This window comes from Hetaerina americana, unplaced genomic scaffold (assembly GCF_022747635.1).
Source record: "Hetaerina americana unplaced genomic scaffold, ioHetAmer1.1.p SCAF_5, whole genome shotgun sequence".
NCBI lineage: Eukaryota > Metazoa > Arthropoda > Insecta > Odonata > Calopterygidae > Hetaerina > Hetaerina americana.
The window spans coordinates 47,512,732-47,584,820 of record NW_027287095.1 but is presented as its reverse complement, the minus strand read 5'-3'; the positions used below and the strand labels follow the sequence as shown (position 1 = coordinate 47,584,820).

Sequence of the window (72,089 nt, the reverse complement as noted above, 5' to 3'; positions counted from 1 at the left end):
TTTATTTTCTCTGCAGTTTTATTTTTCTCTTTCCACAGCAGTTTCCATAAAAACTTTAGTGCATAGAAACTTAGTTAAAATAAGTTAAAATCACTCCATACGGTTTGTCAGTGAGTTTTTCATTAGGAACTACCTGGACTTTGGCCCCATGATTCTCCAATCAGTAGAAAATGCCCTTCTTACTAAACTACTGCGATCACGCTTCTCCTAAGAAAATATAGATACAATGGATATTTATTCTCATAATCGGGGAAAATATGTGATTAAGTGTAGTCAGAATCAAGTTTGGAGAATATAATTGACCAGAAAGATATTATGTGATGCTAAAACCGTGATTAAAAATTGATATACGAGGTGTGTCCGAAAGCAATCCGACCTGCGTTCATATCTCCGCATTGGTACTATTCTTCGTCATCCGTGCCAAGGCATCCTTTGAAGTAGTCCCCATTTGATTGAACCACACACTCCGAGTGGTGCTTCCACATCTAAAAGCAGTCATCGAACGCAGATTTCGGAATGGCCTTCAGCTCGCGCGTCACATTACTCTGAATCGTCTTGATGTCGTCGACCCGCTTTTCTTTGAGCGTAATTTTCATTTTCAAAGCATCCAAACGTCGCAAGGAGCTATGTCGGGACTGTACGAAGGCTGACAATCTTGTGTTTTGCCAATAATTGCTGTACGAGGTTCGATGAATGCGCTGTTGCGTTATCGTGGTGAAGAAGCTAGTCACTGCTTGACTAGACACACGGTCGTTTTTTTCTCACGGCATCACGCAATCTTTTCAGAAATTCAACGCAATAATATTTGTTGATCTTTTGAAGGAAATTAGCAGTACATAACACCCTCACAATCAAAAAAATAAAAAGTATTGACTTGACATGGCTCCGACTTTGACGTGCTTTTTTCGGCCGTGCTCGTCTGGACGCTTCCGCTGTGAAAATTGCTGTTTAGTTTCAGGATTGTAACCATAAACCCATGACTCTTCACAAGTAATAATCTTCTTAAGGGAATTTTCATCATCACTGGCCATTTCCAAGCTGTCTTGAGCGATTTCAGAGCAAAGGTCATGCTCGGTCGTGAGCAATATCGAAATGAATTTCGCAAACACGTGAGTCATTCAAATTCTCATTCAAAATTTCCTAAAGAGTAGTTTTCGGTATTGCGAGATCATTTTCTAGTTCACACACAATCAATAGACGATCACCTTCAATCGCAAGTCGCACACGCTCGATGTTTTGGCCCGGTGTTGTTGTCAGCGAAGGTCGGCCAGAACGAGGGTCATGGTCAACAGATGTTCGGTCATTATTAAACCACCTATACCATTCTTTTATCTGTGCTATGCCCATACTTTCGTGCCCAAAGACCTTCTGTATTATTTCAATTGTCTCCGTACAACTCTTGCCGAAAATGAAGTAAAACTTGATCAGTTGATCTGCTCTGTCATTTTCAACTGTAAACAAATGCGACGAACGGAAAACACACGTTGGATACACACGAACTCGGGGCGCGACTCAAAGCATCCGGCCGGTAACCACGGCATTCAGGAAGTTTGTGAGGAAATATTGGTTACGCTCATACCCCACAGAGGCAGTACGAGCGCTCTGGCGCGAAGATATGAACGCAGGTCGGATAACTTTCGGACACCTTATCTAAAAATATTACTAATATTAGAGAGATATTTAATTACAAAACAATCAGAGTTCTATGTGTAATGATTGTTGTGATTGATGACAATACTTAAACTAGACCATTTTTATTTCGTACTCATAGTTTCTCGATTTAGAGTGAAGAAAAATTATTAAAATTGACAAGGAGTTTTTTTTAATATTTTACCCCTACTACAAGGTAAAGGTAGATGATGTGATGTATGATGTGAAAAAATAGAGTTTTTTTAGAACAGTCGAAAAGGAAAAAGTAGGGTGCACTATGGGAGGTGCGGTACACTTCGGGAAAAATTTACGGTTGGAACCACATTGAAAGAAAATCGATTTATTTGCAACACAATGGAAAGCAAAAAAAGGAGGGATTATTTCACGAAGAAGACAAATAAGTGCAGGTCAATCAAATAGTTTTGGAAGCAGAAAAGATAACAGAAAGTTAGCTTTGAATATGCAATATTAGAAGACAAGAGATCAGCCAAATTTTGCATTGAAATATTGATAACGATGGCATTTGAGATTATGACTTTCCTTCCAAAGTAGTAAAAAATATGGGACTGATGGGGTTGCATCCTTAGCCAGGGGTGACTTTCTTTTTAGGCAATATGTGTGTACAGGGTTAGACTTTATGATTGGATACTTGATGAGCCCAATTCCACTTATGGCAAAACACTGAAAGTAATTCAACCACTTCCCTGATGATAACAGTCACGGAGCACGAGAATATTTTAATTTTAATTCGAGATGACTGTGATTGTAGCGAACTCATAAACACAGTTTGAAGCTATTGAATTGGTAGTGGTGAGATAAAAAATCAAGAAGTTATAACTGATCATTAATATAGTAGTAGTAGATTTGAGGGGAGGCGACCGACAGCTAAGATCATTTGCGCCATAGGGGATGGACAGGAAAGGATGAAGGGTGGAGAGAAACCCGGCGTCGGCATTAGCCTACTCTTTACGAAAGGCGCCAAGGGGTCCGCAGTTTAACGTTCCATCCGACGGACGGCGTACTCACTCAAAGTGCCCTCCACAAAGCACCTCAAGTAGGGATCGAGATACCTCTGAAAAATATTCAACACCGCCGGGATTTGAACCCGCGCCCTCAGGGTGGGAAGCCAGTACGTTAGCCCCCGCACCATCTTAAGTTGTGGTTAAGCTGTCTATGAATTTTAAATTATTTAGGACGTTATATATACACAGAACCACTTTAACGTGTCCAATGCCTCCTCTAAAATAGTGCTAGCCGACTCACAATAAATAAATAATCACGCTGAGGACGTGGATATGATGAACACTTAGGTAATCTCAATCGCTCTTAAATTCTATGTCCTGAATTTCCTTTAAAATCCCATTATTAAGGCTACAAGATAATAAAACATTCAAATACCAATGGAGCTTTAAATTCATAATAAAATATGATCAATCAGAGCTTTAATTTCTTTGTAGAATTGTGTGTTGCCTGAAATACGCACTGTAATCACGGTAGAACTTTATTCGACTTTCTTATGGAATATTAAACTATCATATGGAACAATAAGCTCTGTGGCATGGCAACCAAGCTAATCGTGAAATCGATTTAGGTGAATTGCAAAATTGCTCTTTAGGGTTTAATTCTTCATCATATTAATATCAGCCAAAATTCATTTTTGCTTAACTAATTGGTTATTGCGCTTATAAATACATTTGTACCCTTAAATTTGCACTGAATCTCGGTTTCAATTCTCTTTCCTACGCATCAATTAGCAAAAATTACAAATATAAGAACCGATCATTCAACTGCATTCAAATCGCATTGCTTCAGCGGAAAGTGTTTGTTAAGAGACTGGAACGAATTCCTTGAATCAAGTCTATTCGACTGAACGATTCTTCTTTGGTCTCAGGCAAACTTTGAGATAAGTGTATTCCAATATAGTAACGGCCAATTAGTGGCATGCCCACGTATTATCATGGAAATTCGGGGAATTTCGAGCTCGTTGGAGTGTCGACACCTAATTTTAAAAAGCTGGAGATTATGGATTGGAAATATCGACCAAAACATAGCCGAAATTCCAATCCAGAGGCAGGTGGAGAGTTGCCAGCGTAAAATTCAGTGTATCCATATAAAATAAGTCAAATATATATTATATAAATAAAATATATTGTAAATAATATATTATATGTATAATATATTATATATAATATATTATATATAATATATTATATATAATATATTATATATAATATATTATATATGTATATATATATATATATATATATATATATATATATATATATATATATATATACATACATACATATATATACACACACACACTTTATAGTTATGCGCGCACATCTAACTCTGAACTACACACCATTGAAGGTAGAAGTTGAGTTATTCTGCAATTTTCGATTTGGAACAGAGTGGGACCTTATCCCTAGAGAATGTTATCTCTACAGAAGTCGTGGACTCGCTGCGTGACTTTGCTTCACCATGTCGCTCAGTTTCACGATCCGCTGACTGATTGGGTAAGGTGGATGAATGACCTTGAGTGTATGCTAACCTTCACCCTTCTCCATCACCCTTCTGCTCGTTTTCTTCCTTCGCTACTACCTACGGAACTCAGTTTTTAACCCACAGTTGGCCGACTGACCTTGAGGTACTAGGTACTACTCTCGCTAGCCGTCGGCCATCGTCAGCAGCAGCTTACCACAACCTGCTCTTCCCTTTGGCCAAAACTGCCTCAAGTCCAACAGCATACATATGATCTGTTATTTTCCAAACTAATTATATATCATGCTGTTCTTTGTTTTTCCATTTATTTCTTTATCCATCCCAAATTTTACCTTTGTTTTGTTAGGCTACTTTCTTTATGTAAAAGCGGTACTACAATTATTAATATAAAAGTGTCTAGTAGCATCCACGTTAACACAGTTACCTGCAAGCCTGTACCAGGGCGTGTATTTTGGGAGCTTTTAAAGCACCAACCATGATTGCAAAATTACTAGTTTATTAATATACTTCAATACTAGTTATTCCATATGCGTACAACTATCGTGCACATAAATACCTTAATAAATCTTGCAATTGCTACTGTGTTCGGCCAATTCATCAAATTATAATACTCAAGATTACGGGTGGTGTCCTGACACCCCCCGCCACACGTCCTTGCGGCGGCTTGCGGGGTATTAAGTAGATGCAGATAGATAGAAGATAACATTTTCGGGCGCTTATGTTAAATTTTGTTATGATAGTGTATCGCTCGACGTAGGAGAAATACTTTGATCGTCTTTGACGCTCTTCTTTTATTTCGTTCTGGTAGTCGATTCTACCAATTTAATGTGGTGTCATGACTAATACCTCGGTGTCAAAAGGAAACCGAGATACCCAGTACCTTTCTAAAATTCATTTTTGGTTGCTCTTTTCGAGAACAGAGGCTTCCAACCTAATTTTTCCAGCTTACCTGTGACGATACCTATTTCTCTTAGCAATTTTGGACGATGCTAGCAGATTTTCTCCGATAGGTATTCCATTCTTGAATTAACAGTTCCTCTATAGCCTGCTGATACCTGCTGAGTATTCAAAATGTAGCCTGACTTAAGCGAAGTAGCATCTCTATCTTGCTTTTTCATTGGATTTTCCTGACACATGTCTGATGAAATCTAGCTTCTCTGAGGGTGACCCGCGTATTCTACTAATATACGCGTATGTACCCAAGACATTTAGCTTCAGTAAATATCATAAAAAATTTAATATCGTCCAGTGTATAACCTTTTCAACGTTTTTCCGGATCCAATATAAATTATAATTAATTTATTGCTAATCTTTTTCCCAATTTTAATGCTTGAGTGCTTCACAATTTCTGATATTTAGTTATAATGCCCATTCCTTACCCTATTCCGATATCTGGTCTAAATCGTTGGAGAGTAGCTCGCAGTCTGCATGTATGCCTATTTTTTAAATCATCGTGTCGTCACCAAATAATGTACGCAACCTAAGAGTCTATTTGAATTTTGTTTTGCACCATGTCATTTCATATTTCTCAGTCCTAAATACCTCTTTAAAAACTGCAAATTTTAGGTGATATTAATTAAAGTGACAGTTTGGCGACGGTTAGGGTGTTTTACTTTAACAAGGTTCAACCCCTATTTATGCTAAATCAGCACAGTTGTGCCTCGTCTTTGGCTTCAGTTGCAAAGCTTTTCCATCTATAGGAATTCAATGATATGCTGTCGACTGATGCCACATCAGTCGACATGCCACAGCTTTAAACTACTCTGCTCAACACATCCAAAAGCCACGAAGCGCAAAATTGGACGAAAATGGCGAATGGACGAATCGCCTTGTCATGTAAAATACATTGAAAAAAAATTTATGAAGCAACCGCTCAGTAGACAGGAGTAAATAGAATCTATTTGCATTCTTTTTCCATTCTGATTTTATATGTATTTAAAATACGTTCCGGAAAATCCAAATATTCTTCTGCTGCCAGCAATAATCATTGATAAAAAACGAAACACAGGAACTTCGTGCATCTTTCTATCAATGACCTTTAGGAATTATGGTTTTCCTTAATGGTCTTTCAATGAGTACCCCTAAAATTACTTCCTGATAATTATTTATTTAGAGTACAACTTATTGCTATTGTGCTTAGAATTAAGGGTTATATGTAGAACTGTTGACAAATCGGTAAAAATAGAGTTGATAAAAATTCGTCCCAGCGTAATAGACTATCCGGGACTGCTGAATTTAATCAGGATATTATAAAAACCGTAGAAAGATTCGTAAGGAAGAGCTTAATCAATTCGCTTCAGACCTTTCTTCAATATTTGATCCCTTAAATCCGTAGAAAATATAATATTTATAAAAAGTATATTCTATAATGAATTTATTACCAAATACTTATTGATGAAACATTAAGCCGGATTTCCTATTCTTCAATGAATAAAAAATTGCTTAGTACTTAAACTCTCAACAGAATTTTAGGTAACTATTGCAGTAAGATTAATAATTTTAACATGCATGATATATGAGGACTGCCGCTTGCTTTGTCATCAGATGTTGCTGATAACAAAGCATATCTAAATCCTGTGTTTAGCTTTTCCATACCATTTATCACTTTAAAGAATTCCCGTATATAAATCTGCACGATACAAACCTCTCAACGTTTATTAGTGCATATGAAACTAAAGAAACATTTATCAGAAAAATGTAGGCCTAATCCTTTTTAGTTTCACTACACTTGAAGCATGCTTTTGAGACCTACTGCCTACGAAAAATATGAATGCTTCAGAAAGATCCTTTAATGATGACCTCAAAATCATGCTGAACCACTCTAACTTAGTTATTCGAAATATAGTCACTAATATTTAGTCCCAGCAGTCACTTATTATATAAAAATATTAAGTAATAAGAATTTTAAAATTAATACTAAGTCTCACATCCTACTATGTGGGTGGATGACAAAATTGATTTAAACACAGGGAGTATAAATTCTTTTCTTTAATGTAGAGGATACCCTTAGACACAGAGATCAGTCGGAAATGTTTTCGACTTAGCTGACATTTACACTCCTATCTATTACTCCCTCTCCCCCAATTCTTCATTCCTTAGAATTTTTTTTCCACTCTCACTGTTTTTTTTCACCTGATCTCCATTCTCTTCGGGAAATATTTTCCATCCCCAAGTCCACCGCCATTCCCCTTCACCTCTTCCGTCATCCCCGTCTCATTCCGCCGCTCCCCTCATCTCTCCCAGTCTCTCTCTCTCTCTCCCCAAGCCAGGAATAGCGTGTGTCGCAGCCACTGATCCTTTGTCGATAACAGTGACACAAATGATAGGAGGGGGGAGTGGAGGGGGTGAACAAAAAAAAAGTGTGCGCGCGGGGCCCCGCCGTTCCAGAAACGAATGAGTGTGTCCGCTTCGGGGGCCTCCCGAGGAAGAAGTGTGGATTTGGAGCGACTCTTTAGGGGCCCCTCGCGGAGATAAAAAAAATGATTGCGGGACGTGGAAGAGGAGTGAGGGACCGCGGAATGAGACAGCGGGGAGGGAAGCGGGGGGGAGAGTAAAGGTTAACCGTGGCGAGAAGTAGGTGGGGCATGAGGGGTGGGTTTGCGGTGAAGAGCGGGGGATGGGGTGGGGGAGTTGAGGGTAGCGACGAGAGATGGAGAACAGCTCCGTGCTTATCGAATTGCTTATGCAAGATACCCCCTAAAGTGCCCTTCGTGTTCCCGGGTCACTAATTTCGGGCTCATTTGTCTTCATTCATAGCCTCGCTCTAATCTTTTGTAGCTCCTTCTCCCTCCTTCCATTCTCCCTTGGGTTTCCTTTTTCTTTCAACTCGGGAACTAAATAAAAACTGGTTTAAAAAAAACTCTCCTTCCCCACCACGTTGTAATATTATGTCACCACTTGGTGCACGGAGGAGGACGGAGAGCCAGGAATTTTGTCTTGGTTTCGTGCAAAACTCAGGGTTGCAATGCCAGTGAACTTTTGTGCACCCCTTTTTCACACGAGAGACCGAACGACGGCCGCACGCAATGCGACTCTCAAGCGGTCGCGCGAAACCCTGCTGAACGAGCAGTAAAAAGGATGTTGTTGCCGGGTGATGGCTAAGCAATGAATGGTCAGTCACACCTGAATAACTTCGACTGGCAGTCATAACTTTTTGATAATCAACGCATTTTAATTGGCCCCCGAACACGATAGAGTACCAAAGTAAAGATTATCAAGACTCGATCAACAATCCGAGTTCAATAGATAAATCTCGGGTCGTATCAAAGAGTAATGTACAATATTCCTTTGAAATACTACGCTACTCCAGTATTTTACAATAGGCAATATAGATAGAACTTCTTATAATAGATTACGAGGAAAAGGAAGAACGTCCAATTTTTAAGCATTCCTTATTTGCGAGAGTTTGGGGCAAAGCATCGCTTCAATACTTCATCCTTGACTGAATAGTTTATGTAATTATGATTTCAGTCCGTCGTTTTTTTTTCACTCAAAGTGCCGCCGTTTCCCAGCACTTAAATCTTAGTTAACTTAATTCCCAACTGGGATATGTGGACAAAATCATTCTCCAATGTCCTATCAAAACTTAAATTTAAAATAATCAAAGCAAAAACAGTCATCCTAGGGAACTCGGAGCCACTTACGCAAGTTTTTAAAGGCGTCGGTTCAAATACTAAAAGTTCGATATCGAAAAAAATTAGCCCTTTTTTCAGTTTAGTACACGGCAGGGAGCCTGCCAACAAATTTCCCCCGAGTTTACGAGACGTATTGCATCTCAGGCTCGATTTAGTTGCAATTATTTCGAGGGATGCATTAAATCTTTCGACTCACACCTCCAAATGAAACTCAAACAACTTTCTTGTTTTCCTACTCAGGGAGGGAAGGTTGGCAGTTGGCGAGGAAGAGGCAGGAAGGGATCAGGGGTGCCCGTAGAGTCGTGTAGCGAGTCGCGTGGCATTTGCTGCAGCCCCGAGACGGAAGGGGCGAGAAGGGCAAGGGAAGGGGGGGGAGGGAGAAAGAGTCGAGAGGCCATTGCACCCATTGAGGCGGAAGACTTGACTGACGAAGGATTCGGAAAATACTCGGAGCGGACAAAGAAAATGCCTCCATGGAAGAGAGTAAGGGGGCATGAGGAAAGAGGAGAAAGGTGGAAAAAAAGAGGTTATGAAAAAAAAGCAAGAGAAATGAAACGTTGGAGCGAGAGAGGGGAGTGGAGAGGGTAGGCACGCGGAAGAAATTCGCCAATTCGAGACGGGAAATAATAACGATAATAATAAAAATGTGCGGAGGGGAGAAAAATATTGTCTGGAATGTTGGACTGAGATGAGGAATTATTGAGCGTATAAGGAGAATACACATAGGGGAGTGTAGTGGGATGGAGAGTGGAGGAGTTAGAGCAGAAGGAGGTTATATGCTGTATGCATGGGTGGACCTTAATGTCTCTGAAAGAGGATACGGATTTGAACCACACGGGAAACGGAAAAAAACGTTTAACTCAATAATGCTCGGATGTGTGGGAAAAGAAAGCAAGTTGAAAAGAGGATATGGATACATGCTAAATGTTAATTAAGTAAAACAAACATGATATGAGCGGAAGGACACAACATTTTCAAAGGAGAGCTAGAAATTAGGTGCCACAACTTAGGAAAGACACTTGGGTGACATGAACTAGTTATTCAGATAAATATAAGAGTAACTTTCGTACAATTTGGGTTAATTACGACTAAAATTGCATTCAGCAAGCGCTGGGATGGTTTTGGACATTAGGAAGAAACAAAAAAAACCAAATAGTAGAATTTTGAAATTTAACTGCTAATTAACGTGTTGGAGTTATTTAACTACCTTACGTGAATTGAATAAATGCTTTTAAGGAGGTTTTTTGCACGAAGGTTGCATTCCGACCAATATATCTATCACTAGTTTTAGATGGCAAAATGTATCTAAAGTGGAGTAAGAAGTTTTCGAATACTTAACTTTTACTGCGTTAATCCCAAAAAAACAACACAATTTAAAGAAGCTATAATTCCTCTTTCACAAATTGATAATTCGTAGAAATAAGTTAATTCGATATCCAAAAATATAAAAATTTGTTCTATTTTTGGATAAAGAGTGCTTTATCATAAATGCCAAAAGAAAGATGAGTGATAAAGCCATTAAAATGGGTGAGGAGATAAATCAGCCTGTCTGGATAAAGTAAGAAGCTATTAATGCCAGAAGACAAAATTTCTGTTTCTTATATCCATTATTTTGAATGAAACGTCTTAAAGTATACATAAACTTGGAAAAACACAAATAGGAAACTCGTCTATTCTCTCCAGTAAGAGGGTCTTACGTCCTCAGTCCAAGCGCTTTCTGCGAGTACTCTGTATGGTTCCGATACCTTTGAAACAAATAAGAATGCATTCACGGGATTTTTCCATGGAGAAAATTTTTTTTCAAATTATGGCAATGGGCATACGTATATAACAACGAGTGCTACACCCTACAAACTTTAGGGTACCCGGGAATAATATGGAACTAAAATTGCATCACTTTGCCATCACATTACAAGGGCATTTACTTCATAAGAATATAACCAGTTAAGGTAGTGAAAAAAGCCTTTAGCAACGTACTGACTTAATTTTGCTTTTGTTACGCATGCGTATTTGAGGACAGGTGATAGAATATATTATAATATTTCAAAATTCACTGAAACTTACCAATTCACAGATATGGTTTTCATTCACTTTCATTATCCTTCATATATCTGCAGTCCCTTTGGTTCGAGTATGTTGTTTATTGTTTCATAGTGGGAAACAGCGGACCTGTAACAGCAACCACATTATGAGTTCATGAATAAGTAGGGAAATACATTTTCTCACAAATGCAAAAACAAGGAGGCATACACACATACATGCCTATAAAAACCCTGTAATAACTGGTAGATTTCATGTAGTAATTAAATCATTGCTTTTAAATCAAAGTATTAGTTTGTTGAACAATCGTTTTTGTTATGAATCTGCGACGTCAGTGGTAATAACGAGTACTTGAATCTTTGACTGACGGTGTCTATCTTTCTAATGTTATCCAGGTGGTCGACTTACATTTTTAAAATCTTGGTACCTGAAAATCACATCTCTCTGGGGAAAAATCTAGCCAAACCTAAGTATTAAAATTTATACAACTAGATTACTTCGGAAATGTTTGAAAAAAATTTATTGCTATGCTAAGAGTCACAAAGCTCGGAACATATGACTTAGAAAAAATATGGGATGAATATAAAAGAAATAAATTTGATTTCAGCTTCCTATCCTTTACTTTCCATTTAGGTATCCCTTTTGGTATCTTATCTTTGGTACCTCCAACATTAGCCAGTTTTTGGAAAGATAGATTTCACAAACATTTTAACGAAATCCTTCATGTCTTAACTGGCTAGAATGCCTCCCAAACCTTCAGCATTTCTTTTATACGGAATACTTTAGTTCAAACAATGATTGAATGTTTATAAAATTTAAATAATTTAGAAATTTAACAAAAAACTATGATTCACATAGCGATAAAGTTTATCGCTGCATTATTAGAAGCAAAAACCATGCATTATATTTACGAAAATAGTTAAGAAAAATTAACCATAAATTTATTTCAACAGACCTGTTCACGCCTGAGTTTTTACCCGGACAATTACCGGGTGAATATTTAAAATGACTGCCAATGAATGCGCTAAATAATCAAATTTTAAAGAAAGGAGAGATAGGACTTCATGATCACAATGTTCTTCAAAGAATAGCAGATTTGAATACATAACATTCCCTCCACTTCACATCTCTCATTTCCCCAACCTTGCACAACCATTTTCATGCAGAAAGAGGAAGAGAGGTATGAGGCTAAGAGGATGAATCGGGAAAACGAGTGCTCGCTCGGCCCAGGAAAGGACGGTCTCGGAAAACGGAGAAGCGTTGCGGCGCAAAGAAGGACGAAGAGGGCAAAGATTTTTGGAGAGCGGGAGAAATTTATGAATTTATGATCAAGAGCTAAGCATCGGCGAGGAGAGCACGGCGGGGTGGAGGTGGATGTGGCGGTTACGAGAAAAGCCGGGAGTCGGGATGGACGACGGAGGGGTGCGGGCATGGCGGGATGAGGGAAGTAGGCGATGAGCCAGGAAGGGAAAGGTTTTGGAGTGGGATTGGGGTGACGCGGGCAGGTAGGAAAGATGACGGAGGAACTAGAGAGTGCGGGAACTGGGAGGGAACGTGGACGAAAGTAGGGGCCAAGGGAAGGGTTTGCGGGAAAGGTTTGATGGAATGGGAGGAAGAGAGCGGGCTGGCGCATTGTTTTAGCGGGACACAATGGCGAAACGGATGGAATATGGGGGTGGGGCAAAGGTTTTTGGGGGAGAACGGGGCCCCTGGTGTGAGATACAAGGGCCTCCATGGCCTCGTTAATGACTTCGTCCTGGATGGGAACACCTGCTTCGGGGAGGAGGCGCAAAAATGGGGAAGGTGAAAAGGGGTTTCGGAGAGGGAAGGGGTGTGAAATAGGGCGAGTTGAGGGATGAAAGATATGTGGAAACGTGAAAGGAGATGGGGAACGGAAGGAGGAAAAGGGAGGACGGAAAGAGAGAGAGAGATAGAGAGAGTGAGGGGAGAATTAAAGGTGAACGGGCAAAAAGCCAAAGTGTGTGGAGGGGTGGGACAGGGGGACGAGAAGCAGGGGGAACGGAACGGGAGTGTCCACTCCTACCTTACTGCCATTGATGTCCGACCCCACTAGCCTAATTCGCCCAAAGCGGTCGAGGGACTATATCCACAAAGAGTCGAGCAGAAATGGCTGCTCTACGTGGGTCCTGCCAATATATAATACATTTGAGCAGTTTATATTATGTTTCTTTGTGGGACTCTTTAACGGAGTTGATTTTGAGAAAGTTCCTACATTCAGGTTCCGATGAGGAAGTAAAACAATCAGTATTGATGCTGTGACACTTACTCATTGGGAAATTGATAACCAAGTTTATCGGGTTTTCAGATAAATTATCTCAAAACCCAGTAAACAGGCCATAATTTTAGACCAAAAAGTGTTCAGTTATTACAAAATTGAATAAGTTATTGTATTAAAATATGTGGTAATATATTAGTTGCACATTGAGATAAAATTTGGCCATATAAAATCATTTCCCATGCAGTTTTCTGTATTTAATTTGAATATTATATATGCAAGCATAAATACATATATTATTATTATTAGGTAATCTACCAGTTAAGTAGGTTTTTGGATGGAAAAAATTACTAATTAAACAATTTGTGACCCCTAGCAAAACGCAACATCCAATTTTACTTCAGGTCCCTCTTCAGCTCTAAGTACTTTCTTCCCCCCTTCATCCCGTCCAACCTGTCCCGTTTATCCTGTTCCTTCCCCTTCCTCTTTTTCCCAACATTCTACCCTCTATCACAGTCTTCAACATCCCACTGCCGGTCAACACCCCCTTCATCCACCTTTCCTGCCTCCAAAGGACAGCTCCCAACAAACCCCTCTCTTCGCCCACCATACCAAGTACTTCCTCATTTGTTTTCTTCTCTGTCCATTTCACCTTCTCCATTCTTCTCCACACCCACATTTCAAAAGCCTCCAGTCTACGCCTATCCTTCTGCTTCAATGACCACGTTTCCACACCGTACATAGCTACGCTCCATATCAAAGTTTTTACGAGCCTTTCTTAACATCCTTACTCAAAGTCCCTGTCATCAACTCCCTCCTCCTTGTGAAAGTCTCTTTGCCTAGCGCAATTCTTCTCCCTACGTCCATACTACTTCGACCGTGTTGGTCTTAGCCTTTTTATTTATAAAAAATCGCATTATCTTTGTTTTATTAATATTGATTCTCATCCCATACCTGTCGCACTAAATTTCCTATTCAATCAGCAATGCTTGCAAACCCCTGGCTGACCGACAAACCAAAGCTTGGTCATCAGCAAATCTAACTGATTTTACGAATTCCCCGCCTACCTTCATTCCTACCTCCAGTTCTTCCCATGCCTCTTTAATCATTTCCTCTGCATACAGGTTGAAAAGCAACGGTGATAATGGGCAACCCTACCTTACACCTCTTCCTAACATTGCCCAACCGGACTCCTCGTTCCCCACTCGTACCTGAGCAGTCTGAGACATGTACAGGTTGCGGATTAGCCTCTTTTCCCTCCAATCTATTCCTATTTTCTGCAATATACTCATTAGTTTTTCCCAATTCACTCTCTCAAACGCTTTTGCGAAATCTACGAAACAGGCAAATACCTCCTGTTTTTTTTCTATATTCCTCTCGATTAATAATTTCATTACTGCAATGGCATCACGCATACCTCTCCCCTTCCTAAACCAAAACTGCTCATCCCCTAAGTAATCATTTGCCCCTCTCTCTATCCTTTTGTTGATGATCCTGAGAACAACTTTAGCTGCGTGGGATAGCAAACTTATCGTCCTGTAGTCCTTCCATGATGTAGCCTTTACCTTTTTCGGAATAGGAAGTAAAACTGATCTCAAAAAGTCTTCCGGCCAGATTCCTTCCTCATAAATACTACGAATCAGCCCATAAAGCCTCTTCCTCTCAAATGTTCCTAAACATTTCAATAGTTCCGCGAGAATGTTATCCACCCCCACGGCCTTATTTAGTTTCATCTCCCTTAATGCCCTGCCTATCTTATCGTCAAGTATGCCTGGACCTAAGCTGTCTTCCTCTATGGCATATTCTTTTTCAATGTCTAACTTTGTTGGTCTAAGTTCTTTACTGTGCAGATCTTCTATATACTCCTTCCATGTCTCTTGGATCTTTCTTGTGTCAACTATTACCTTACCCGCCGTATCTCTAACTGGTAGCATAGATCTTCCTCTCTTACTTCCCGATAACGATTTAACTTTGCTATACAGCGCTCTGATTTCACCCTTCCTCTGCAGACTTTCCATATCCTAACACTGCGTCTTCCACCATGCTTCTTTTGCTTTATTTGTTGCCCGCCTCAATTTATTGTTTAATCCTTTGTACTTCAATTTGCCCATCTCTATATTTACATTCTTCCATTTTCTCCACTCATCCATCGTAGTAATCATCTCATCCGTTATCCATGGTTTCCTAGTCCTTTAAGCGGTAACAGTTCCAATAGTGTCTTTTGCGGCTTTAGACAACCCTTTCTGGAAACTTTCCCATTTTTCTTCATCTACATCTACATCTACTCAATACCCCGCAAGCCGCCGCAAGGGCGTGTGGCGGGGGGTGCTAGGACACCACCCATAATTTAGAAAAGAAAAATAATAAAAAAAAAATCGCATGCAATAACGACAAAATCATATATAAAAAAAAAAACATGGCATACATTCATGCATGAACACTTACACCCAACACACATGCAAACACTCAAACTACCAACTAACATACACATGCACCTGAAAGTATACCTAACATCTCTATAGTGTTTAATTTTGTTCCGACTTGTAAATTCAAAGTTTTTAATATTTCTAAAGTGACTTCGGTTTCTTGCTATTATGATTACTGATTGTTCGGGGAAAGAATGAGTATTTGTACCTATCTGTCTTGGAATCTATCTCCCTTAGTTTATCTTTGTGGTCTGATCTACCTAAGTAGTGTGGGGCCATTATAATTCCTTCAGTGTCATATTTAAACTCGTTTGTTCTGAACCTTTCTAAAAGTCTAAGCCTCGCTTGTTCTCTCCGCACTTCAAGTGGTTCCCAGCCTAAATCCCCTAAGAGACCTGTCACACTTGTGTTTTTATCATAACAATTTTTAACGAATCTAGCGGATTTTCTCTGGACTTTATCTAATTCTTTTTGCCAAATTTTCTCCCACGGATCCCAAATACTTGCGGCATATTCCAAATGAGGTCTAACTAGAGCAAAATAACACCTCTCTTTAACTTTTTCATTACATTTCCCCACCACCCGTTTTATGAAGCCAAGTTTCTTTAAAGCTGATCCGCATATTGTCCTGATATGTGCTCCCCATGAAAGGCGTGGTGTTAGAACAACCCCCAAATATTTAACTTGATTTGCCGTAGTCAATACTGAACCCTCTATTTTGTAGTTTATATCCTGTTCCTCGCTTCCTTTATTCCAAAATTTCAAAACTGCACATTTATCTATATTAAGTGTTAATCCCCATTTATTGCACCATCCCGAGATATTGTCTAAGTCTCTAGAGAGTAGCTCGCGATCTAGTTGGCTCCTTATTTCCCTGTATATCACCGTGTCGTCAGCAAATAACCTTAGATTGCTACTAACGTGTGTGCTTAAGTCATTTATGTATATTAAGAACAGAAGAGGCCCTATTACACTTCCCTGGGGGACGCCCGAAGTAACATCTCTCTCCGTTGAGCACAACCCATCTATGACTACTATTTGTTTGCGGTTTGACAAGAAGTCCCTAATCCAATTAATTATTTTCTCATTGATCCCATAGTATTTAAGCTTGTGTAACAATTTATTGTGTGGGACTTTGTCGAAGGCTTTTTTGAAATCCAGGAATACTGCATCGACTTGGGTGTTGTTTTCTCCCGATCTAAGTATATCGTGAATGAAGAGACCAAGTTGTGTTTCGCAAGATCTGCTTTTCCTAAATCCGTGCTGGTTGTGGATTAGTATTTTCCTACTATCAAGAAATTTCATAATGTTAGTGACAATAACGTGTTCCAATATTTTACAAGAGATCGATGTTAAAGAAATGGGTCGGTAATTGGTTGGTTTATCCCTATCGCCGCCTTTATAGATGGGAGTTATATGGGCTAGCTTCCAGTCGCGAGGCACTGAGCCTTCTTCTATCGATTTTAGAAAAACAATATGTAAAAATGGGGCAATGTCGTCAGCTAATTCCTTTAATATTCTAGCAGGTATTTCTTCCGGACCAGGTGCCTTGTGTGCTTTGATACTACGGAGCAGATGTACTATTCCCTGCTTGGTCAGTGTAAGATCGCTCATGTGTTCCCCGGGTGGGTGTGGAGGATCGTTTGGTGCGTTTGTGTTTTTGTTGTAGACGCTCTGGAAAAAATGGTTTAAAATATTTGCCTTTTTCACGCTATCTGTAATGATTTCTCCATTTTCCGTCTTCAAAGAGTGAACAGTGGGACGTTTACCCTGTATTTCCCTAACATAGGACCAGAATGACTTTGGATTTTCCTCAAGATATTCGCTTAGCATTTTAGATTTAAAAGAGTGTAGTGCTGTGCGCATAATACTTTTCGTCTTACTACGACATTCTTTTAGTAGCTGTTTGGTTGTATTCACAAAACTTATATCGTCACTTTTTAAACTCTTTTTGAAATTTGACTGTAGCTTTCTTTGCCTTCTTAATGCCGATCTGACTTCCCCGTTGTACCATCTAGGTTCCTTACTGTCGCATTTGAGTTTGGACGGGATGTACGTCTTTATTCCTTCGCGTAAAATATTTAAGAAATAATTCCAAGTGTTCTCTGTATTTGTTGTCAGTGTTTTTGTCTTGTATTCCGGTAATTTTATCTTTAAATATTCTCTTAGTCCGTTAAAATTTGCCTTGTTGTATAGGTATATTTTACGCTTTTCTTTGTTTATTTTGACGAACTTAGTTTTTAACTCCACAAGAATAGCCTTATGGTCACTGATTCCGTCTATTATTTCAATGTTAGTAATGATTTCGGGCATAGAAGTCGCAAAGATGTCTAGTATGCTTTGGCCCCGTGTTGGTGATTTAACTATTTGTTCTAAGGAGTGTTTTGTGAATATATGAAGGAGTTCTTGGCATGAATCTCTGTTTTTGGCAGATTTTCCCACGCAGTAGTTTTCCCAGTCAATTGACGGTAGATTTGTGTCACCAGCGATTATAGTAATACTGTTGCTTTGTCTGCTGCTGATAGTGGATATTTGTTCGTCGAGCTTGTGTAGGACATCTGTGTTAGAATCTGGGGGTCTATAAAATGAACACACGTATAGGCTTCTGCCGTTGTAGTCCTTAATGTTGCACCAAACGCTTTCTATGTCATCTACGTCGCATTCATATCGTTGGCTACTAAGATGTGACTTTACTGCAATGAATACTCCCCCACCCAACCTATTTGGTCTGTCCCTTCTGTAAATTGTGAAGCCGTTTGGAAAAACCTCATTGTTTGCTATATCTCCCGTGAGCCAACTTTCTGTTCCAACTACTATGTCTGCGTTTGTACTGACAAAAATATGTTCAATATCCGATATTTTGTTTCTAATGCTACGGCAATTTAATGTTATAATTTTAATATGGCTAATAACTTCTTGTTTTTCGGTTTTATGTACGCTAACAAAACTGTTTTGAGACGATTCGTGGTGAACAGAGACAAAAGAATTACATTCACTTGCATTGCTATCTGTTATGTATGTGGAGGCACCAATTTTATTAAATTTACGTGGGTTATATGTTGTTTTAACGCAAGTGCTTGTTTGTTCAATATTTTTGGGGATTTGAGAGGCATTACCTGAACTGAATTGACAAAAAGCGCTGGATTCTACTTTATCTTTCCCAATATATGACCTACGCTCTTGCCTACCAGCTATGCTAAACCCTCGACACGTGTTCGTGTAAAGAGTACTTAGTCGAGAGTACTTAGCTCTTTACAATTCTCCATTATTTCCTCTACCGCCTGTTTGTATTCCTTCCTTTTCAAACCATTTAATGCTTCTACATTCCATTTTCTAACTCGCCGCCCCTGCCTTATCTTTTTAAAACGGACGCTATATTTCATAACAACTAAATACTAGTCAGAGTCCACATCCGCTCCCAGGAAGCTGTGCAAATTTATCACACTGTTCCTAAACCTGTGTCTAACCAGGATATAATCTAGCTGATACCTTTCTGAGTCACCTGGCATTTTCCATGTATACCTGCGTCTTTTGAGGTGTCTAAACCAATTGTTGGTGATGACTAACCCCGGTCGCCTGCAGAACTCAACTGCTTTCTCTCCGCGGTCATTCCTCGTGCCTAAACCGTAGTCCCCGACCTCGTCACCATCTCTTCTTTCGCCTACCGTCGCATTCCAATCCCCCATCACTATCAAATATTTCCCTGCAGGAACACACGCGATTATGTCCTCTAACTGATTGTTTATTCTATCGACCTCTTCTTCCTTATGGTTGCTTGGTGGCATGTATACCTGAATAATAACCAAGCTCGTCGGTTCTGCTTTTATCTCTACTAGTAGTATTGTATCCGTTACCTGCTCTATGTTGACTACGCTTCTTCCTACCTCTTTATTTAATACTATGGTAACCCCTCGTTGGCTCTCGTCCCCGTTTATATATATATATATATATATATATATATATATATATATATATATATATATATATATATATATATATATATACCCTATGAACGTGAGACGTGGTAAACGAGGGGTAGGGCGTTGGGCTACTGACAGGAGGGCCAGGCTTTAATTTCCTCATTTATGTACTTTTGTCACAATTCAATGATAAGGATATTAAAATGATAATACGAAATCCCTGTAACCAAATTTTCAACACAAAGTAATCGTTCGGTGAAATATTCGGTGAATCCCTCGCTGTTTTTGTAACAAAATGAATCTGCGTCTGTTTCGTGGCAGTCTGTTGGTACAGACTGCCACGAAAGCATGTGATATGGAAAGTTTGATTAGACCATCAAACATTGGGGACATTTTTAGTAAAAAGCGTTGCAATCGCTTTGGTTTAGGGGGATTCAACTGAATGTATATCATTCATGAATATTGAAGGCGGGAGTAAATATCATGAAAATGTCTTTAACATTTTTATTTCTTATTTTTCACATAAATCGTCTGAATAATCAGTTTGTTAAATGGAGTTCCCCATGTTTAGCTCCCTAAGTTGTTTCCAAGATAGTGTAACTCCGAATAATATGACTTCTCCACTGTCTGCTTGTGATTAACCCTCCAAGTTTATTGGTAAAATGATGTTTGTAATGTTTGCTTGTCCCAAAAGTGCATCACAGTGCACATTTTCAGATTTTAGTGAAGTCATTTATCCCGAAACCATGCTCTCTTTATTAATTATTTCACTTGAAATATAAATGAACATTTTTCACACATTTTGATTGATTTGATATTTAAGCAAATGACCTAACCCTGCTGGTTTATTTTAAAATTCATTTACGGGTTGTAGATGCGAAAAAGAAGGGAATAAATTCATACTCAAAAAGGAAAAACTCAATTTTTGATATTTCATGCATAGTGTTCTATCACTTCTAATGCCACACCTGCCACAATCCCTAATTGATCTTGAGGTATACCTTTTAGAATTTAAAATTATTCACCACAAAACGTAAAAATATATTCACGGTGTTTAAAAAACTCAATCAATTAATACTTTTAGAAGGATAATAACAAGTCATGTGCTATCAAGCAGGTATGCGTGACAGCTATAGTAAAGTCAAGATTTTTTAAATAGTAAATGTAAATACATAAATAGTAGCGTGGTTAAGGCGTGATCAGTCATGAGATTTCGTCAACAACCACAACGAAGTGATAATAAATTCATTTGAAAATTAGTTCTAGATATGAGAATTCATAAAGTACAATATCAACAAAGCTCTTCCTACCCCGCAGTAAAAGAAGGTGATCTGGAAAGAAAGCTGCTTCACGTAGGGAAGATGATAAACCTGAGTAATCAACCCGAAGGTTGGTTTGATAGTTGAAGGCAGAGCCTGCCTCATACTAAGCCCTACGGCATGTGAACTTCACACATCAGGGCCGTGGTGCCAGCTCCTTTCACTGGGCCATCTGCGGTTTCCCAGGATGATCTGGTACCCGGAAAATCACACAGCCTGAGTTTGAGCTGGGGGCGTCCAAATCACCAGGAATACGGTGAATGAACCCGGGACTTCCAGGAACTCAACTCTGCAGCCTAACGCTTTACCTATAAGGTGTACCCTTACCCTATAAGGTATACCCATTCAATGTGTTAGTATTTTAGTATGTATATAGTGGTAAATTCTATTATTGTCTAAACAGATCATTGCATGAAAATTCATGCATTCGACTTCATACGATGTTTATTGTAACATCTTGAAAACAAGAAATTATCACGGGCTACAAAATTTTACTATGATAATTTTGACTTATTTTCTATAAAAATGTAGTATATTTTAATTGTCATTGCTTTCTGAACTTTTTCTTTCAGCCAGCTCATATTGCGAATGTTTTCGTAATGAAAGATAGACTGTAGTTCACTAAGAATATGTTCAAGTCAAGTGTATCTCTAAAAAATAGAGGTTAAGAGTTTAAATATTTTCAATGGTATCGATAGTCTTCAAACAATTTATAATGTACGTTATACTTCTGTTTCTACATGGTACTCGGTCAACCACCGCCAGGGTGCATGGAAAAAGGTGATTACACTTGGGCATTAATCATCAAAGTTGAATTTTGCTTAGTTAACATTAAATAAAAGAATATAAATGAAGAAATCATAGGATGCTAATCAATAGTCCATAAATGCTTAAAAGGGTATTAATCTTTTTATAGTTTAGAATGCCCAATCATTAGGGTCCCTGAGAACGATGCTGAAATTCGTATTCTGGGCTCCAATAATGTATACTTCAAACGTAACTTCTGGTATATTAACCAGGTCAATCACTCTGTATAAGTGGTTAACCTCTCACATACGTCTACTATAAAACCATGGATAAATACACGGGCCGAGTCAAACTTGATATGAAATTGATTTTTTTTATGTCACGGATTAATGTGACAACTATGCAATACAATAATTAAAAACAAAAAAGTAATTTCGGTAACAATTTTGTGAAATATTCATTTTTGATACATGGCGTTCGTACAGTATGTGATGAAATAAAATTTATTTAAAATTTTCAAAGATTAAAATTTTTAATTTTTTCATCTAATCTATCGGTCCCATCCGCCATATCTGCCTTATAGCAACGAGATCAAATATAATAATAATGCAACAACTTGCAATAATGCAACAACAATTGTAAATTTTAGAAATATTACTCCTCGCTTGGAAACTGATTATGAATGAACACAACTTTACGAGATATTTGTTCATTCGCCAAATAAAACCGTTCAGCATTAATTTTAAAATGAAACTATTTGAGCTGAAGGACAGCGATGTAAAATTTTTTCTGTTCTTTTGCTAAAATCGTTCCATTGACAAAAATCTTGTTGGCCAAGGCCCTTTAACTGAAATTCCTTCATACTGCGAGAGCCTTCCACGTATTCGAACTCCAAGCTTTTCGTACGCCCTACTATCGCTCGTAAATGCTACACTCTCCCGCTTATCCATCCCGCCCCCCATCCCTTGCGAAATAACCCAATATCCCGCGAGATGCAGAACTGGATCACCCGATGAAATTCCTATGTAAACCTGGGAGAAACAGACGCGACGGATTATTAATGAAATTGCCGTCGACGGTGAGCAAATAAATATCGAAGCCGCTTTCCAGCGGGGCATCATTCGACGGAACCCGCACCCGGGAAATGGAGCCGCCAAACGAAGGTTATCCTCCATCAGAGTACGCTTATATTTTGTTGACACAGATAGAGCCTTCCCTTTGAAAGCGCGGTAAATTACAACCGAGCACACGGGCGTTCAGGTTTAAAGAACCGCGAAAGACGAGTCTGCTGTGGTTAAAATATATCCGAGAGTATTTTCTAAATCCTTTTCCTCTTCTCCGCTGTATTTTGAAAATCCAAATGCGGTTGAATCCAAAGGTAGGCAACTAAAAAGGTCTCCACACCAGAATTGGTAAGAAATTTCAAAAAAACGAAAGCGGGTCTATTTCCGAGATTTGAGATACAGTGGCATATTGCCTTCTTGCAAGGTAACTGGGAAATGCGTGTCCCTACTCATACGAGACAATTTCAATTTTAGAGGTAATAGTTGGAGTGAAATCACACGGTCCTACAAACGCAAATTAGATGTCAACAATTAAACTAGCACAAATCAAAATCTGAATCCATGAGTAGTGGGCATTATTCGTTAGCGGAGGTGACCGAAAGCTTAAGTGAACTTTTCCATTTGGACTAATTGGGTAATTTGATAGAGATAGCAGTATCAGGCAATGGGGATTAAGATTGTAGGAAAAAACAATGTTGGAATCAGCCCACTCTAAAACGGAAGGCCTAAAGGGGTCCTGTAGTTTACCTTCCAAAACAACGAACGTCGTTCTCCAATCGAAGTTTTCTCCACAGAGTATCACAGGCAGAATTCAAGATACTACCGAAAAAATTGGCATCGATCGGGATTCGAATACCGGTCTTATGTTTGCTCGACCGTGACTTGAACCATGGACTTTCGACTTACGGGGTCTACGCTCTACCAATTAATATATTGAGGAAACGAATTACCAAGGATTTTCGAAGGTGGTTTATTAAATCAAGTTCCCCGGTTTATTGGCCAAGAGATGACGCCCGGGAGCAGTTTCACCTACCAAAAAATAAATGATTATTGGATGCCTTTCGTAACGAAATAAATAAAAAGGTCTACATAGTAAAGTAACAGTTGACATTCCAAACTTCGGAATGTGATTGTAAGTTAAAGGTATGGTTTTCAATTCCTCTTCTAGTCATTGCATAGCTTAATACTTCTATCATTCACGACTACAATAACTCCCTAAGTATTAAGGAGGGAATGAAGTTTAACATAGTAGCATTAATAACTAAATAAAGTGGCAAAGAAATAGGTATGGATCTAAATACCATCCTAAGCATGAGTGTTAAATTCCCCATGAAATTAAAACAATTGCATGAAGAATTTAACACTCATGCTGGGATGCACTCTTAGTAAGTACTCTTATGCGAAAGTTAAGGGGTTCGGGACAAACTCCCAAGTTATTATTTCCATAAAATGGTTTAGAAATTCTTGTTTCAACATCATTTTTTACTCTCTAAGGAAGCGCTAATTTTTATTGCAGTAAAAAAATATGCAAAGAACCGATAAATATACATATCTATGCGACGATTATGTCATCCAAAATTTTTAATTTTATATACAGGTCAATTTTATCTGCTGCTTATAGATATACCTGAGAGCTCCGGAGTTATCCAATAGGTTTTATTATGATTTGAATAAATTAACATATTTACAATGAATCAGGATGAAACTTGAGCTAAACTTTACTGTAAGGATAAAATTCCAATACAGTCCTCTTTATCTTCGTTGTACCCTCAAAGAAACTGCTAGGGCTTGTAGAAGGAAATTATTACACAGTAAATAACGCATATTTTATCAATGGCTATGGTTTATTCATCTTAGCATCCCGCCCACTCTGATCCTCCACTGAAACTCAGAACATTACAGCAATCCTTCATCTGGCTCTTGGAGTCCTGGAATTAGCCAGGATTCAATATTAGACATTAATTACCCTGCTCCAAACATATTTTCATCCCCCCTCCTCCCCCTCAACTTCTACATTTTCCCCACCCTTCTAACACTGCCTATCCAAACCCTTCCCTTCCGAATTCTATATATATATATATATATACTAGTATATATATATATATATATATATATATATATATATATAAACCATTAACACAGAAATCAACCCGAAGGTCGGTTTGGTAGGTGAAGGCTGAGATATATATATATATATATATATATATATATATATATATATATATATATATATATATATATATATATATATATATATATATATATTGCATTTATGAAAATAATACAGATTAATAGATTTAGGATTTCAAAGAATAAACATCATTAATTACAACTTTCCCGTAAGACCGCAAGCCCAATAATCTTGATGGTATACGTAACGTGAGAAACTAAAAAGGGAGACCAAAGCGCGGCGGTGGGGAGATACTGAACGCTTCAGATTGAATAAAAAAAGACTCCGGGGTCTAAGAGAGAGTTACTCTTTCGACCGATGGAAATTAAGGGGGTGAGGGAATTAAAAAGTCGAACTTCGCCGACATAACCCAACCAACTTCAAATCAAACAGCCGACCGGCAAATTGTTTAGTCATCGCGGGAGCCTTTCTCTGCCGGGTGAAACAGAGGATTAGAGAACGGTGGGGGTAAGGCTGAACGTGGATGGGGTGGGGCTTGAATAGGAAAAGAGAGAGGGAGAGTGGGTGGGAGGAGTTTTCGGGCGGGGAAGGTGAGGATAGAGGGAGGAGGGCTCTGGAAACGGAGTGGTATAGGTGAATCGCCTTGGTCCAGGAAAGGGGCAAAAGGGTGAAGAGGACCGAGAGGGGGGCGAAAGGGGACGGTTACGGCGGTTTAAAGAGACGAGTGGGAGGGGAGAAAGGGAGCCGCGCGTACGCTGCTGGGTCGGCTCGGAACGGGATCGGGAACGAGGAAGAAGAAAATACATATATGATTTCCACATTTTTCGGGCTGCGTCCGCGTGTGTCGTTTAAATGTACAACAGTTTCGCCAGCTATCCTGCTGGCGTCCTCAGGTCAAGGATGAAAAGAAGCTTGTTGTCCCGTCTTATATAGGAAAAATCCGGCGCCAATACCGGGAAATTTCTTGGCCAATCAGGGAACGTCCTCATATTTGCGCGGAATAATTGTTTTCCACGCACTGTGGAGTGGATATCCATCCTCTCTGTTAAAATTTTCTGGCCTTTTAACGATTTCAATGGCCTCTCTGATTATTCTCTGGAAGTATTTTCCTTCTTTCGCTATTATTTTAGCGTCGTCGAAGAGAATAGAGTGTCCAGGTTCACTCCAGGCGTGCTCAGCGATGGCCGATGCTCTAAACTGTTTGGCCTTGGTTGCCCTCTGGTGTTCACTCATGCGTGTTTTCAGCGCTCTGCATGTTTCACCGATGTACCATTTGCCACAGGAGCATGGCACTTGGTACACGCCTTCTGATATTAACGGTGAAATTCCATCCTTGGGTCCGGGTAGGGTGTCAGCTATCTTGGTGACGCAAGATAGCTGACACCCTAGACGCATATGAGGACGTTCCCTGATTGGCCAAGAAATTTCCCGGTATTGGCGCCGGATTTTTCCTATATAAGACGGGACAACAAGCTTCTTTTCATCCTTGACCTGAGGACGCCAGCAGGATAGCTGGCGAAACTGTTGTACATTTAAACGACATACGCGGACGCAGCCCGAAAAATGTGGAAATCACCTACTCATCGCCGCGGAAACCTTCGAACGAAAATACATATATGTTTGTGTGTGTGCATGTATATACATTTTAAATCTTTTATTTCCTTCTTTTTCTCTCTTCGCCCGGGGAAAGTGGAGAATCAGGGAAAAAAGTGGGTGGGTGAGGGTAAGCATGGGTGAGTGGAGTGGGAGGAATCGGATGCCCAAGCGTGGATAGTGGGGCGGGGTATTGAAACCACAGTCGTCCCAAATGGGAACAAAGGAACTTCTGGCGCAACGGTTGGAGTTGAAGGGAATTAGGGGTGGACATTTCGGTCCTTCCCCCTACACCTCCAACTCCCTCCCCCAACCTTCCCCAACCTCCGCATCCGGTGTCACTACAATCCGGAACAAATCTCCAAAGGGAATAAAAACAAAACACAAAATAGGATAGGTTTGAAGTGAAAGAGAAGTAAAATAAAGAGAAAAATTGGGTAGGGGTGAAAAATTTTTAAACTGTGGATTTCGTTTTAAAATCACTCCTGCCAACAACTCCTCCCTGGATTACTATCGTTGCCCCATCCCAATCCGACCAGCCACTCTTCTCCGCCCTGCGCTGAAGTCTCCCTTACACAGTTATCCCATGGAATACCATGAGGCAAATCGTAGGAGCGGCTGTCATCGAGTTGTGATCACTGGGAGTAGGTGAAGGTAGTAGACGCTTGAGCAAGTGCCCCCGAAACGTGGCCTCACTGTCCCTGTTTACAGGCGGCGATGAACAAGTTTTTTCTTGCCGCGAGGTGCACCGCGTTTGCTCCCTCGCTCTCATCGGTGGAAAGTTTGCGGAAAAATGTACATAATGCGCAAAAATTTTATTTTGCCAAAAACATAATTGAGAATTAAGAAAAAAATGTTTTACCTCAAAATACCCGAGTTGTTTCATTCCATTCACTTCCACTTAATCTGTAAAATGTGACAATCTCTACACTTCTCCTGGGTCACCACCGCGCTCGTCGACTCGTGTGCATAACTGTTTCGCCTGCGTTTCACGGAGAGTCATCCAATCGAATATTCGCTCTTTTAAATCAAAGTAAAAATGTTGGCAACATAACTCGAGGAGCAGATTGAAAACCAAAAAAAATGCAGGTATTCAGCATAACAGGCTGAATGCTTGAACGAGCATCTGATCAATGTGAACAATATTTAGTAAATTTTTTTGCAAAGCTGGTGGTTTGTGGGCGAATCATGTTATAAACGTATTCCTCCACTTGCGTAAGGATAATTAAAACTTTTCAGCGAAAGATGGTACGATTAAAGTAGCACACTTATTTTTCAATGCTTCCGTAACGTGGAGTGACACCCATCAAAATACCTGCTTTCTGCTTTATGTATTATAAATGTTTGCTTCAATAGAAATATTTTTCCTAGAATAATTTTAAGTCTTTTTACCGTTTAACTTCTATTCGTCCGTTTTCAATGCAATACAACTTTTAAGTTAAAAACAAGGCGGTATTGGGTACCATTTGATCACGTTAGATTCTCAAGTCATACGAAGTCTGTGAGAAATAGTGTTAAAATTGTAATTATTCCTGAAATGGGTAAATTTTGATTTATGGCCAAGGCCGTGCAGAAGATAGCATATGCGGATGGAAACAGTACCTTAACGTGACTACTAATTCGGACATTATTTCTGCTTTAAAATGTAACATTTCAATTATTGTAATAATATTTCAACCAAAATTGTAATTATATTTTCATGCATATGACTAATATATTGTTACCAGGAGGATTAAAACATTTTTTCAATCCAAATAAATTTTTTTATGAATCTAAAATAAAAATTAGAAAATACGGCGTATAAAATTAATATGTTCCACTTATACATTAAACCCTGTAAATGGCTTAAGTAAAGAAAAGCATTTGAAAGAAAATTAACCGTAAACGACTGCATTGATGAACATTTTTATGTTTCGGGCGGTCCTTGAGCTCAATGTCACTTCAAGCTCAATGTTTCCACCGAAAAGATGGTATTAACCTCTTTTGTTTTCTTCGTTTATATATATGTCCAGTACTTAAATCCAGTATACTTAGAGCCTTGTGCGTGTTTTAGCAGGCTGGCTTATGAGAATAACTTTTCCAATACTAATAAATTAATCGCTGATCCACGATTGAAATATATTTATAGTTGTGCTTAGTTATATGTAAATAATGACATACTAAACTATTTCACATTTTACATGAATGTACAAATTTAAACATATAACTAATAACAATATATGTATGTATATATATATATATATATATATATATATATACACACACATGTAACTAAAGAAATTACCTTTAAAAAGTTTTTTTTCACTATTGCATTGTACTTTACCAGTTCCACTTTTTTGTTATCTGCATTGGGTCAACTTTTGTTGAACTAGAGTTCCAAATCAGGTCAAAAATAAGTTGATTTAAAAGGTATACGACATAAATTATTTTACGGAAAACAGCATTACTTCTACTTTCTAGATTCATTTTCAAGTTACGTGTTTTAGAAGAACATTTTCTCACAAGTGCAGTTTTATTTAGCTTTCTAAAAATTTTGCTCTCAGGGCCTTGCACATTCTACATCTCAAGGCTTGACAATCGTCAACTGCTCCGTGTGTCATTGGGCCATAAATCTCTAGAAGACATTGGATCGGTGAGTTTGCTGTTCGGATATATTTCACCTTGCATATGTCGAGCTGACGGCAACAGATATTGACCTCGTACAGAAAAATTAATCACATTGGTCTCGTCAGGAGCGAGGGATGGAAATATAGGCAACACAATGGACAGGAAGTCTTTTATGGATATAGTCCATGCAGATGCCCTAGAGTTGCAATTTATATTCAAAGATTCATTTTATGGAATTCTATCTCTCGAGGAGAAAGACCACTTACGAAATCTGAGGGGATTACAAAATGGGTCATTATAATAACAGAGAGAGTTACAAAATAATATAAATGATTTTAATCTTTGTAGGGATTTTTAAGGAGGGTAGTATCTCTGTAATTAATCCAGAGGAAAACTGAACTAAACCAAAGAAAAATGAGAAGAACTCATTCACAATCACTCGAAACTAGCCGCATTCCAATTAGATCAGAAGTGCATCCTTGTAGACGAGTGATGGACGTTGGATCAGCCCTGAGTGGCCCAATAAAAGCTGTGGACATCGAAATCTGCTCTGGTCCTTGTCCATGCCATTCCTCATCAAATAGAATCGGACAACCAACCAGTTTGATAGAGATGTGAACGCGGCAGCCATTAAAGGAGGCACCGTCTCATCGGAAGAGTGCAAAACGGATGAGTTCCACTCGGGTTACCGAGGAAAATGAGAACCAAACCATGGTCATGTATTTATATAAATAAGTATATTTATTATAATGCCGACAAATACTCTCCTAAGGTTTGCAAATTCATTAGAAAATCATTTAATCAGGAATACGTTTCAGCAATTTTTATCGGTGCTAGAAAATTTGGATCTAGTGAGATTTTCTACGATGTGCATAGTTGATCTATAAAGGAAGATGATAAGCGCATATTAGAGGCTTTTCAAATGTGGGTTTGGAGAATGATGGAAGAGAAGAAGTGGACAGAAAATAAAAATAAACTAAGAACTACTAGTTTTGGTGGGAGAAAAGAGAGGAGTGTTGACAGAAATCCAAACGGTGCAGGAAAAGTGAAAGCCGAGCATTTTGATTGATGATAAAATGTGAAGGAATATGGTTGTGCGGAAAATGCTAAGCCAGCAAGAAATGAGTAGAGATATAATAGACATGTTGGATCGAATGAAGTGGGGAAGGATGTATATTGAATTGAAGAAGGGTTTATTGTAGTCCTACTACAATAAACCCTTCTTCAATTCAGTGTGTGTGTGTATATATATATATATATATATATATATATATATATATATATATATATATATATATATATATGTAATTATTTATTTATGCAAACAAAAACTTTTTCCATGCATATATATGAATAATGTGTTTATTTGCTTGTATATTTGGTACAGGGACATATAAAGTCTAATATACTTGTAAAGGGAGTTTTTGTTTCGTTATTGCTCCCGTTTTGGGTTCACTTGTATGGTTACGTCTCTCGAAGGAAGAATCATGTTTCGTCTACCCTTAACTGCGGGGTTAGACATGGAGATACATCAATAGAAGCAAGGAAAGCTATATCCTTACCCGAAGGGATATGTATGAGACTCTAATGATGGTTTCGGCCCCAAGGGAGATGTGAGTCAGCCTTAAGTTTAAGGAGGCGGGTGATAGAACCAAGGATACGGATTGATAACGCTTCAGGTGCTAAGGTGAGTAAAGGTGTCTGGAGGAGGGAAGGGGAAGAGACCCACGGGGAAGGATCAGGGCGACAGATCAGCTAGGAACGTCATAAAGAGGGAACACCCAGCGTCCACACGACTATAATGAATACTTTTTAGCGTAATAGAAACCATTCATGGAATAGCTATCACCCTTCGCACCATGCATATTCTTCCTATGGCAAACGAGAAAAAAATCAAATTTACATAAAATTCTCCAAAAGATAATTTTATGTACTCATACATTAACCGGTTAAGTACTCTAAGCATTAAATAATTTAATGAACCTTCTCTGGCGTTACGTGATGGAATCACTACATATTGAAGAAGTGTTGAAATCGTACATTTGCTACCTATTTAACCTTAAGAATACTTGAAAAGATGAACATTATATGATATTAAATGGGTGATTTTACGTTAGAAACCCATTATTTCACAAATAATTACCAAAATTGTATTGGTTGCAACGTTTTAAGTAAGTCATTAAAGGTCTATGTTAGTCCAAATTCATCAGGAGTATTTATAATAACCATACTCTATATTGAAGATATTTCTTTCTACATGTGCCTGTATATCTATCGATCCAGTATATGTCTGACTTAAATTATCAAGGGAAATAAAGTTATATGCAGACTTATGGTGTCGTAAACCAAAGAGCGCTAGGTTTCTGCCGCCTAAGAATCCCGATTATATCTTGGTACGAGCATTTAGTAAGTAAATACCCCCTTTAGTACCATCCATTTTTTAAAACCAACCTGACCATATCTGAATATATTTAATTTACTTGATCGTTTTATTATCATATTCCGACTTTCTTACAAAATAAGTGTCATTATGCTTAAGTTACACTTAACAGCAATGGAATAAATGAAAAACATTTCCTTCTTGTAGGTACATTTCTTGACGTTTGATTACTTATTTTTTCATTCATTAAAAAATATAAGCCTATCTAGTGCCATACGTACAGCTTTTTTAGCAACGGCATTTTAGCCATGAGTTGTAACATATGTACAACTCATAGCTACAAATATCATTATATTTTAATCAAAATGCTAAATTACATTTAACAACATAGAAATCATAACTCTGATTAACGGCCACTATGATACTGCTTTTAAAATATCTTTTAATATGACCGCTTTTTCATTAATTTTATTTATCCAATCTTGTCTCAGGGGAATTTATAAATTATTTCGGCTTTTAGGTAAATGCACAAATAGTAACTTGCTTGTCTTATACTCATACGCACTGAGGCATCATTATTATTTTACATACATGAATTTTTTCAATGTATTTATAATCCAAATCAATTATCAATATTATCCTGTTTTGCATCTAAAAACGAGATATATTAATCATAGTTATACAAGTTCTACTGAAACGCTGACTTCTAGTTACACATTCAACTTCCTAATCAATCCGTCAAGACAACAGTTACACCTCATGTAGCCATAAGCTCACTGAACCCATTAATTCAGTTTCAATTCGAGATAACCCAAAGGGCGGCATATGCTTGCGCAAGCATACTGAGTGCCTCATTTCACTCACCCCCTGTCGTGAATTCGGAGGGCTCTGAATCTGTAAAGCCGTGATCAGATTGTTTCCCACAGAAGCAGTCCTAAGACAAAATAAGTACATTTTTCACTCGATTATTCTCCCGACTATACTAATTTCTTACCACAGTAGTATCTGTCTGTCCTGATGTCGTTATGGAAGTAGGTATAACTTAATTAAGAAATGAGAAAATTTGGCTAAAGCCAGTAAAAGTAATATTGATTACTCACGTTACAATTTCAGAACATTTTACGAAAAAAGTATGAGGAATTATGAAAATTTTCAAGACACTAGAATTTTGGTGAAGTACTAAAAATACTATGCATTACTTCTTGCAAAATAAGAATAATAGTATAGCTTTTTAAAAAGTTCCTAGAGGTCAGTGTAATAACTGGCGAAACTACAGACCACGGAGCTCGTTCTAGTTCAATTGTCTATCCAAACAAATTTGTTACAATATCATGCGACTTTTTTTTGCCTATCAAACTATCGCAGTAGATATCGTGCTCGCTGCCGTTTGCACACTTAGCGTGCATTCAGACTACTTTTCTATCTTTTTTAGTATTGATTTTTCAGCCGTTATTGAATGACATGAATATCGAATATCACAAGCAGGAATAAATGATTACGCAGAAATATATTTGGAACTAGAAAGGACTTGTCATGAGATGGGAACATCAGATGAAAAGATAATAGGAACAGGGTTAAAAATAGACAGATATGTGAGTTGAGCTGTTACAATACATGAACCCCATTTCACATGGATTCTGTTACCCCGAAACTTTTGAAAAGCCTTTACTAATGAACGCTTTACGAGAAAAATTCTCGACAAATTAATTTGGATTGTATACCAGGCCACGCATCAAATAAAACAAGATTAGTGTAAAACATGTCCGTAGGAATAAGAATATAACTTCTCGGTTATTTCGGGAAGGTACCATCGTAGAGAATGGTTTAGTTAAATATCTCAATTAAAGTTAATTTTTACCTCAAATAATGATTGAAAAGGCGAGTGCACAAATACCTCGACATGTTACTTGAGTGATGGGTTATGAGACTGCTCTCTAATTGTCCTTACGGGCATTGATCACCCACTCAGCAACAAACCATTCTCTCCAGAAAAAACGATCTCACGTGGACATAACTGTCATCCTCGGGCTATAAATTTCTCCTCAATCGAGGATCAAACCACGGGCATTAGGAAGGAAACCCTTGACCTTTCCTAACCTTGCGGAACCAAGTAGATCCACGAGTGTACCTCGAGTGCTGCCAGCCCCACCTTCTCGCCACAGGGCCGGGAACGAGGGAGGTCAGAGGTAGGGTGAAAGTACGCCGGAGATAGCGGCGGAGGCGAAAGGAATACGGGGCTGGTGCTAACCAGTAGCTCGGGACACGGAAAGTACGGTGAGCGGGGGAGGGGGGGATGGAAGAGAGAGAGAGAGAGAGAGATATAGGCAGATGTTAGTGGGAGTGCCCATTAATAACACGGGTGAGTGTTCCCGGTTAATGACTGATGAGAGATCTCGCACCCAAACGGATGTTTGCCCATTGTGATGACGAGAGGCGCGCGCGAGAGGGTTTGCGAGGAGACGGGTGCGGGAGGCGAGCGGTCCGGAGGGGCTGGAGATAGAGGGGTGGGAAGGGGGCATGCTGCTGCGAAAATGGCGGTGGAGGAGGGGTGGATGGAGAGGGGAAGGTGATGACTGGGGACGAAGGTGGGGGGAAAGGGGTCGAGAGGAGATTCGGGGGCTGTAGGGGGTTTTGGAGGGTCACGCCCTGTGGGCTAGTCACGGAGAGCCGCAAGAGCCCGGGGGTCCCTGGTAGTATGCCACGTCGCTGAATTATCGCAAAGTGAACAATACGAGGGCCTCAGTCTTAACCGATCATGCACAGGAATTCTCTTGGTCTCTCTCCTGTGCTATGCCACTCTCGCCCACTCCCCCCCCCCATTGAACGCGAGTATCACCACTCCTGCCCAACGCTTGACTTTCTCCCTTTCCACCCCCCCTCCCAAACACCCCTCCCATCCTTCTCTTCCCGTCCTATTGCTCTGCCCGTAATCCCTCGCGGTACTCCCTTCTCTCGAAATCACCACGACTTCAATGCTATGGCAATCATCTCCGCACACTATGATAAATTGAATCACCACTCCAAAGAAGCATCAGTGACGAGGGTTATATTATCATGCATCTTACTAGTATGCATGAGAAAGAAGAAAAAAAGCCATTTTTCTCAATCTGTGTGATAGTCTTTCACCCTACTGCTTCTACTACCTACCTGGCCATATTAATAGAAGGCACAAATGTGTCTCTTAAAGCAACCCTTGATATTTTGAAAATACAATTTCAATGAGTCTTTCCATAAATTAAAGGTTTTAATTGCGAGATGTTGAAACAATATGTAATTTAATTAATTGGGACAAATTTACTAATATCTTTTTATTTATGTACCCAAACAAGGCGCGTATTTCAGGTCGAAGACGTCCTCATCAGGTGAACAAGTTAAGAGTGATTTTGATAGCATTCACGTTTCTCTTATTTTCATCCGTTATCGTATCCTCGAGTAAACTATTAGAGGATTTTATGGATTAATAATATTGTGTATAATCTGTCGGCGAAAATAATTCATACATTTCCCGGAGAGGGACTTCAATCTTTAAAAAAATAATCCTTCGCGATTGTCTTATTCAACTTCGAGAATGAACATTGCTTTTCATCTGCCAAGTGTGTGAAGTCAGTTTTCAGGAATAAGCTCAGTTTTGCATTGAAAATATTTCTTTTTTGCCTTCTCCCTTCTTTCTTGTCCTCTTTTGGTCCTTTTTAGCATATCTTCCAAAGAATTTCTATCTTACTTTCGCAATTCGACTACAAAGGTTTCTCCATATATTTCTTTTAAATGCATAAACAATATGCTTTAGTTCATTAAAGCTACGCACTCTAATAATATGATGAATTGAGTATGAAAAAAAATACGAGGGCCGACCAGAAAGTAACTTACGTTTCGACCTAGCATGGTGGTAGGTAAGGCTTGAATCACCATCTTGTTATCTAAACGTCCCTACACTTGGTACGAATTCTACTGTGGTAGTGTGCAGACAGTAGTTCTCCTACTTTGCTCACTGCGACCTGTTAAAATGTGCAGTGTACTTTGTTAAGTGCTGCGATACGGAATAATGAGTGAAGGCGGAGTGAGGCAGTGGCACATTTACGTAGATTTAAAATGGTCGAAGCAATGTTCACGACCAAGACCGAAGTGGTCGGCATAGCCTTGTTACAGATGAACTGACGGTGGCTTCAACGAAATAATTCTTGAGAATCGCCATTTTACAATTACGGATCTCGCGCTAGATGTGGCTTGCAAAATAGCAATTTGACAGTGATGCAGACAGAATTGCATACTGGTGCAAACAAGTGGTTAGAATATTAAATGAAGAATACAATCAAATTGAGTAGCTTCAGGCGTGATGTGGTGGAAGTCGAACATAATGAATAACTGATTGAAGCACTTTTCCACTTGATAAATTTTCTTTATTTATGTATTACATCATCATCAGGTGACCTGATGATGATGTAATACACCGAAACCCGGTCGTAAAATAAAAATTTTATCAAGTGGAAAAGTGCTTCAATCAGTTATTCGAAGTGTACAATGTATCTTTCCACTGTCCTTTATTCACGTACAGCTCGTTTCAAGTGATTAAAATGAAAGAGGGCAGATTTATTAAGTGACGGAATTGAAAAGCTTATGTATCGCTATGATAAATGCCTTAATTTGAATAGAAACTGCGTAGAAAATAGTGTGAGAATGCGTTTTTTAAATAGATATAATAAAATCCTGCCCTATCACTAATTTTATATTTCATTTCAAAACGAAAGTTACTTTCTGGACAGATTTTGCTGACAAATCGCGGGATTTTCATTTGTAGCCAACATTTTAATAGTTCGCAGTGAGAAACATAGAAGGACCACAGCCTGAACACTACTACTGCAGGATATGCACTAAGTGTAGGGGCATTTCGACACCAAGATGGGGGCTCTACCTCTGTCCATCGACACGCTACGCCGAAAGTTACTTCTTGACAGCTCTTGTACAAGAGTTCGATTCATATCGTAGTTAATATTAGCCGTAACGGTGGTCGATGGAAGGAAATCTTTTGGAATTGGGCCCACACGAGTATTCATTAGAGCATTCATCAAATATAATAATGTGATATTATAGTAACAATATTATATCTTTTAAATTTTGTCAATTACTTCACCTAAAACCATTTTTGCCCCGGCTGAATTCGTAAGGTTTTAAGATGTCGAGTGGAGCTGTATTCGACTGTAATGTAGATAAATATTAGAATATCAGGCGTCCAATACATAATATAACTATTGTCTCTGACGTACAATTTACGCTATTTTTATTGATATTTTTTTCCTTCTCTATTTAGGAGGCAAATAACGAGGAAAAATTAAAACTGAACTACTTCTGGTACTCTCATTTATTACACCTCTCTCACTCGTTTATTTCTTTCCATTTGACGAGGCTATCATCTTATTATAATTGCACTTGAGGGGACAATAGATATCGTAACTTCGGCTTTGCATAGAGATACCTTTTGAGTTTTGAATCGAAATTTTGATAACTTTCTTTGCTCAGCAGATTGATTTCAAAGGCCAATTGAAGATTTTTTTCTGATTAGACAACATAAGCTAAGATTATCAATCATATGTTATCATAACAGGATATATTTACGATTTCCAACATTTTATATATTTCACTTTTTTGTGCTGTGTTCTCATGGAGATGCGCGAGTGTTTCTAGCGGTTTGAAACTCCATACTTTCATTTTCACTTAAATTCATAGTTACTCTTCAACTCACATAAACTTTTTTATGTCTTCATTCCGTCCTGTGAGCTGGGTAATACCCAATAGTGCACACTAGAGTAGTATGGCGCTCCGTGTTAACATACGTTTCTCTCTTTTATGAGTTTTTTTTATTTCTCAAACCCCACTCAGGAAGAGGGCTTTGCCATTCTCTCTCTCTCTTATCCTTGGTTCTAAATTTTCGTGGTTTATTCCTCTCGGTCTTGTCATGCATATTTTGAGCATTTAATCTCCCCAGACTCCTAAATCCAGTTTTAATGATAGAGATATTTTAACGTTCCACTTTCCTTGCTAAGCAACTTTTCAGCGCATAAAAATGTTAAATTGTAGCTTTATACGGGGGATCCATGTAGCTAAGACATATTGTAGCCATTTGCTAAGACATTTGTAGCAATGTAGCTGTGACAAATTGTAGAACGCAGCTTATTTTCTTGTCGTCTTGTCAAAATACGATACATGCACTACAACCGGAGAAATCTCAAAACTATGATACAAATTTATCGTGAAATGAGTCATTTATGCCATTTTCTTTCCTTCCTTTTCGTAGGTGTGCGGAAACCGGTTGGAGGAATCACGCTAAAAACAGGGAGAAAATGAGTGAAAAAAATGGAAGAAGAGTGTATCAGGGCGTGTAACTTCTCAGTCTCCCCAATCTACTGTGCCCCACGGACCGCTGTCCGCCTTCCTAGCACTGCGGACCTATTTTGCATGCCTCCCATACCTCTATTTCTTTCAGCCCCAGCCCAGCGAACCTTCCGCCTCCCTTAGCAAAACCGAAACCTCCCTTCCTACCTTCTAAGCAGTCGCTCTTCAGGCTTTTCATCTCCCATTCGATCCCCTACCGCCTTTAGCCCTTCTTCTTCCGCCGTCCCTCCCCTCTCACGATAACATTAACCCTCCTCCCCATCAGAAACCCTCCCGATCCCTATCTGAACCTTCTATTCACCTCATCTGTAATCTCCCAACCTCCCCCTCGTGTTCGGTACCGTTTTCTCTGTTTCCCTACCCATAATTCCTTCTCCACCCGACGCTATGTATCTTCTTCCATCTTCCAAGGTTCCCGCTCACATTTTGCCGCAGAAGTTATTTTTCACCAGCACGAATGCTCGGTAGTAGAGAAATGCGTAGACCAAGGAATAGAGTGGCTAAAGATGAGGTTCAGCAAAGAAATTGAGTGGGAACAGAGGAACGAGAAACATCTTTAATAATGTCTTGTAACGTCATTAACATGTGATAACTAAAATGTACGATAATTTGCGAAGTGTAAAGGAAAGAGAAAGATAAGAATAAAAGATAAATATCAAGAAAGAAATGTTGGAAAGTTACAGAAATAAGATGAGCGTAAAAGTGAATGTGAAATGAATGAATGATCTACTCGGGAATGATGCGCATGGATTTCCAGAGTTAGAATAGGATATTCGAGAATTAATATAATCGCTAACTAAGCCCTTTTGTAATAAACTAATCACTGCATTGCAATTCGGCCGCAATAATGGCATTAATGGACTAGCGGTAATGCAGTATGTGCACTGATGCGATTTTCACCGTACATCATCGATGAGCAATTACGAATGGCAGCACCGTAGCAAGGGATTGAGGTTAAGCAGAAATACGTCATCTTTCAGCATAATTACTTTTTGTCTAAATATTGGCATCGTTGGATTCAAACTAATACGTAAGAATGAGTAAATAGTTTGTAAGAAGAAGTGTAATTTCCCTCTTTATAAGTAAGCTAAGTTTTCTCTGTTCAAATAGGAATCGAATATTGTCTGGATAAAAATATTTCAATAATAATTGATGAGTATTAGCAAAGAAGTTGGTCCCCGTACATATGCATTTATACGAACCTTTTTTTTGAAATGGGTTTTAATCACTGTCACTAACCGAGGCAAACATTCATTATAGCGTCTAGATGGTCGATTCTTAATTGGAGTGTCCCATTCTTTCCGATATCCTATCAGAGAATCCACATTTAGAAAATCCCTAAAAATTAATAACCATGCCATCTACGGAAGATGGTCTAAGAATAAGCAGGATAAATATTTAATGTAAGCTCAGGAAATCGTCTCCACTAAAATTATTTATTCATGATTTACCGTTTCCAGCTGAGTGGTATATCTAAGGAACGCATTAACAAGCCGTTTTCCATGACGATCAACTCTTGGGCTCAATACGGTATAGTGTAAGATTTTTGAGCACCACGTTCTCATTTAGGGTATTCCGAGAAAATCGTTTCAAATATTTCGGTGAACGATACGCCAGAGGTCTCAAAACAAAGTCCACTTGAGACACTCCAAGTTTGCGGTACACCAACGCCAGCACCAGGTTTCTCACTGCCTCCCTTCCATCCTACTTCTCTCTAATTAACTTCCTATCTCTAAGTGCTCTCAGCTGCCTAGGTGCTCCAGGCAACGGTTGCTATAATCCCGTAAATTCCAATCCCGCTTACCACTCTGACCCATTGGATTCCTCTGCATATTGTTCTGCGTCACAAATCCCAAGAATTTTTTACCCCATAAATTTTTAGCTCGTTTTCTCCTAGTTCTTCCTTCATGTTCCTTTCCAGGAACTCTGAATTACATATTAGATTTCTTTCGTGTTTTACTATTCAGAAGAAAGGGAATATGTGGTAGTTGAGGAAGAGAGGAAATAGTCGGGTTAAATTAGAAATCAAGGAAAAAGTGGATGTGAAATATAATGAGAAATTCTTAAAATGGAAATAGAAGGTAGACCCTTAGGTGAGCGGGGAAAGGGGAGGAAAAATTCGTTGCTATGGACGACATGTGTGGGGTGGAAAATATAATGAGATGATACAGAAATTGTAAAGGTTCCAATATTTATGACATGAATAATTTCTTAGAAAGTTTGTGAAAAATTAATGACAGTTTTTCGTAAAAGGACGTTCTCTGCACATTTTAGACTAAGAAAAATGAACAAATTTTATTAATTTAAGATACATCAACATCTGATCGGCTTGGGAACACTATCCAAGGAAAATTTTTCCTTTATTTTTCTCAGTGATTATAATCTACGATCGTTTTTCAATAACTATTTGTCTTCATGAGCAAATCTCCGTAATTTTCAATTGCCTCCCCTTCAGTTACCAATTGAAATGTTTTAAAGACTCAAAATATACCAAACTGATAAATATTTTATAGATATTTTTATTGACGAGCCACGTATCACTGAGAATCTCTCAGCACCCATCCTTCGTCAAGTCCTTTCTTCCGTTCTTCCTCTACGTCTTCGTTTCCCTCGACCCTCCCTTCGTATCGATCTCTTGAAAACACACACTATCTCCCTCTTTCACTCTCTCATCTATAAATCATTCACCAAGGTTCCTCCCCATCCCCTTCCACCCACCTCCATCTCTTACCTCTTCATTCATATTCCTCTCTTCTCTATTTACTCTTCACCTGCATAATTCCCTCATAACTCTCCCCCTTACCATATTTCTCGGGGTATTTTTTAAACATATTTTTTTGATATTTTTCTCCTTTAAACGCTTTCTTGCGCATCTACTCGAATATCGTCTCTGATACATTTCTTTTGGTTTGTTCCAAATTAGTTGAAAAATCTAGAATAATTCTTTTATTCATCACATGTGCATACAAATAACGTTCAAACAGTGCAATTCCCTGTGAAAAAAAATACTTTTGTGCCACAAAAATAGACATTTGGAATTTAAAATTGAGAATTATTAAAAATAAAGAATAAACTTAGCAATTGCATCTTATATATCAACTATGTAAAGATCAATTAAAAATTATTTAACAATTGGTTTCAACAACCGAAGATTTTTGAGGGAAATGTTTAGGGAAGAATTGAAATAATCTGCAATGTTTTTTTACATTTTCCAATGTTATTGGATTCGTGAAAAACAACAGCGAACTTCACATTAAAATAAAAGCCTATTGAATTAATAATTCTCTTAATGAGATCAAAAATGCAAATACCAGAGAAATAAACCAAAAAGCACGCTTATACTCTTCCATTTATGATATTTGTTTACATAATTCCAGAGAATTGACTTCATTAGAAGTAACAAGCATGACCATTCATAGTGCCTGTAACTTATGAAATGTAATGTAGATTTGTATTTGTATTAATTTAATGATGAGCCTTTTAACTAATTTACTGAATTATTCACTGATTATATCGCCTCTGGCCGCAAATTATCAAGTAAATACTATGAGATGTGTTCAATAAAGAGCGATCATAAACTTTTATTTGTAAAATTTAACGTGCAAAGTTTTATTTCATGATTTTATTTTAGCTTGATAAACAATTTTTATTGGTACAAAGTTCATTGATCTAACTTGAGCGTTGCGTCAGCGGTGACACCCGTTGCAAGATAAAGCGTAAGCATTCCCTTACACTCACTTCTGATGATGATAAACGAATTCCATGAAGGCGTTTCTTTACACTAGGCAACAGGAAAAAGCGATATGGTACTAGATCTGGGAGGATGAGGAAGACACTCCAGATTGCTGTTCGCGAGGCAATTTCAATTTCGCATGGGTTTCGGAAAACCCATTTCACGCCAATACATCACATGTGCAATGTTTCTGCAAACGATGTGTGGATACTTAGAGAAATTTTCAAACTTTCCTATAGTCCTCCTAAATTTAATGTTAATTTTCGTAATACCAGTGTCCTAAGCTAATCGTCCATCATTCTTTGAAAATGATATTCTTAATCTGTCAAAATATATTCAAGCTCTGCTGGGTATATTGTAGAAAAGACTCTCCACATGCATCCTGTAGCATTAAAAAGGCCTTGACTTTTCCTGATTTACTCAGGCGAAAGCAAAACTTCAATGCAAAGTCGCTTGTAACCTCTATCATTGCTGCAGGAAACCAAACATGCTTCAAACTCAACGAAGTTTTTAGACGGAATTGGGATGTCAAACTAATGAAATCTCAACCAAGTATAAAGTACCGTTAGTCTAACAATATACAATGAAATTAAATGCTTAAATGAACAATAGATGGTGCAAGATATAATGCTTGACTCTTGTTTTTTTAGAAGTCCACTAAGTGATACGGCATCAATGTAATAGGACAATTAAATTTACAATAGAACACTTTCTACGATAAATAATAAAAGAATAATTTATAGGCTATTCTGTTCAAGCTACCCATATGAAAGAAAGTCAATCATTTGCATTAAAATTTTATTAATGTACGTTGTCGCGGAATGGGCAATCAAATCAATAGGAGTTGAATTCATTGCCGTATGATTAAAACACCCTCAGGACGAGCGAGAGAGCTAATGAGGGGTGAGTATGGGGAGGCTGATATACGAGAGAATGATATTCCATCGATAGCAGTCGGTGAACTGCCATTTGTAGTTCGTGTAGAGCACATTATCACTTGCAAAAGCACTTCGCCACATCGCGGACTCAACAAGGTTGACGCACTCCAACCTCTCCCTCGAGTGCTTGGAGTACGCGGGTGATGCTGCACGCGATCCAAGTGGACATCGCGCGCCCGGAAAACGCTCCATTCACCCATCTCCCAGCCAACAGACCCATCCACCAAGACCTCCTCTGTCCCCTCCCTCCCCCGACCACTCCAAGACCCCTCTGGGGGAAGGGGTGGAGAGGCGTGTTAGGATCCCCCTTCCTTCCTTCCTTCTCTGTACCCCTATCTTCCCACCCCGCTCCTTTTCCCTGACAACCTAACAACACACATACACTCGGTTCCCCCACCCTCCCATCCTCCTTCCCCAACCTCGACGCCGCCCTCTTCCCACCAGCTTTCCAGCCCCTCGAGGCATGGGGTGTATTCTACCGCCCCCTGCCCCCCTCTCTCTATCTCTCTCTCAACTTGCACTAGAGTCCATCCAAGAGAGGCGATGCGGACGTCGGAGCAAAATTCGGATCGCCTCAGCAATGGCAAGAGCCCGCAATGGTTAACCGACGCACTTACTTTGATTGAATTACGGCCGTTTAGCCTTCTAAGGTTTTTTTTGCCATTGCGCCTGCCGAGCACCCTTGAGGACGAATTGACATGGAACCAGCCGAGGGTGTGTGGAATGGAGAAGCAGGACGCCAAATGCGGTGGGTGTGTGTGTGTGTGGAAAATCCGAATTCGGTTCAGGTTTTGTTAACCGAGGAAAAAATTGCTTTGGCTTAAAATGCGCAAGGTCGTTAATAGTTCTCAAAGGACAGAAAAAATGACCAAATGGTGGAGTAAAACAGTGATTCTATGCGTTTACCCTATCTTGGTGTTCAACGTATAAACTTTTCTTGGATTTTTGGCATCATCATTACTCCTATTGTTAGTCCGAGAATACACTTCTGCTCATTAAATATCCATTTCTCCCTTGTTAACTACTTTGTATAGAGAAAACCTTTAAAAGCGTAATCAGACTGTTATATTCTGTGCAAAAATCTATTTCAAATGTTAATGGAGTCGTAAGTGAGGATAATTGAAATAAAATGAATTTAAATAATATTTGAATGTTTCTGTGAATGATAAAAACTTATAATGAGAAAAATTGAAATATATTGGCATTCAATTTTCATAAGCCGTGCCATTTTTTATCCAAATATGTACGCTAGAATTAGTAAAATTAAAAATAAATTAATCCTGTTCGGTATTACTTCAAGACGGGGATTTTTCTCAATCATGTCTATACATATAACTCCGCCTCACCTCGCGAGATTTTCATAAAAAGTAAAAAAAAGGAAATACTTATCGTGGAAAGGAGAATTATGCATTTTTATACCAACAGTTATAGTAAATGACGCGTATTGGGATACTCTTTTCGAGGTTGACATTTACTAAACTAATTATTGCTTTGAAAAAAACTTGTAAACACTAATTACATAAATTGTTAAATATGATAATAATGGCATCCGAATGACTGTAAATATATTTTTAATGATACAAGAAATATTAATGATTGGTCTCTGATATATCTCTGTACTTTTATTGCTTTTGATAAAGATTGAGAGATTACGGATTTCATTTATCTCAATAGCTGAAAACAAATCAATAGATATAATGCAAAAATCATCTGTCCTGTGCGTTCCCCCCAAGTCTCATTAAAATGAGTTAATACAATTTTATAGTGTAAGATTGACGTTTGACATGTATTATTTCAGCTTTTCATCATTAATGTGTTTTTTAATAAGATACTTTATTACTAAATGTAGTCAAACTTAAGGCTACGCAGCGGCTAACGTATAACTTATTTTTATTCGATTCTGACATAATTGTTAAACTTTTTTATGGAGAAAATCATAAAAACTTTTCCATCAAAGGTAAATGCAGGATTTAAGAAGTGCCAACAAATTTAACCGAAGCCATCGATATAGGGAATGACTTCAAATCAAGTATCACAAAAAAGAAACCTAAACTGTCATGCAAATTGATCCAAACTTCAGCGCCTACTATAAAAATTAACCGACCAATTCTCATTGGAAACATACATTTATTTCTGTCTGTGACTTAATTGCTACTCCAAATCTAACAAGTACAAAGAAACTTAAGAAACGCTGAAATTAAAGAGTATTATACCACTGAGTTTCAACTCCTACAGAAAAACTATTTTCAGGTGACACTAACATAATAAAGGTTCAAATCCATCCTTATTTACGTACAGTGGCAACAAAACTTTTAATTGGCATCGAAAATGAGTTTGTGCCTTCCTCCGTGCAAACAAAAAACCGGGAGCCCGCTCGAATTTCGAGGGAACTAAAGTACAACCCGCTCTCAGCCTTCTCCTTTTCGTTCACACGAGACCGTAGGCGTCGGGATGAGGAGAATTCTAGGTGAAAATAAATGAGCAAAGGAGGGGAGCACAAAAGCCGACATATAATCGCCTTCAATAAAGTTCTCGGGTTGACTTTCCTGTCACGAGAACATCTTCAAAATCTTCATGTAAAAGAGATGGTAAAACAATACGAGCGAGAAAATAAAGAATTGCATAATTGCTTTAATTTATCACAAGAAATGACTGTGACATTCAATCCTTATTTCGAGGCAATATGTATTTTTTTAAATTGATCATACTTAATTAAATTAAATATTTAATGAACACGTTACGAAAGCGTGTGAAAATGTTTTATTACCAATTGAAAATTAATGCTTAGTATATGATCAATAATATAAAATTAATGCTTAATTAATTGGTAACCGTGAACCCTGGTAACAAAAAAATATAGCATAGTAGCCAGGAGAGCTTCTGAAAATTAACTCTCGGATAGACAATCAATTTTGGCAATGGCCCAGCTTAAATGCCAGATAATCATAGTCAATAAATCTGAAGATAAGTCATCTTTTCAGTTAGTATTCAATTCCTGGCTGTGTGTACCAAATGCGGATCAACTCAGCTTTAGTTAGCTTAATTCAACATAAAATTAGAAATGTAATATTAATATTTAGATCTTCGTTTTATTAAATATTGATTGCTTAAGATTATGAAAAAATATGCACCAGGGGTCGAATAGCAACGAAAGGGTGAGAAAGTAGGAAATATACTATTGTTTCTATATCTACTTAATACCCCGTAAGTCGCCGCAAGGGTGTGTGGCGTGTAGGGCACAACCCGTAATTAAGATTTATACAGTCCAAAAACAAAGCAAGGTATACATTCATGCAAGAACACTTTCACCCCACACACATGAAAACACACAAAATACCAACTAACATACCCATGTACCTTCAAATTTACCTGATATCTTTGGCATATTTAATTTTTTTCCTACGTGTAAATTAATTTTTTTTTAATATTTATAAATTAACTTCGGTTTCCCGATATTATGATTCCTGATTTTTCAGGGAGAGAATGAGTATTTGTATATATCCGCACAGGAATCTCTCTCCCTTATTTTATCTTTGTGGTCAGATCTAGCTAAGTGGTGTGGGACCATAATAATTCCTTTAGTTTCATTGTTCCACTCGTTTGTTCTTAGCCTCTCTAAAAGTCTAAATCTCGCTTGTTCTCTTCGTATCTCAAGTGACTCCCTGTCTAAATCCCCTAAGAGACGTGTCTACTTTATTCTTATTATAACAATTTTTCACGAATCAGGCGGATTTTCTCTGGACTTTATCTAATTCTCTTTGCCAAATTTTCTCCCAAGGATCCCAAATACTTGCGGAATATTCCGAATGAGGTCTAATTAGCGCAAAATAAAACATCACTTTAACTTTCACGTCACATGTTCAAGTATCCTTGAGGAATATAGTACCTGGCAAGCTTGAGGTAGTCGTTATCTCATACTGATTATCCAGAGAGGGGAAGACATTAGTAAACAAATATATTTGTTAGATGTTGCCTTGATTCCCAGTCGAAAGGTTCCTGTAACTGCGGGTTTGTCTCCTGGTGTTGATCGATTTTTTGGTAACAAGCCGATCTCTCCTTCATTGGCTACCTCGTGGAAATTAGATATCCATCCATAGCAATCGACCAAACTAGGTTTTATTTATAACATAAGGATTGGAAGTTCACATGTTCCGAATAGTATGGATGGTTAGTCACTATCCTTGTGCCACCATTCTTTTAATCACAATTATGAAATTCTATAGACGAGAAATTCTTCACCGTTTGGACCTTAGATGTGGGTCACCCAAGTAATCATTCTGAATTCAGACCCGAAACAATTTGGTCACTAGTCGTGTTCACCAATTACTGCGGTTTTAAGGCTGAGATGAGGTTATTTTAATATTTTTTTCATTGCTCACACCTGAGAATCGAATAAATAACTATAGTATCTGTGTACTGTATTTAAATTATGGTACGAGTTTATTAATGAGCACATCAAATTAGTGCATACTATTTGCATGAAACAATATTTAAAACACTAGAAGGTTGATATAAATCGAATTTAAATTAGATCATTTTTCAAACCTAAATTGTTTGACTTTTCTTCAATTCCAATTTAGTATTTTTATGCGTCAAGTATCAGTAAAATAATTATTCAACTGCAAGAAATGAAAACGGGATTTTTTTTGGAACCAATAGGAGTAAAATATTGCGGTGGGCACTTCTATTTATACCCTGCAGATTAATATATCTACTAATGTCATATTATTTTTATTGAATTTTAGCACATGACATTTTCAAGTCAATTACGAACAGCACACTTTCGTGTTGTTAAATACTACTCATGATTAATGATATTTAGAGCCATTTCGGTGGTAAACGGGAGGTTGTGGTTACAAATAGGGGAAAAATATCCTATTTTATTTAAAATGAATAGTTTAGCTTTAAATTCCTTCCATTACGGTAATTAATTAATGTTTCTTCAATTTTAATGTTTTCCTTTTATTTTATTTCAGAATGAATAGTTTAAGTCAGAATAAATTTGCAATCAGAATGCAAAAAGTGTTGTGTAAATTCTACCTAATGAATATTATACGCGTAAGCGAAAATTCCAGATTTAACAATTGTGTCCCAGCCAACGACGTGGGCTGTATCTGGTTAGCAATGCCTTTCCATCCTGATCCACGAAAGAATATCGAAATAATATTTGGACAACCTAAATTTAACAATATTCTTCGGGCTATTTAAAGGGTAGGAGAGAAGGTATTTATTTCCAAATAAAGGGATGGTTTTTCCATTTAATAATATGATATTAATCGAATTCAGGCAATGTAAATCTTACAACAAATGAAAGGAAAACTGGGCCACTGATACTTCCGCAAACAGCTAAAGTGCTGTCAGATGAAAGTGTATGAGTACTGAAGAACTAGATATAATGCATACGTATCATTACTTGGAATGGTGGAGCGAAACGGGGAGTGGCCATAACTCATACCTTCAACTGGAAGGCCTTTGCCACTACAATACTGAGTCCCTTATCCCTGCAGAGAGGAGGGAATGAAACATGAAATATGGAATAAGTAGTTTTTGCGTGCAATTGTTTCGGGACAAAGCGTTGAAGCGTTAAGGAGGTGATGATGCAAGAACCGAAGTGGAGAAACGAGTTATTGAGCCGCCGAGGGAATGTGCTTACCAAGCGTCGGAAGAAGCAGAGTGGCTGAGGAGGGTAAAGCAGGCACGCGGGAAAAAACAATGAAGAGTGAGTCTTCGGAGGGGCGAGCTGAAATGATAAAAATAAAAAGTTAAAAAAGTAAAGGAGGAAGAGGGTGCTCCAGAAGCGACGAATATTTTCCTGGAGTGCCAGGAGGGTCAAAGGGCGATGGACGGAGGAGGCAAGTAATGTAATGCCTTCTGGAAAAGAAGTGAGCGAGTAGCTTTGACCTTTCCTCCAGTTTTCCTGCGTCTCCTCGAGGAATAAAAGGATAAAAAATATCTCATCGTTCACTTCGAGCAGGAAAAGATATTCCGTGCTCTTCGGAATGCGATAAAAGTCGTCTAGCCCTCTAGACCACTCGGTGCGCTTACTCTTTCGTTCCCATTTTAGTGCGTTTATTGATACAATCTATTTAAATTGTACTTTCTGACTGTATTACTCTAAGAGTTGGCCTCGGGTAATAACAAAATTATTATTTTATTGAACTTGTTTGAGTAATGTCTGCAAATAGAAACACCCAATTTGGCGAAGAAGTTACTCGATAGAAAGTGAGTAGAGACAAAATACAATAGCTACACACGAAATTATACGAATGACATGATATCTGCTCAGAATTTGATAATCACAGAACCTTAAACCAAATATTTTATGGAATTTTCATAGCCAAATTGCTGGTCACACATTCCAATTTAACTTAGCCTTCTCATGTCCAGCACAAATTCTGGTTCGAGTGCTACGTATGGATATTATTCGGTGGAAATTTAACTTGAAAAGGTGAAGATTAGGTGAAACGGAAACTAATTTTTATTTTCATAATCGTTGCTATATAGGCCTGAGGAAAACCAATGCGCAGATTTTCATTTTTACCTTTTCACGTAAATAACCACCGCAAAATATCTTTGCAATAAATGTTTTTCAAAGTTTATAATTTAATGAAATAATCTTCTTGGTGAACGGCAATGGCATAACATGTATGCACTAAAGGCAAAATATTGCACTACTAAACCCATTCTTCCTACAATACCGAAGATATTGACAATATGCATATGTAAGACAAGACAATACCGTCGATTACCGACTTGCCCTAGTCAAAAAGATAAACATTAAAATTTACAAAAATATGCAATTACAGTGCATACGTTACATATATTCAACTTAAAAGTAAGACATAATTATAAGAGGATGATAAAGTGGTTTTTTTTCTTTTATTTATTGAATATGAGAATTGAGACCACTAAATTTCGTTTTCTTTTATTCCTAATTCACTGGCTTCATATTCGTCCATTTGAAAATTTCCTAATTGGAAATGAGAGTCCATTCTAACATATAAAACCTAATTATATTTCCTACCTTCATCTCCCTCTATCTTTCTCTCAAGGCGTTTGAAGCATTACCAGAAAATGTATTCCAGTCCAGATCAAATCAGTTAATGAAGTCAATTCAGGCGTGAAAATCTTGAAAATACTTCAGAGGGGAAAAAATAATCCCCTGGAAGATAACCGTGGAATCAGTTGAGTTCATTTTTTTCCGGAAAGCAATCTCCGAAAAAACGATGTGAATGATTTAATACTTATCCTTTCTACTTCTGCGCTGCTTGAATTACGACTGGAAAATTTAAACGGAAGAAAGGGTCGACTAGGTAACTGCGGGACGGAAGGGGATGGGATTCCAGCAGGGACTGAAGGCATTACGAGGATCAAGCTATTAAACATGGCACCAGAATACATATATTTGAGTCATTTATTTTTGCAAGGTACTCACTTTCCTTCGTAACTTGGAAAAATCAAATGCTGAGTGTGTATTTTTCCTTTGGATGCCTTCCACTATAACCTAACCCAATGAAATTAATGATACAAAAATCTTATTACTGGAGAGTAATTTACGCAGGCAAATTTCCATCATGGACATTTTTTCCCCAAGCCGTTAAAGCGGGAACGGTGATACCATTTACTTTGGATGAATTGGCTAAGTAAAAGTACTCATTCATGCTCACGTAAAAGGAACGATTTTCTTCTTCATATTTTTCGTCTGGAGTCAAGTCATTTTTTTATGGACTGCTAACGACTAGTCTTATTTACAGAGAGCACAAATCAGCTAACTGTCACTAGGAATTCTTACACAGATTTATTTTTTTCAGAATATTAAAGGTTATGTTGGCAATTAAATAAATTATACAGTATGTGACAATAAATTGACCCATTAAATTTCTAATAGCTCTTTAAACAATGAAGAGAAATAGCATTTTCGATGATATCAAAAAATATTTGTACTTGGATCCGTTTTTAATTCCAAAACTCTCGGGATTATAAAAATTGAACCATAATGAAAAACGACTAAAATACTGAGTTATAGTCTCAGATGCTGCGCATAAATTTCAGGCGCTAAAAATAACAGAAAAGGTGTACTTTCCTTTTTTTCAATAAACCCAAATATATAAGAATGAAATGAATCGCTTTATAAAAGGCATGTGTATGCCATTGTTCTAATTAGCGTAAATAACCGCCCGCTACGGTGAAACCGAGTGTGGGTATTGCTATTCCCTATTTAAAATAATTTTGGTTGAGATGAAGTAACTCTTTTGGGATAGTAAGGGGACTTGATTATCCGCATTAAATTCGGCGGCGTTCCTCTCCCACCCCAATCTTTCGCCCTTGCCCTCCCGCCCTCTTGTCCTCCCACACCGACCCCCAATCCTCATTCCCCATTGAAAACACCTCACCCACTCCCCATCATCAACTGCTCCCTTCCTCCCCGGTCCCATCCTCCGCGGTCTTCAACCCAAACCCCAATCCCACCGACCTCGCGCATCCGAAACCCCTGCTCATTAATTTCCCAACCAAAACCACTTTGTGGCGCAGAAAAAGTGATTTGCGAGCCGCAACTTAATTTTTCCCCGGGAGTGAATTCTTTCACCCTTAAGCCACTTCCACCCTCCATCTCCTTCCCTAAAAGTCGTCCCATCACCCCCTCTCTCCACCCTCATCTCGTTCCCTTAGCCACCCAGCGAAGCCCATCCCACTTGCTCCTTCACCCTCATCCCCTTAAACGCCCAAGAAACCTCTCCTCCTCATTCTTCCACTCCCCCGCCGCCACTCTCCATCTCCGGGAGGGGCCCAAACCACCGAGGGCAACAACTTCCCCTTCCGTTCCCGTCCAGCCCTCCCCTTCTAGCTTCCCATCCCCACGAACCCCACTCAACATCCGCCAGTTCCGACCCTTTCGGAGTACAGCAAGACTCGCGCCACCTCCAGGAGTCCCAGAGCGGTAAACTCAAGACCCCCTTTCCGTCAGTTCATTCTCCCCGATTCATCTCGACCGACTTCCTCCTTTTTTTCCTCTTCCCTCCCGTTTCTCCCATCCAGCATCCACCCGCCATTTCCTCTACCCTCCCCCGCGCCAATTTCTCGTGCTTCAGAGTCCTCGAATGCCATGAGGGTCCTTTTTCGCCGGCCACTTAACTCGTGGAGGGCAGGACGCAGGAAAATTCAGCGTTTTTTTATCTCCACGGCCCCGCCCATCTAATCCGCTTTGAGCCTAGAAGGCGTTGAGAATAATGCAAAAAATTAGGTGGGCCATAAAGGGTTGAATGCGATTTACTGCGGACTGGCTCGGTCGCCTATGGCCTGGAGGCAAGTATCAAAGAGTAACATTTTGTAGGAGAAAGAAATCACTAAAAAACAAATCCTAGAATAATGCGGTGAATAATGCGAATGAGTGGCAACAATCTTTACGAAGTCAAACGATACCGGTATTCACAAGGTTTCCCTTTTCTCATTTTGAGGAATGAGCTTGTTGACTACATCTTTGTAAGGGCTAATGCCGATCAATCAAAAACACCCATCTTCTATCCCTGTCCAAGTGCAGCTTAGTTTTAGATCGGCGGATGGCTAATACCAAAGGTACATTATTTATAGTTTAAAACAGTTTGTTAAAAGGTGATTTCCACATTTTTCGGGCTGCGTCCGCGTATGTCGTTTAAATGCACAACAGTTTCGCCAGCTATCCTGCTGGCGTCCTCAGGTCAAGGATGAAAAGAAGCGTGGAAAAGAATTATTCCGCGCAAATATGAGGACGTTCCCTGATTGGCCAAGAAATTTCCCGGTATTGGCGCCGGATTTTCCGTATATAAGACGGGACAACCAGCTTCTTTTCATCCTTGACCTGAGGACGTCAGCAGGATAGCTGGCGAAACTGTTGTGCATTTAAACGACATACGCGGACGCAGCCCGAAAAATGTGGAAATCACCTACTCATCGCCGCGGAAACCTGCGAACGAACAGTTTGTTAAAAGTTTATCATCAGATTTATTGCAAACAATCACTTTCAACGGTGTATCATTTAAGCCTGTTGTGCAAAATAAAAATATATAAACTAACGAACTTCGAGGAAATGAACCCAAAGTTATTTTTTCCTAATTTTTATTATCTCCACCAAGTGACGGCCACGTCTCAAATTACGTCAATAAAACTGAGATCGGGAGTTAACACTTTCAGGCTTGACTTAGTGGAATACCTTCATGATGAGGGTAAAAAATAACAGACACTTTACACTTCCACACACTTTTAATGCCCAACAACCGTGGTTTCGGTGTAATGCCTGATGATGATGCGTAGCATGGAAACCATGGTCGTAGGACATTAAAAGTGTGTGGAAGTGTAAAGTGTCTGTTATTTTCGACCCTCATTATGAGATTGGGAGTTTCAAAAGTATTTTTATGATGAAGTGGCGGTTTGTTCTTAAAAATAGTTGCACCAAAAGTACCTTCTTTAGCCAACATTCTACACCCAACGTTTAAACGTCAAAATTTCTTCATATCCAGGCAAAATGTTTTATCCGAAAGTTTTGCAGTCACCACAGGTTGCGCGTATTACATCGTTGTGATTCATTTTTTCTTAAATGTGGATTTCCCTGTCACTCTCTGTAATTTCCTCAAGCTCTTTATTAGCCATTTATCATACCTTTTAAATATCCCTCGACAACATTTGGGGGAGAGTAACTTTTCCAGTCCTTTCCCTAAAACTTCCGTCTTCTAGCATAAGTTCTCACGCTCGGGCTTTCACCGCATCGGTGCCAAATTACTCCAAACAAGGTTCGCAGCACTACTGAATCAACTTCATAAACGCGCCATTCAGACTGCTGTTTCCTAAATGGCATATCTTCTCGGTTCTCAGCATAATAAATTCGCGAGAATTTTGACAGGATGGGGAGAAGGAAGGATGGGTGGGGAGAAGGAAGGATGGGAGGAGGCGGAGCAGGACGACTCTGTGCAGAGAGGGAGTGAAAAAATAATTTGAAAAACTCTTTTAGCGAAATGAGCGGATGTGCCGGCAACAAAAATCCCCAAATTGGCAGGCCTGAAAAACCCACAGGCGCCACCACCGCTTCTTCACCTTTCCTCTAGCATCTTTTACTCGTTCTTCCCCCCCCTAACACTCCACTCATTTCATCGTCGTACATCCCTCTTTTCCCTTCTGCTCCTTTTGGTCCACTCCCCACCCATGGATTCCAAAAAAAGGCACTCCTCCCCCCCATACCTACTACTTGGAACCCACACTTTCTCCTCCCACTTCGACCACCTCGCTTTCCCGTAATGCTACCCGCAAATTCTACCCACCTCTACTTCCTCACCCACCTTCCTTCTCTCAACCATTTTCATTTTTTTGAAATCCACTTAACGGGCTTACTCCTATTTCTCGTTCCTCTTCCACACAAAAATCATCTCTTTCCCTATTTTGCCTACTGGTGCTGTCCTCCACCGCTCTTCATGCACGCATTAGATCCTCCTTCTCCTTCCGTCTCACTCACTCTACCTCTCATTACCTTTAATCTATCCTCTCATTAACTCCTTCTCCTCATTTTTGCCATTCCAATATTCTTCTCACATCGCTCACTCTATTTCTCTCTATGTATCCCGACCAAACTACTCCAATAGAGGAAGGTTTCAGAGAGTATATTTAGTTATTTAACCGAGAATAAAGTTGAACTGTTATTGGAGATGAACGTTTTATTCCATAACTTTAAAAATGTGCACCTAAATGAACTAACATGCAATAAATAAAACTTATTTAGCCTTAATATGTATGACTGGGCAGGAGTGATACGGTTAGGCATTAGGTGATTAGGATTAGGCATCGGACAAGTGATCGATACCAATGTAAATGATAGCTAAAAAAAATTCAATGTTGGAGGTAATACCGCGGTATACTGATTGAATACCATTTACTATTCTTATCATGGCTAATTAAGTAAGCTACATAATGGCATACGATCAAAAAAACGATAATAATTCTATTCTACAAGAATGATTTGTGCCTGGCACAAAGGAATTTATTATTTTTTTAATTTTCTTTTTTATTCCTGATGTTAAAAAGTAACATTCAGGTGTAAGATGGTAATCAAAAATATCTCTCAAATGTATTGCCATGATAATAAAAAAAAATTATTTAAATATACAATCACCGTAGGAGAATTTCCATGGACTTGTCTTTCTAAGGGAGGAGTATGACCGGAACAAATAATTCAATCACAAACTTAAGGGTGGCAAGCTATTAGCTCCAGTTATTTGCTAACTCTACATTAAAGTGGGCTGTAGATTCACGGTTGTCCATTGATTCAATGTTAAACGAGTAAGATTGTTCAAATTCAGACTGGGATATTTTTTTCCCTGTGTAATATCAGTCTGATTTGGACGTGAAGGCTCTTAGTTGTTTGCCAATTACCAAAAATGACTATTCAGAAGTGAAAGAAGTACTTAATTTAAGCTGTAAATGCTCATCATTAAGCACATAACCTTCGCACGAGTGTGTGACGTAATGAATACGCCAGGTGTTGGAATTGTATTTTCTCGGATTTACTCAAGGTAGAGCTCTGCAGAAATTTTTTATTTTGTCTTTATGCTATGCATGTGTGCATCAAGATTCTCAACGATGAACTCATAGGTCCATGAAAACTTGTTGCGTTCCTAAGGGATAACCTTGCGTTTCAGGGGTACCAAATCTATCAAATAACAACATCAACCAATGTAGCAATAAGGTAGGTGAAACAAACGTTCAGGTCATCTACCAAAATTTGGGTGACAACATTTCAAATGTTGAAAAAACAATTAGCATACGTGAAATAACGTACAGTTTACAATCAGGAATGATTAAATCTAGTTGTGGTTTTCAGTCGCATTTAAACTTGATTGACATTCCGTGGATTTATGCATAACTGCTTTTCACGTTTTAAGTGCCAATTGATTCGTAGATTCGCAAAAATGCTAATTTGATTCCACCACTATTATTCTACCCATCAGAACTTATTTCTTCGGTTCTGTGAATTATACTCTAATGGATTCGGTACCTTTTGGACGTAAGCTCCTCAAATGTACTCCACAGCTGTGAAACCAAGTAAGTAACTCCCTTCCATTACTCAGCCGAAGAAAAACTTCCCCCACCCCCACCGCAATCCTTCCCTCGACTTCCAAGAGGAGGAAATAGAAAGAAAACTTCAGCCTCATTTGCTTCATTTCGGATTCTCCGTCCCAAATGGCTTCTTCAGTCCCCTTTCCCCTTCGTACTTCCTTTAGAAAGCGCAATGGAGCCATTCTCCTTCCTCCCCCAAATCCATCCCTCAACCTCACCATCCACGGAACCTACCCCCCCCCCTCATTTGACACTCCCGCTCTCATTCAAGTTCCTTCGCCCCTATTCGACTCCCAATCATACCCTCTTCCACATCTCTCATTTTCCTCCTCGACTTCCACGTGTACCTACCTCTACTCCCCCTTCTCTCTCGGGCTTGTAGTCTGGCGGCAACGAACCCTTCCCAAATGTGATGGATGGGAAAAAAGGGAGCAAGGCGTGTATTAAGGTCGTTAAGTTAATTTCCCAAAAAAGTAAACTCTGCGGAGTGAAATTTTTCACCCTCTCTCTCCAGTATCCAACATCTCCCATCTTCTCCCCTTTCCCACAAAATCAACCTCCAACCCCTACTCCTCACCCGGTGACCCCACCCGTCATTTTGCTTCTATTACCTCATACCCCCTTCTCCCACCTCTCCGGCGCACATACACACCATTACACTTTATTTCACTCACCCGGCTCCTATTTGTTCTTTTTTTTAACCCCTTCATCTTCTCATCCCCTCTTTTCCTTCATTTTCAACCCTTCCACACCCCTGAGCATTAGTATTCTCTTCTCTATCTCTCTGCTTCATACTGTCTCCATAATATTTGGCGAAACCAATTTTCAATATTCGAATTGTATTTAAATTAATAGATGCTAGGAGAGAGAAAGAGTACCAAATGTTTTTGGCATAAAAAAATCTGCTTTATATATGTGAAAGATATCGATTCCAGAAAAATAAATCCTAATAAAATAATAAAGAACGTGGAATGTCAAACCACATGGCAAATTGTACTAATGTGATTTGACTAGTAACTTTTATTTTTATATATGAGAATTAATGGCATCCTACTTGAGTAGGATGCCCTTGAAGAATAATAGTGGCATTTTACCGCTAAATAAACGTCAGTTTGCCTTTGATGAGAATTATATGATAGCGTAGCAATATACGAGGGTCATCCGGAAAGTAGTACCCGTTCATGAAATAAAGACACAAAAGTAAATATTAACAAACATAAAAAATTTTATTTGAAAGAGGATACTTTAAACTACTTCTCAACATAATCTCCAAGCAAATTAAGGCATTTGTCATAACGTGTGACAAGTTTCTGTATTCCTGCTGCATAGTCCTTCGCCGCCAGCTCATTGAGATACGCGAGGGACCCATCTTGCACAAATTTTTGCATAATGCAGACGGTGTTTAACAATTTCATGAACAATTGTTCGAGAAACATTGGGAAAATGCTCACAGATGTCATCAATTGTGACGCGCCGATCGTTCCTCACGAATTCGTCAACTGAGCTCACCAGTTGGTCTGTAATGACAGACGGTCTCCCCGAACGCTCATCGTCGTGTGTGTTCCCCCTCCCCATGTTGAAGTTGCGACACCACCGCCGAACAGACGACTCGTCCATTACATTGTCTCCATACACCTCCTTTAATTGGCGATGAATATCACATGGGCGAACGTTTCTTGCATTGAGGAATTTAATCACTGCCCTCACTTCACAACTGGCGGCGTTCTCAATTTTTTTAAACATTGTAAACAATCACAGAAACAACACAGGCAATGCTAGCGTCACGCAACTTGGCTCAGAGAAGGCAGACAAGCCACTGAAGCTATCTGACCTCGTCCAGCGGCTACTCGCGTCGTCAGCACTTCATGCGGCACGAACGGGTACTACTTTCCGGATGACCCTCGTAAGTTGCGTGTTCAAGGCACCAGCAGCGATCATATCAATCCGGAAAACGTGCAAAATTAATGCAATTTTTTCACGTCACATCATAAACACTCAAAGAGAGATTTTAAATGCATACAGTTACACAACTGCGCGCGCAGCGTACTCTGAGATTGCATTAGATTGGGTGGGTATAAATTAGAAGCTAAGAAAAATAATACCATGATTCATGCAGAACTAAAAGACGAAAGTTGCATGATATGCTGATTTGAAGCACTCTACTGCATTTGAAGCTCATTCTACTGCAAGGAAACCTTACTGATTATGAGTAAAATTTATGTGAATGTGATAAGGGATATCCATTTTTGTCTTCAATGTTTTCAATGAACCGTTAAATACAAATCGGTATTATTCTCGTCTTTAAGCAACATGCGCCTACATCTACACAAAAAAGAGCTATGAAGAACCTTTGAATTTCAGTTTAAGCGTGGTATGCGAAATGTAACTATTCCGCTGAAATGATGAAAGTTTTTTTCCCAGGAGAAACGCCTACCATCTAATTTCTAAACCTTTTATTAGTCGACTTCATTTTCTCTTTATTTCACTCCATTCCTCAGACAATTTTTCATCAAAGTGGTTTCCTTTCTTTCCTCATTTTCCACTCATATCTTTTTCCCTCATCCAGTAATCTTTTCCCTCGCCCTACCATTCCTGGCCTGCCCCCTCGCTTCCCTTCATCCTTCACTGCATACTTTTACCCAGATCCCCCTGCTCTAATTCACTCGTACACCACACATTCAACACCTCCCACACAAAATTCCACTTACTCTTGATGGAAATACGGCTTGAGGTTTACGTCCTCTGGTTAAATTATGTTAATAGACACTGTGAAAATCCATTAATAGCCTCTCAAATGTTCTTTACATTTCAATTTTCGCTGAGTTGGTCCTAACTCGATTCTGATTCCTCATCATTTACTTTTGACGGTATAATAGATAAAAAGAGATAAAGTTTTACTATTATTATTATATTCTCACTTTATCCTGCGATGCTTGCCTTTTGACTAAAATACTAAATTCCTGAATTCAGTGGAGAACCGCTTCACTTTCACAAAAGTATCTCGTGTTTAAGTTGCCATCAGGTAGTTGGAAAGTTTTAGATTATACTATTAAATTAGAGTCAACAAATGGAAGAAATGGGAATCGAAGGTTCGTATAATTCATGAGTTTCCCACAAAGATAAAGCAGTCAACTACCAGAACTATTCAATAAGTTGTGGTCTTTACATATATGTCATTTTTCGCTAAGGGATAAATTTCATTGATTTATTTTAAAAACATTTAGTATTTTATGTTGCTAGTAAAATACTTCATGCAAATTTCGCATGAGTTTCATTCTATCGCGACAGAGGCAGCAAATTGAAAGATCCTCAGTTCGCCTATGGCAGCAATAAAGGTAACATATGGCACATTGAAATTTAGCTTTCAAAAGAACAAATCCTGTCTTGTTCAATATTATGTTATCATTGGCTTAAAAAACCTTCCTCTTCAGCAAAAAAAGATGTTTTAAAGTTTTTTTCTTCGGCAGGGGACAATCCGAACAATTTCGAAATAAGTTAAACCTAGAAGTAGTGATTGAAGAAGTGAAACCTGATTTTACAGTAACAAACATTAACCTTGCGTCTGCTTTTATGGAAGAATATTGCCGAGTTATTTTAAGAGCAAAATCAATAATATCAAAATTTCATCACGTGCCACTTGCACAATGTCAACGGGGAAATTGGACTTGAGACGTATTTGCACAAAGTGAGTTCCAAGATTACCTGAACAACAGAACGTTCGTGCCCAGGTCTGTTCACAATTAAATTTGAAGTTAATGGAAGATGAATTTTTCCCAAACGTCATCAATGCAGGAAATTATTTGCTGCATAACTTTTAACTATAAATTTTGTAGCAAATCTCTCCGTTGATTCTTTGGCATTATTAAAATTGAAAAGAAGCGAAAATGATGACTTCTGCTCCGAGATAATATCCTTCCAGCACACACAATTAATTATATAGAGATTGATATGGGAATGTACTGAAAATTCTTCAATGCCAGATTTCAAAGTAACAGACTGGGTGCTGTATCCCGATAACGCAAGGTTTCACGTCGCAAATGTTGTTGAGGAATATCTTGCATTAATCAAGGTGAAGTATGTACATCATCAATCTTCGTTCATATTTCCTTTCCTCGTTATGAAGCATCATATTCATGAAAAGGGTATTTAACCAACATCTTAACCAAAACATGAGAGGGACATTTTAATTAATTTTTTATTATAATATTGGCCACAAAGGTAAAACAGTACCTACCAGACCGCTCAACAACAAACTATTTTTAAACTTTAATCGCACATATAATTAAAGAATAGTTAACATTTCGTTTTTCTGTTGGAAAAATGCGTGGTGTACCTATATGTGGTACCCATTTCATTTACTCGTTTTAAATGCAGCCGTTCCAAGTTGAAACATTGTTATTCATTCGAGTGACACAGCGATCAATACACTGCATTAAAATTTCTCTTTCGCATGAAGAAAGCCTAAGTATTGGCCTACACTTTCATAATTATGAAGGATACATGGAGGCGATGTGGAAGATCAATCCCGTAAGTTATCCCATCATTCTTTTGATAAATGAGAGAGAAGGTTTGCCTAATACGTTGAAACAACTTTGGACGACTTTTAGAGGAATCATCGAAATTAGGCGGAGGAATATTCACATTTTTTCATGATATTACACAAATGTGATCAATATTATTGAAAATAGCATTGTACAATATTAGATTTACAGTTTATTAGCGTGGTCTTTGCCCTAACGTTGGGAAATCTGATTTATTGAAATGTTTGGCTTTGCTGGCTGTGAAAATATCTCTCTCTTCCAATTATTTTAGATAACATGGCATTTCGTAAATTCACAAGATAAAATAGTAGCTTTTGGTTTTATGCCATTCATTTACTTTAGGTAGGTGAAAAAAACTCCATCTACTCTTTGTCACCCATCATCAGATATATTTTCTCAGAAAAACTGCTATAAGTGACAGAAGTAAACCGGCAGAACTACAAAATATAATTCATTTTATCGGAATTAACTTGAAAATCTATAGTAAAAAAACAAATCTGAAAAACCATGTAACTCTTTTCTTAACAAATCTGGTGAAAAACCCTTCACCAGATTCTATGGTACACGCTTTGCACTCTAATATGCTAGTTCTCCATCCTTCTGAATGAATTTTAAATCACAACTTAAAGCCATGCGGATTTATTCCGTTAGATTAAAAAACAGGTTAATCAAAAGCGTGCTATGTACTATAAATATGAATTATATATATGTGAAGGTCTTTACCAAAACCCACGTGAGCTCTCAACCTAATGACATTTTAACATAGATAAAGGGTAATTTCGAGAATGATGCGATCTCATAGCTTTCCCTGGTTTTCATAGCGGAGCATTCGATGACGAATTGTTAAAGGGTAAACGAATTCCACCCTAAAGGAGATTGGAACCTCTTTGCTAGGCACGAAGATTAGTCACGGAGGAATTACTCAATCGCATCACTTATGAATGGGTCTTATTTTTAAGCGATTCTCGTTTAATTCGTCCAAGGAGAGGAGAGGCGTCTTTGACGTGAGGGAGCTTAGTAGCGACGGAGAGACTGGAAAACGAAGGCCCCCACCACCTCTCGCTCAGCCCATCTCTCCAAAAGGGGGCTCTCGTCTTACCTTCCCGATATTCCTTTTACACCTTTATTACGAGGGTTTGGTAGCCGCGTAAAAGGATCGCGGCCTCTGGAAGTCGTGTAGGAGGCGGGGGATTTGTCGAGAATGGCGGGAGGGAAGAGAGAGTGGTTGAGAGAAGGAAAGGAAGAGGTAGGGAATAGGGATTAGAGGTGAATCGCCTTTAAAAACGGACGATAATCGGAAAGAAAGCGTTGGAAACATCTTACGAAATTAGAGGCTCGGGAGACAATTAAAACTGCTCACCCAAAAATACACGCGTAAGTGAAGGAGAGAGGGGAAGAGTTTCGAGTGTAGGTACGGCGGGAAGGAAAGGCGGGCATCCTAGTCGATGGGGGGTAAGGAGAAGTAAATGGGATGGGGTGGCCGAGGGGGTTTAGGGGGGAGTAATTTGTTTTGAGCATAAATTAGATCCAATTAAAGGGCTTCCTTGCCCGTGCCGCTCCTTCGTACACTAGAGAAAGGCTCCCGTGGCTTTAATTACCGCCTTCTGCCAACTCCTTCTACCTCCCTCCCTTCCCCACCTTTTCTCGTTCTCTCTACTTCTCCCCTCTTCACCTCCGCTAAATCTCATCCCCTACTCTGTAGCCCCCCTTCAAAACCCTCTACAGGGTCCCTCTAACCCCATCTACTGGTGGCAATAAATCCGATTTCGATTTACGGTCGGAGAGGGGGAAAAATGCTGCCAAGACAAAAAGGAAATGAGGGAGGAGTGGGTTGACGTGGGGAGGGAGGAAGGGTGGGCGAATTGGAAGGAAAGGAGCGAGTCACATTATGAAAATGGAGGGTGGATGGAAGAACACTCCTTTTATTATCGCCTAGCCAGTGTTACCAATTTGGCAAATTCGTCAGAGAATTAGTGAATAATCATATGACTAAAGGGAGAGGGGTTTTCTTACTCCTTACACACGAGGCACTAGAGACTGCTCACGATGGAAATACTGTTTGAAAATCTTCAAGGTGCATTCGGTTTACAAAAATAACTATTAATTTTGAAAAAAAACGCTGCTTGTTTTTGCCACTGATGAAAACAATACGACCTTTAGTAGAGGGAGTTATGGTTCCTTAATATTTGGCTTTTTAATGTTTCATTTATTCCTTCGTACACCATTAAACAATCAGGGTTTAGCTTTTTCGTTGAATTTCGTGGCGTGATTTGAGACAGAATTTTCAAAAAGTAAAAATCATTCTCCTTTTACACTGTGGAAATTCTATATTTCAATGCATATTAGCGAATGACTCCATTAAAACTTACTGTCGCGGCATCTTTTCTTTGATTTTAATAATTTGAGGTGTCGTAGAATACCGGAACAAGAGGAAAAAAATTGTTTAAAAACTTTTAGGCCTAAATTTAGAAAGCAACTGATCAAACTGTTCAATATACTTAACACCTATTTTCAGCAAGGAAATTAAATTATGTTGGTATAATGCAATAAAAACCTACTCATTGGTTAATGTTTTCACTACCAAAAAACTATAATATGACTTCAACATAGAGTGAAAAATTCATAACAAATGGATACTGAAGTTAAAAAAGTGTCCTTTTAACCTTTCCTACCCTTTATTTATTTGTCTTCTCTCCTTACCTTCTATTTCCTTTGCTGGTATTCTCACTGCTAGTAAATCCCCATTTGGTTTACCATCAGGTGTTAAGGCATAGTTCAAGTGTTTTCTTTACTCACATTTAAAATTCTCAGATAACTCATTTTGGACATCAAATTTTAGCTGATTTTATCATTAGTATGCGCCCATTAGGTGTATCTCACAATTTCCTTGTTGTTTCGTTTTTTTTCTCCAGAGGAAATGCGTCCCTTCATGGCCCTCTCTGGCTGAATTAATATACATGTAGCATCAAAATATTCATAATATTTTGAAAAACCGTTATTCCTCAGAACTATTTTTCTGTTATTAATATTTGTATGGTATTTGCCATCAAAAAATTTCAGCTGGTATCATATTTTATATATACATTCAGCGCAGATATACATTTTTACTTGCTTTAAAAGTTCAAAGATTGAATCACATCAAGGAACAGAATGAGGAAGAACATTAACATGACTTAAAAAAGGACGTATGCATACCAATGAATTTAAAGGACTGCACAAATAACTTTTCCCCAAGGCCGAATATTGTTATTTCTCCGAATCTAAATAAGGATAATACAAGGGAAATATTCACGTTTTTTTAATAATGAATAGTAGAATATCATTCAAGGCTACCAATTATTTCTCATTTATCGTCAGATAAGGCACGTTTCAAAATAAACAATTAAATTATAGGGAACGTATAAGATATCATTCAACGATGGAGCTACAACTTCCCATGTTTCAGAATTAACCAAATCTTTCGTCTTTTATCTCCTTTCGGAATCAGAGAAAAATCTTCCAAGGCACCGATAATACGATTTCGGCGTGCATTCAGTTCGTTAGAAGAGGAAATTTAAGATTTGCTCAAATAAATCAAACCAGTCAAGTCAGTTAACGCCATCCATTCTCAGGTCCCCGGAACACCTCTCCAAACGGAAGTCAGGTCGTCATTTTCTCCTGCTCCACGTTGGAACCATTTCCCTTTTTTATTCATCTTCCAACCCTAAGTAATCAAATGGCTCCTCCTTAATTATCGCGACAAATCGCATTTTTCCCATTCATCGGGACTCACCACCAGCCAAACTCTTCATTAAAACTATATCAATGAGGAGTCACCTCCCAAGAAGCGTCATTTCCGGGACTCCACGACCTCCAATCTTCACGTGCTTTCGGCAGTTTCCCGCAACTGGATCTTCTTCCATTTCTTCTCCCTCATCATTCCGGGGTTTGAACAAAAAAATTTCCAAGCAATTACTTCTCTCCTCAGGAGTCTGGGTGCGTTCCAACTTGAGTAATTTAAAAGGAACTGTCACATGAGCTGTCTTCCACTCCATAGCACGTGGATCATCCGAGAGTGAATCTCAGACGAGGCCTTTGTCGGTCTTGCCACAAACTCGCTGTCGAAACCCAACAGTTTCAAATGCTTAATCATAACTTAGCAAGGCTTATGCATCTTTTACCACCTATGTTATTTAATTTTAAGAAACAAAGGAATGTAGAGGTATAATAGACAAAGTTATTCCATGAAAAATTAAGGAAAATGATTTGAGTTCTTGAACCGTAAATTAGAAAAATTTTCGGCATCATATACACTCATGAATAACTCATTCCCATTACACGCGTTTCACAATGACGATAAAGTAAGTGGAAATAAGCGATTAAAATACAGGCATTCATGTTATACGCTACATTTGCGTTTTATAATATTGAAAATTGAATCATGAACAATCAAAGTAAAAATTACATGTAATATATTATAATTTCACAGCGAGAGTAACCAAATATTTTTCTAGTTATCTATATTTTATTGAATAAAAGTAGCGCAAATTACTTCTCAACTACCTGATCAACGAACGAAAAAGTTGGCCCACATCCAAAACCGTAACTTATATATGCGTCACAATTCAACTCCGAAGCAATTTACTAGTTTTCCTCGACGAAAATATATATATATATACAATATCCAATTAAAATATTTCCCACTAATAAGATCGAGGTTTTTCATAATTAAATAATGAATTTATTTGTTTTTATGGCAGGAAATAATAAACTAAGTGACGCTGGCCAAAGTATACTCATAAAGAAACAAAATAAAAATTCCTGACAAGTTTGTGTAAATTTATCATAGGGACTAGATATTAATTATGCATTAAACACAAAAACGTTATTTTCGCCTATTGATTGATAAGAGTTTTACGAGCGTTTTATACGTTTGCCGGGCCGATGCTCTAACCGCTTGAGCTATCGAGGAAACGTAATTTACACTGAAATCTGCAGGGGGTTTATGCAACTAAGTGCCCCGTTTCTTTGTCTAGGAGATGAAATTAGGAAAATGTTTCACTCACCAAAGGAAAAATGGACCACGGCAAGAGGAAAGGGCAGTAGGGAAAGAAACCTTGAACCTCAACCGCTCCCTCCAAATCACCCGGTCGAAATCTTTATCAATCTTCTGCTGTACAAAACATCTAGTCCTTCTTTCCTTAAATCTCTAAACCCGAAACCTAATCTCTCCCCGGCCGAAGTAGCTGAGTTAAAAAAACTCACACGCAACCCCAACCTAGTCATCACTTCTGCCGACAATGGTTCGACAGTTGTAGTCCTTAACACTGCAGACTACCTACAAGAATGTAACAGATTACTCTCCGACACTTCCTCCTATCAACATATTCCTGCTGACCCTAGCCCCGGATTCCAAATAGAAATAATCGCTTTCCTCCGAGACAACGGCCCAAAGGAGAATCTATCCCCCAGGGACATTTCCCTCCTTTCCCCTTCCCAACCACACACCCCTCACTTCTACATCCTTCCTAAGATCCACAAACTCAACAACCCAGGCCGCCCTATAAGTCTCCTCTCGTAGCTCTCCGACTGAAAGAATTTCCGCCTTCGTGGACTACTATCTCCAACCTTTAGTTCACTCCCTACCTTCCTTTATAAAAGATACCTACCACTTCCTCAGATTGCTCCACTCAACTTCCCTTCCTCCTGATACCCAAATTACTATGGCTACTATCGATGTCACCTCCCTATACACATCCATTCCTCACCAAGAAGGCCTTTCTTCCCTACGTCACTTCCTTTCCAAACGCCCTACCCCTCACATCCACAGTACCGAATTTCTCATTGATCTTTCCAATTTCATTCTCACCCGCAACTCCTTTTCTTTCAACAATAACTATTACCTCCAAATGAAGGGCTGTGCTATGGGTAGCAGATTCAGCCCTTCATATGCAAACCTCCACCTAGGTGTTCTGGAAGAGAATTTCCTCTCCAACTATCCTCTGCAACCCCTCCTGTGGCTCCGATACATTGATAACATCTTTCTACTCTGGCCACATAGCATAGATTCCCTCAATTCCTTCATCTCCCAGCTCAATGATTCCTCATCTCTGTCTTGCACCTCGACCATTTCATCCTCTCAGATCACCTTCCTCAATGTCAATATTTCCCTTAGCAATAACAAATTCCTGACCTCTGTTCACACTAAACCTACTAGTAAGCAGCAATACCTTCATTACAGCAGTTGCCACCCCTCCCATACCAAGCGCTCCCTCCCTTACTCCCTCTCTATCCGCGGTCACCGTATTTTCAACCATCCCGAATCCCTTAACAAATACCTCAACAACCTTCACCACTCCCTCCTCCAACGAGAATACCCTGATTCTCTCCTCAATAAAAATACTCAAACATTCCTACACCCCCAAGCCTGCCTCAACCACAGGCTCTCTCAATATGTACTACCTACTTCCCAGGAATTCAGTCCCTCAAACTCATCCTCAAAGATCTATTCCCCATCCTCAAAAATCACAACACTTCCTCCAACCTTCTTCCCAAATGCCCCTCTGCCACCTTCAAACGGCCCGCCAACCTAGCAAATATCCTTAAATCCACCAATCCGCTCTCAAAATCCCCTCTCACCCCCAGAGCCATAACAACTCCATGTCATCGAGGAAGATGTAAAATCTGCCCTATTTTCACCACTCCACCCCACTCCATCCCACCATTTAACTCTCTCCCGCCCTTCCCCCACTCCTCTTGCACTTCCAAGAATGTTGCTTATCTTCTAACCTGTAAACTCTGCCCGGCCTTATACATAGGTCAATGTTCCACACCACTGAACCTTAGGATTAACAACCACCGCGCCACGTGCAATCCCTCCTCCCCGTCCGCGGGTCTCCCCATCCCTAAACATACTTCCCATCATAATACCCCTTTCAACCAGTGTTACAATGTTTCCATCCTAGCGCCCGTTCCCACAACCGATAACCCTATAGAATTAAAAACTCTTGAAATGGCTTTCATTTACCTCTGTATGGCCTATCAGTATCCGGGCCCCAATGTCGTTCACTGATGGGAATGGCCTAAAATTGTTACTTTGTGGAAGCAATGCATATCGGAGAGTTGAATACTTTGTTTTTCCACAGCAGTTTTGGTGTGTGTGGCCTTTGTTTCGACTTGCAGGGTCTTGATCACGACTTTGTAAGTTGAAACCTGGGTCTCGGATGTTGCAATAGTTGCGGAGAGCAGATTGTTTTCTTTTCCGATTTCGTGTCAATTCCAACTACTCCCTCTCCCTCCTTCCCTATCTCCGCTCCCCTCTATCCTCTCCTCTCCCTTTCCTCTCCCCAACCATTCCTCTCGCCCCTCTTCCGCCTCCCGTTCACCTCTTCCCCTGGCCCCCTTCCCTTTCTCTCGCTCCCCTCACCAAACTATTCCAGTAGTCATTACTTCTCAATCTACCGATGAAGACGCAGCAGAGTTCCGTCAAAATGATTAAGAAATAACGTGTGAGTGATCTTTTTATGTGTTTCTATATTGTTTGTTGCTGTCCAATTCATTATTCGGCACTTCCGTGTTACGTCGACGAAATCATCTATGTATATGTAGGAAGTGGTTCTTTCGGGTTTTCTTCCGCGTGTATCCATTTTTCGGACGATATTTCGCCAACGTTCCAGTTGGCTTCCTCAGGTCCACTGAAGTGCCGATGCAGGTTTTGGTCCAATATATATACCCTCCGTTTGGCGCCTATTTTTAGGAGGTGTGCTCTGATTCGTTGAAATCCTTGAGGACACGTTTCCACGCGCTGGCGAGGGGGTAGCCGTCCTCGCGGTTGAAATTTCTGGGCGTTTTTGCAATTTCAATTGCCTCTCTGATGATCCTTGGGTAGTAGCGGCCTTCTTTATTCAATAAAGTGGCGTTGTCAAACTCAATATTATGTGTCGGTCCACTCCAATGATGTTCAGCCACCGCTGACTGCTGGAACTGTCTATTTTTTACGGCCCTTCTGTGTTCTTGGACTCGGCATTTCAGCGCTCTTGATGTTTGGCCGATGTAGGAGTTGCCGCAGCTGCATTTGATTTGGTAGATTCCTCCAGAGATGTCTTTTGGGAGGCGGTCTTTCGCGTTGACGAGGATATTGGCCACTTTGGTTACGCATTTGAACCTGGCTGAGACATTGTGTTTCCGGAGGGCCCTCGCAATTTTTTCCGTTGTTCCGGCGACGTACGGCAGGAGAGCGTGTGCCGTCGCCTTTTCCTTAGGGCTAGTCTCGTCGGTCCTCTCCAGGGCCATCCGCTTCTTTCCTTCCACCCTGTGCATTATCTTCAGAATGTTGTCACGCCGGAAGCCATTCATCTGGAACGTTTTCAGCAGATGTTGTTTTTCTTTTCCAATGGAGGCAGCGTCAGAGAGGGAGCATGCTCGGTGGAGTAAGGTTTTAATTACTCCGGCTTTTTGTTGAGGGTGGTGATGGGAGTCTGCATGGAGATATTGGTCCGTATGGGTCTTTTTCCGAAAAACGGAGTGTCCCAAAGACCCATTTTCTTTTTTCTCGACCAGGACATCCAGAAAGGGCAGCCGGTTGTCCGTTTCCATCTCCATGGTGAATTTAATAGCACCATTTTGTGCGTTGAGGTGTTGCAGGAACTTCTGGAGTTCTTCTTTTCCGTGGGGCCATATTACAAATGTGTCGTCCACATATCTCACCAAGGGTTTGGGTTTTTTGTGGAAGGATTGCAAGGCTTTTCGTTCAAAAGCTTCCATGAAAAGATTGGCGATCACCGGTGAGAGTGGGGACCCCATTGCAGCGCCATTTGTTTGCCTGTAGAATTTTCCGTTCCACGTGAAGTAAGCGTTTCTCAGGCAAAACTCCACCTTCTTTGGGATGTCTTTCGGGAGGCCGTCACTCGTGAGTGATTTGATAATCTCTACTGCTTCACCGATCGGGATGCTTGTGAAGAGAGAAACTACGTCAAAACTCACTAAAATATCCTCCTTGCTTATTTTGGTCTCTTTTATAATCTCAATGAAGTGAGCGGAGTTCTTCACGTGCGTTGACGACTTACCAGAGAACGGTAAGAGTTGCTGGGACAAATATTTGGCGAGTTTGTGGCATGGAGAGTCTATGGCACTCACGATGGGTCGTAGAGGGACACCTGGCTTATGGATCTTAGGTAGGCCATATAATCTAGGTGGTTTGGGAGCCGATTCGACGATCCACCGTCTCTCTTCTGGAGGGATCGAAGACTGTGTAATTATTTGCTTAATCTCTTTTTGGATCCTGGAGGTGGGATCCCGTTTTTCTTCCGAGTAAGTCTCATCGTTCAGGAGACTGTTGATTTTTCTATTGTAGTCATCCTTCTTCATCAACACCATTGCGTTCCCTTTATCCGCTGGAGTGATTATAATGTCATCGTTCGTCCGGAGATCTCTCAAGGCTTTCCTCTCCTCTCGGGTGACGTTGGGTTTAGGAGTTTTAGCATTGAGCAGTATACGGCTTACTTCTCCTCGAAGTTCCTCGGCCTCTTCCTTAGGTAGCTTCCGGACGGCGTATTCGACTTCAGTCACTAGTTCTTCTTTTGGTAGGCGGGCGGGAGCAACGGCGAAGTTCAGTCCCTTGGAAAGTACGCTGATGGCGGCGTCACTCAGATGAATGTCAGTTAGGTTCACGACTGTACGGTCCTTTTCAGGGCCATGAGACTCCAGTCCAGGGTGTTGAAGGCCATGGAGGCGTTCGTACTTTTTCACTTGTTTATCTCTAGTTGAGACGAAGGCTGTTGTAGCGGAATTCCACGTAATTCTATCCAATGTGTCCCAATCCGTTATGTTCAAGACTGCACTAAGTCTTAAGTGCAACTCGTACAGCTCTTCCGTGCGTGTTTGGATGGTCCATCTCGTGTGCTGCACCCTTTCCCTTAGGAGGGCTGTGCTGGCTCTCCGGAGAATCCTTAGGGCTTTCTTCGACTGGATATGGTGTTTCACCTCGACAAAAGACGGGATGGTATCGGAGTCTCTGCAACGCTCAAGAAAGGCCAGAGAAGAAAGCAGCTTGTCCTTATAATACGCCGGCGTATAAGACATTGCCCAAAGGACTGCGAGAATTCTTCTATAACAGTGGTAACGGTAACCTAGCAGACGAATATTGCATGAATGCATTACTTTCCAATTCAATGACTCTAGTAGGAAAACCTAATCAAATTTGGCAATAAAAACAAATCAAATGTACCCTCCCAAACTCTAAACTCTCTCGTAAAATGTTTCTGACACCTGAGCATGGGATACACACTTCACTTGATCAAAATCTTGAGGCCATTTTTCAAAAGAAAGCATTCAAAAATTATGAAAATATGTTGAATTTTGCATGGATAAACAAGGAAGCGTTCTTGTAGTGTTTTATTTCGATGCATATAAGTTACTTTTGGAATAGCGTGGTACATGTTTTAGTTGTATAGTGGAGCAGGGCACGACCCAAGCACTGGAATCAGATTCATGAATTCTACTCCCATGCCTCAATAGAATTTTGATAGAATTTTCCACCCTCTGCTCTTGGAGTGTATCCCATTTCAACTCAACTCCAGTTGCAATGCTGACCAAAATCCAATCAGAAATCCATAAAACATACTCTCACACACACGAGTGAACATTCTCTCAACAAAATGTTATAATGAGATGTGGTTCAAAACATATCCATGACACCTCGAAACATTTATTTAAGTTAAAACGAATTAAAGTGTTTTCCAATGGCCGCAATAATATTCCCCTAATGAAGCATATTGGGAGAGGTAATTTCGATACAAAAATTAGCTGTCATATAATTTTTGCTTTAAATGGAAGCAATCTAAATTAATATTCATCATACACATTGGTAATTATCATTGGTGATCTACCGGTTAAGGTAGTATTTGTTGGACACAGCTAATGGTACAATATTCACTTGCCTCTCCATAGACTACAAAAGACAACCTGATATCCGACACTGCAATGAACCCCTCTTCAATTCCGCATATTTCTTTCCTCCCTTCATTCCGCCCAACACGCCTATCCTATTCCTACCCATACTTCGTTTGTTTAAGGTAATCTTTATCACAGTATTTTATCTCCCAATACTAATCAAAATCCTCAATGTCCACCTTTCCTACTTCTCTTGTTTATTTTTCCCAATATTCCCTTCTCCTCTCCCTCCAGACCTAGCCAGCACTCCCTCATTCGACTTTGGTAATATTGAACTAAATTGTGATTAAGTTACGTCCTTTGACATGCTGATGAAGAAATTATATTTGCATTTTTCAAGTATTTGGGAGATGAATATAAAGTGAAATAATATAGAGCTAATTACATTGACATTTCCTTTCACGCCACAGAAAGTCATGTAGTTGTGTGAATCAGAAAAAAACATTTCTGCAGGAGTAAACCATCATAGGACCACATAGTGGCACTGTAGTGTTAACTCAGGTTTATTTTTGCAACTTTTATTGAAGTTGAAGTTTGAAATTGCGTTATTGAGGTTGTTGTTAGAGAACTTAATTTTTCTTAATTCAATCCCGAATAATATGAGCAAGGAAATTGTATCTAGGTCAGTTGTTGGAGGAGCCTACTTTTCTTTCTTTTATTCATCCGGGTGTATAGATATACCGATGCACTAATAATAATATGGATCCCTAATGATTATCTTGGAATCACAAAATTAACTCTGTATCCCAGTATTATTCAAAGCTAAATATCGATTTAAGAATTTAAAAGGAAATAGAAGGAGCCACTCTGTTGGAGGAGTAAATTACTTTTTCTCCTAATAGCGTTATTATTTTATTTTGAGCGGTTTAGCCGTAGTTCACATAGGTTGTTACACTATCATCTAATTATTCTTTTTAAAAAAGCCTAGATGCTAATTTAAATCTCTAATACAGACATCAGATATTATATCTTTCGAATAGAATTTTCTATTGAACACATCTACAAAAGTACATTTTTTGTGATTTCAATTCCGATTTCAGTAATAATTTTGCAAGTTTTCGCCCTATGGGGAAATTCGTAAATTCCCAGTCGGGACAGAATGACCTTAGTATTCTCAGAAAAAGTATCTTCTTACGCTTTATCCAGAAAAAAATAGCTGGGTATGCATGGAATGATATTCCATGCCATTCATTGTGTCATTTGTATTTTTATATCACTGCTCTTTTTATCGC

General features: G+C 39.1%; 1 protein-coding gene across 1 annotated transcript; it reads right to left on the bottom strand.

Moving 5' to 3' along the window:
- Positions 1–39,381: 39,381 nt before the first annotated feature.
- On the bottom strand, positions 39,382–69,987 carry LOC139693665 (uncharacterized). Its single transcript, XM_071591904.1, has 2 exons — positions 69,043–69,987; positions 39,382–39,477 (listed from the first exon to the last, which is right to left on the bottom strand). Exons 1-2 carry the CDS (start codon positions 69,985–69,987, stop codon positions 39,382–39,384), a joined length of 1,041 nt encoding a protein of 346 aa, XP_071448005.1.
- Between the last annotated feature and the right edge of the window lie 2,102 nt (positions 69,988–72,089).

What these genes read in the sequence shown, in the direction of transcription:
- LOC139693665 (XM_071591904.1), bottom strand. Translation starts at nt 69,987, where the DNA reads ATGTCTTATACGCCGGCGTATTATAAGGACAAGCTGCTTTCTTCTCTG. An exon ending in GTGTCCCTCTACGACCCATC is followed by an intron (nt 39,478 to 69,042) that starts GTGAGTGCCATA and finishes TTTGTGACGCAG; the next exon opens with AACAATATGCAGAGGAATCC.